Source organism: Adiantum capillus-veneris, chromosome 23 (genome assembly GCF_014529385.1).
Source record: "Adiantum capillus-veneris isolate H3 chromosome 23, ASM1452938v2, whole genome shotgun sequence".
In the NCBI taxonomy this organism is placed as follows: Eukaryota; Viridiplantae; Streptophyta; class Polypodiopsida; order Polypodiales; family Pteridaceae; genus Adiantum; species Adiantum capillus-veneris.
Window position 1 is genome coordinate 37135472 of NC_140953.1, and position 72089 is coordinate 37207560.

The window sequence follows — 72089 nt, forward strand, 5'->3', positions numbered from 1 at the left end:
TATGGACTTTAGAGCTTCTTATCATGATGAAGAAGTGATTACCAACACAAGAGAGGATTGATGAGAACTATGTAGAGGATTTTTCTGCAAAGTCGATGTATTATTCATGAACAAAATATAGCTTTGCTACCTGTATAAACAACCATCTATTAAAGTTGTGTAACAATACTTGTAGCCTTAACAAGTTTTACTAGGTACTCGATAATTTTTGGCCATAGAAATTGGGCATCTGACCAGTACCTAGGGACTTTGTCGCAACACATAATTGAAATAATAGGTACTAGTGTCAATCCCAGAGACTCATATTCTTCACATGTGGAATATGTCCCATATAAGGATGTCCAAAAAATAACATCCTTCAAGTACAAGATGTACTTTTGTGTGGAGGTAACTGTAAGCACTCAGACATGAGTGAGAGGGACCCTAAACCAAACTCCATGACTTCCTAGACCATGTTGTACCTCTTGTGACTACATGTGCCAAATGAAATCCTACCATGTAGGTCTATAACTGTAGGGTGCAAAAAATGTCTTTGGTACACTATTGTCCCAAAATTCTTTGCTCCTACATGACCTTGTCAGTGTGTTTGAAGAGCACAATGGATAAAAGCAGTATAGCTTATACATCCGACTTGGAAAACTCAATCAAAGCATAATAAAATAAAACCAAATCATATGCTTACTTGGAGGTTGAAAATAGGATCCACTTGCTCGGAGTCAAATGCACTATTCAAAACTAAAAGTACAACTTGGAAGGTACATTACCAAAAATCCAGTTTGAAAGACCCAGTATGTCTTTGATCTATGGAACATTAAATGAAGGATTAGTGAAAATAAACAAATATCTAATTGGTAACCTTGGATGTTGTCTTAAAAATTCCAAGCCTTTGGTGAGATACTGCAATGTCAAACCCCCTGGTTAGATTCTACAATGTTAAACCCCTTGTCTAGATTCTGCATGGAAACTGCTTAAATTAAAATTGAACGGTGACCAATATAGTGTACCATGTCTAATAATAATTTCAATCAACTTGTGAACTTATCCACTATCCCTTGACTGATTGAGGATTTCTATCGTTGAATATTGCCAAACGTAAACTGTGAACTTATATCTACTTATTGCCAATGCCCCAAACCTGTCTACAATTTCTCTTTATCCCAAGGCAATGAGTAGTACTTCAGCATTGGAGAAAAAGCATTGCTTCTCATGATGATCGTTTAAAGCACCTTGCTTTACAAAGCTAAAGATCTTGTCCAATTTAAAACTAAAAAACACAAAGAAAACCAAAAGAATTTGAAGTTTGCTAACATGGTCGCCCTTCTATGGGGTGGCCAGTTGTCTTAGTGTGAATCTGGCATATAGCCATGTATACTAATAGACTGAGAGCTATTGTATGTACCATGCATGCCCTCGTGGCTTGGTTTATACTGACCTATAGTGAAAAAACATTCATATATATTGCAAAGTTTTCCCCAAGTTCGTATAGCATATTCTCAACTTTGGAAATCTCTATGCAATGTGCCTAAAATTGAAGCCTTCCTTTGCATAAATGCATCAAAAAGATCAAACATGATGGAGTCTTTGTGCTCATAGCCAATGGATGCTCTTGTTAATATACAGATTTCATGGTAAAAATAAAATCCACCGTGTCGAATCATACGTTGTATGGAGAATCCTTAGATTGCCTAATAGTGAAAGAGATAGCTCAGGAAGCTTAGCTATCAAACTTCATCTAACTGTCAAACTATGCTTGACCGAAGCAACATTTGCTCGTCAAGTTGGCATTGTACAAAATTTTGCAAAAGTAAATAAGTTCAAAATTTGAAACTTAAATTTAACATTACCGACTTTTTGGAATAACCGCCCTTGGCATCAAAATTCATATCACAATATGGTGTGATTTACTCATGCAGGGTGGATCACATAAGTAGAATCCTTGCTTCCACATGCAAAATCATGTCTTAATTCTTGCTTCTTGAACAACAAAGAGCCGTGATGCCAAACATCTGGCACCTCTCATCAAGGCTAGAACCACGCCTTGCCTTTGCATCATCATAGCCTTGTCATGCTTCATCTCATCAAGGTTAGCAACAGACCTTGCCTTCCCATCATCAGAGCCTTGTCATGCTTCACCTTTGGATAGATCTGCTAAAATTATTAAAATACAAAAGTGAAATCTCTAATTTGAACATACTTATTGGTCCTCCTTGAAATGTACGAACTCTGCCCTCCTTGAGTGCTATATTGACACAAATCCGGGCTCGACAAGCCCTTGCTTCTCCTTGTACTTCTGATCTTGTGAAATTGTAAGGGCTTTAAATTCATAGAACAGCTTTGGCTTGCTTAGGTACACAAGCGGTGCCACTTTCTCTAATTTTTTTGACAAGAATCAAAAAACAGAAATCTGAATGAAGTGTACCTAATGGGATTCGGCTTGAATCCATTGCTGGGTCGAATCCGACAGATCAACAGACCTTGGCATGCGGGAATGAACTCCCTTCGAAGAATTATCCACCAACAAAATTGTCTTGTTACCCTACCGTATTCAAGGCTCAATATGCATGGCCGATCCATTAAGGCAATTATGTCGCCTTGACAACTTGCCAATCCCGTCTTTGCTTGCCCGAAGCTACAAAACTTGCCGAGTCTTGCCGATCATGGGATACCGCCCATATTTGGGAGGGTGCCCAACTTAGGGCACCCGCTTGGTGGGTTTTTTTTTCTAAAAATAAAAACTTCATCGCTTGCAGCGATGGCATTGGAGGTGGTGGTTTTGGGGGGGGGGAGGTGTTGGGGGTCCCATCGTTGCATGGCTCCAATGACCAACAAAATTATCAATCCGAAGGGATGAGCTACCCGGCTAGGACATGGAAACACTCACACGATTAGTGAGCTAATCATGGCAACACGAATGGTTGACTCTATGAGGTGAGGTTATCGGCTTATGGAGGAGCTAAGCCACAATGATGGGCAATCTCCACATCCACTTCTCTTCACCCTCCAATCAACTCAATCACACACATTAACGATTGCAAGACACACACAACACTAATCCTATCATACAACACACTAATACCAAGCACACACACATAGATCTAATGAGCACCACACTCCAATCAAACCTACATGCACACACAAGAAAGAGAGGGCAATCACACAAGATTAGAGAGGGATTAACCACTAATTAGGTACGATCTAGCTAATCAAAGTATCATAGGCAATCATAAGAAGCATGAGAGAGGCAAAGTGAGAGAATTAAGCATTGATTAGTGTTAACCAAGTCACATGAGCAAGGAGAATGTCAAGGACTCCATAGCCACACACCTCAAGAGCTCTCACCAAAGAGTGCTCTCAACAAATGAGCTTGAGAACCCTAATTTCTTTTACACACTGCCTTATGTACCTAGGGTAAAAATAAGCAATGTCCAGGCGCCCAAGGCCTTTAGGGCTCCACCACTTACTGAATCTGCCACCTAGACACACTACTGACCTGTTTTGTACAGGTTGGAACTCCCATTGAGCCCATAACACATTAAAATATTACAATTTCTTGAAATAAATCAAGAATCTACAATACGTGATCATTTTGGGAAAATGTGAAAGTGTGTAACTCCAATCTTCACTGCTTCTTTGTATTCATCCTCGATGTGCATCCGTAAGGCTCGGGCCTTTAGCAGCTTCTGTTAACTGACATTGACTGAGTTAACATCCCCCCCTTTAGATTTTAGTGTCCGTCCTCGGGCACTGTTGAAAAGTGTCTGTGGAGGCAACGGAAGGTTTTGATTGGTTGTTGATGGGCTGATCGTCTTCATTTGTCCTTGAATTTGTTGATGAAGTTCAATTTGTTGCAGCATCTTGATTGGTCCAAATATTTCTATTGTGAGAGATGATGTTGCATTCTTTCATTGTAATAACATAATGATGAGGCTACTCTTTATTTATGAAAAGTATGTACAAGGGAAGTAGAATGATGAGGTTCTAAATTAGGGTCTAGTACCTGGATGACCAAAGGGAAAAATTCCAAAGGGAAAAAAGTGTCTTTGGGATAAGTGCATTATTGGAGTACTTATTAGCATGGGAAATACTAATAAAGTACTCAAGGGATTATTTGCTGATAGATATGGAGTTGAAAAGGCAGCAAATATGAGAGGGTAGCATGATGGAACATTTGTTTTCCTGTTGTAGTCCACTCAAGGTGCATAGGTGGAAGCAAAAAAGAGTGTTTATTGCATATGTTCGATGATGGGACATCCTATTTATGCATACACAAAAATGCATGGAAAACAATATGCTGTGCAAGAAGGATTTTGAAGGGTTCTTCAGAAAGATGGTGTAACTATAAAAGCATATGACATGGCTTTGCAAGCTTGCACTCCTTTAAAAATGGTTTTTGTTGACGAGGATATGTGATCTCCTCTTACTGTGCACTGTGCGTGAGTGTTGAACTCTATGACACTCCACCAATTGTAAGTTAATAGACTTCGACTCTTATGCTCATCTCATCCAGCATGAGAAACCCGACCTAGATATGCTCAACTCTTCCAACTTGAGCGTAAGTTTAAGAACTATGACTCTTAGCACAGTGTTTAATATGACTTGAAGCTTTGGGACTAATGCTTTGCTCATTTTATGGCTCAGCAACCCGACTCTGACTATGCAAAAGAGTGTTTTTTGCACCTTGGCGACTTGACTTGTTACATTCTTGTGCTTACTACGAACATTTCTTCAGGTAAAAGTAAGCTTGAATCCTCAAAAGGAGGATTAGTGAAGGACCAAGTTGGCGTTGAAGGTTTCTTTTGCCATACCTATTTTATCTTCTTTGAGTCTGCATTCGTGTTGGTTGGGTTATCCTTCTTTGATTGTGAAGAGTCCATTATTTGTTTGATTCTCCAATTAGGCCTGTTGATAGGGATCTTTAATGTTGTTGTAGGCTTGTGTTCACTGTTGGCATTTGGATTTTGACTAGGAGCATTGGAAGACTTAGGAATCCAAATAATTTGATGACCTCTGTATCTTCATTATTGACTTTACCTTGCTCTAGGTCTTGTTGGGTTCTTGAAATCCTCATGCAGGTCTGGTGTAGTTGCAGTTGGCTTATGGTTGACTGGTAGCCAAATCTTTGTATACCCTGTTTTCTGTATCCTCTTGAGAAATGTGGTTGACTTTAGTATCTTTCGATGTTGTTTCATTGTATACCTGCTTCTTAGGTGTCCTAGGATATTGTCGAGGTTGATACCTTGTGGGCCTTCTTTCTTGGGAGGGACTTGACATTACTTCATTTGCCCTTACCTGAGGTTTTGGCACCCATATTTGTATGTTACCTTCATAATACTCCTGTTCTTTTAAGCTCCATTGTGATGCTATCCATCCCATGTGTTTGTCCTTTTGTGTTAATTTCTCTCGTCCTTAATCCAAACCGGATCATTGAATTTGACTAAATTTCTCGAAACAAACACTTGCTTGACTTTCCTTTGGTTTTTTGAGTACGTTGGCTGATATACCTTTGATTTTTTGGGTGGCTCCTTAGAGGTTTTAGTTGGGTCAGCAATCGACTTGAAGTTTTGAAAGCGTGACTTGCTAGAAGAAGCTGATCCATGAGGGTTCTTTGATGTAGAGGCATATGCTGTCACGTCTTCTTTGCTAATCGGTGGAGGGTCGACTTTAGCTTTACCTTTGTCTGCAAGATTTGTCTTCGATTCTTGTGACTTCTGTAACTCTGAATCTAGCATTAATGGTACCTGTAAATGTTGCTTGCTATCTCTTGGAGAAGAGAGTATTAGCATTTTATCTTCTTTGCAGGCCTTGTGTTGGTCTAACCACTGATGTCTAATGATGACATCTGCAAGAATTTCCTTTGAAGGCTTCACTTGAAACTTTACCTGCTCTTCATGATTTTGGATGCTAAGGGTAGCAATCATTTCTTTTTGACTTGTAGCCTTACCCATGATTTCCCTATTATCTGTCTTATCTTGAGTAATCTCTAGAATGCTCTGGATGTTGTCTGCAACCATATTGCAATTTTCTTCTTTATCCAGTAGAGCATGGCATCTAACACTTGCTCCTTTTGTATTGCTGAGGACTATAGCTATTCTCATTGTTGAATCTATTGAAGATTTATGTCCTGCTTTTTCCATGGCCTCATCTTGATCTAACTGTGTCTCTATGGAGGGTGACTTGAGACTCTGTTTTCCAATCTGACTTGCATCGGCTGATTCAACTGGCAATGTCTGGACCTTTGGACTTCATATTTCTTCCTGACTTTTTGCAACCTCATTCTTCTTTACTTCTAGCTTTGGTGGCATTCTCTGCTCAATAACTTTCATGGTTGCTCTTTGCTCTGTTTGATCTTTGCACTTGCTATTGCCTGATTTTCTTTAAGCTCTTATGAAGTTCTGATTGATGGAGATGAATCATCTTCAATGAGATCTGCTTTGATATAATCTCCATTTTAATTGTGCTTGAGGACATTGTGCTGTCGTCTGTGGGTGATCAGTCTTGGTCTTCATTCTTGGTTGTCTCTGAAGACTACATCTTGTTTGCATTCTGTATCTCTAACATCTTCTGGGCCATTGGCATTCCCATTATGATGTCGTCTGGCATATCTTTTGTTGTGATCACGTGGAATTGAGCTATGATGATCTGTGAACTTACTTCAATGGTGGTGGAGATGATTCCCCATCATTATGCTCGTTTGTTTCCTGATATGCTCACAAATTCAGGAGCATCTTCCAGTTGTGGTTGGCCACATCTTTTCCAAGTGCGAAAGGACATGAGGTTCTTGTCTAACTAAAAATCTAGCTTCACTTCTCTTGACAGTTTTCTACATTTTCACCAACAATGTTGCACTTGATCGTCTCAAAAGTGGTTGTGTCCTTTGGTTGAGCTTTATCTGCATTTTCTTTGCTTTGGCCACCTTCTTCCGTTGATGTCAACTCGTATGACTGTGATACTGCACTTTTTGTTTGCAACTAATGAGCATTGTCTACCTACATCTGGGTAACCTTTAATCTTAATAGATCCACTGTACTTACTGGAAGAATCTATCTCTTTGGAGGAGATTTCGGTGGTGACCTTTGTGTAGATTTTTGGACTTTAGATTCTATTGAATTTGACATTTCTATCACCTTTTTTGGTAGCTTGAGGTTTTGAATCATCTTTAGATAGTCTTTTGACTTCAATCGGGCCATCCATAGGGGTTTGTACAAGCTCATGATCTTGCTGATATTTGTTACTATGTGCATCTTGATATGGATATGTGAGCTTGATCACATGTAACTGTTTGAACACTATTGGATTTGTCGGCTTTTGACTATGACTTGTTGAGGTCAGCTAAAACTTGTCCCTGATGATCTTCATATAAGCATTTGTTTGCAGATTTTGAGGGAATCTGGGTCACTTGGAAACTTCCAACAACCATATAATCTTTCAATGGTTTGTGCCTTGAAGGGGTCTGTTGGTTAAAGCTCTAGGGCTTCTAATTGGTGTACCATTTCATGGTACATAAGCTGAGCTTGATGAATTTACAGCTCCCCCCTTCCTAGCATGATCACTATAGCCTCCTTCATTGTAAGAGTTCAAAATTGTTTGGCTATGGTTTAGTCTCACCTTTTGGGACTATGAAGGCACACTTTGGGTAGCATTGTTGATGTTTGGCATTTGTAAACCTTCTGCATAGTTTTCTATGTATCTCCTTGAAACATGATAAATTATTCCCCAACTCAAGATGTACATAACATTATTTTTGCTCAGATATTGTCTATCCCATGGGTCTCCTATGATATGAGCTTCTATAGTTTCAGAACCCAAGGCATCATAGATGCTAGACTCTCATCTATATCTACCGACTGCTTTGGTCAAAGTATATGCTTGTTTGGCTACAATGTCGAAGCTTAATTTTTTATGGAGGAGAGTTTGGCTCTGAATAGATTTCTGGGTTCACTCAGGTAATATCCTTCAGCTCTAGAGAGGATTGGCTATAATAGATTCTTTCCTCTAAAATGAATCATCCTTTATGATCTATCACTGGACGCACTTCTATGAGTTGGTATGTGGACCGTTCAAACATTGGTTGATCTTTTTTGTACATTTTTTCTTTTTGGTCTACATAGTGTGCATATGAATTATGTGTACCATACAATGCTAACAACATTCTGTTTGATGTGTCCCTTAAACTCGTGAACGATTGCACACTTGTGGCAATGGATGCAGAATCATTTGCAAACCTAACAGTCTTTTCAACATTCGATGATATCCGGACATCTTGACCAAATTAATGCAATAATTTGTTGTTCAAAGAATCAATTTTAAGCTTTTCAGGTTGTGTCTGTGCATCTTTATGCGGATTTTGAACTTGCAGTGTTTTTACTGGTGCTTCTAATGGTAATGCAGAATCATCTTATTTCATTAAAAGTGATGAGTTAGATGTACTTACATCGAGATTCTCATTTCCAATTTGCTTTGTATCTTGCTTGGCAATTGATGTATCCCTGTTGTCAAGATTTCTTGGACAATCTTCAGAAAAATATCCACCTTTTCGTCCACAATCTGAGCAATACACCATGACTGGTGGTATTTTAACTGGCTCTGTCATGTCAAACGCTACCTGACAAGTTTCTGCTTTTGTGCTTGCCAAGTTGTCGGCATCTTCTTTCAAAACACTAAGCATCAAGCTGTAGATTGCTCCATCTTGACCTTTATAGCGTCTTTGGCTCGGTTCTCCAACTAAATTTGCTTCTATTGGATGATCTGTTGGATCTTGCAATTCTGGTTCTCGACTATAGATCTGACCACTGTAATCCATGTACAATGACATTGATTGCATATGCACCAACTGTATGTTTTGTTGGCTTGTACAGATTTCTAGATAAACACTTGGGTTGACTTTTTGAACTTCTATCTGCACTTCATTCTTGAGCTTGCAATACCTGGCTCCAGTGAAGTCTGCGAACATCTAAAATTTTTTTGAATCTGGCTTTACCCTAATCAATAGGATCTTGGCTCCTGTGCTGCTTTTACTGCTCATCAAATATCTATGGCCTTTTGAATCTGTGTACAAAAGGCCATAGATATAAAATGTATCCCCATTGTAGCCATATATTTATAGAATCTGCTCTGTTGCAATTGTGCATGTGTTGCCACTGCTACTAGCTTGCTCTACTGTACTTGAATTCTCAGCTTGATTTGAGTCCATGTTGACTAGTTCTGTAAAAACTGTCTCCTAGCAGATCTTGGTATCAATTAGCAAAATTTTTGTTGCCCGTACTAGCCTAATCAGTTTTTCGGTTTGCACAATGACTTCTAGTCCCTGGCGTTCTTTGTCTGAATTGTGGGAATACTATCCAAAATTGGGCTAAAACAGTGATGTTCTTCAACCAAAAGATGGAGTCCAGTTCTCAAGGATTTCCCAAAATCTAGCTCAAATTTCTAAGCTTCGATGAGTTTTACAACTCTGACTTGTCGATTTTCGGCTTGATTTTGACAAATCTAGAAATTTTATGCTGCTCACGGTTTTGAGGTGGTCTTTTTGCTCGCTTTTTTTCGGCTTTTCCTCTGCAACTCAGACTTTTCTACGGTTTGCTCGGTTTGCGGTGTTTACTCGGTGTGTGACTCTTTTGGCTTTGTTGTTTTCTTTCTTTTCTGGCACTTTCTGGCTCTTTCGACAACTTTCTTTTTTTTTAATCAAATTTTTGTGAGATTTTGAATTTTCTAGATTTTTTTGGTATCTTTACAATTTTTTTAAAAGAGTTTTGACTTTTAAAGATTTTTTTGTAAATTTTTCTAAATTTTTTGTGAATTTTTGAAATTTTGAAGATTTAATGAATTTTTTGTGATCTATTGTGTTTTTTGCGGACAATTTTGGATTTTTTATGAATGTTTTGTGAATTTCTATGAGTTTTCTACAGTTTTTAGGGATTTATCTGTGTCAATTTTTTATTTTTTTATGATTTTCTACGAGTTTTTTATTTTTTTTTATTTTTTTGTGTTTTTCTATTTTTCAAAATGTTAATCTCTTTTTTGATATTTTATGAGTTTTTATTTTTTATAAATTTTTTGGTGTGTTTTTCTATTTTATTTTAAATTTTTATTGGATTTTGGATTTTTAAAATTGTTTTATGATTTTTAATTTTTTTTGGTGATTTTTTGTAAGTTTTAAAACCCCTTTTTTGGATTTTAAAATGAATTTTTAAATTGTTTTTATGATTTTGAAAATTTTTGGTGATTTGTTTGTAATTTTTAAAAGCCCTTTTTTGGATTTCTAAATGATTTTTTAAATTGTTTTTATGTTTTTTAATTTTTTTGTGATTTTTTTAATTTTTTAATTTTTTATGTGAGTTTTTAAAACCTTTCTTTGATTTTTTGAAAACCTCTTTTTTTTTTAAAAATGTGTAATTAAATAAATTAATGAAAATGAATTAAAACGAAGTTATTTACGTGCTTACCTGGGGGTTGACCAGCACGCGTGCCAGCATTGATGGCGCGCAGCCTGCAGAGAGAAAGGACGGATCGTGGTTGGCAGCGCGCATCAGAGATGTTGTGGGCCAGCGCACGGTACAGGCACGTGGCGGGGTGCACAGAGGAGAGGATGAAGGGGATCGGGGAGCACCACAGACGAAGAGTGAGAGAGAGAGAGAAGGAGACACACAACACGATGTGGGTGGGGAGACTCAAAGAGTGAGCAACCCCCTATACACTTATGCTATGTATAAGGTATACAAGTCAGTGGGCGCCCAGACTCTGGGCGGCCGGGCAAGGCACAGACACCTATACCCCAACAACCTCCCACTTAAAGGCGACTGTGCCTTTAAGCAAGGGAACCTAGTCTAAAGACTACAAAAGGTGAGATCAAATCCCGTCTCAGATATGGCACATAACGCACATGACGCAGGGTAAATCTCATACCACTGGGCAAGGACAAACATACGTCTCCTGCACCCTCAATGTCATACACAGCACCATCAGCCATGTGCACACAACCAAGTCTCCCACTAGAAAACGTGCTAAACCACTCACGATGCGACGTGACATGGAAAGTAGCATCTGAATCTAGTAACCAATGTGAAGACAATGTGCAATCCGATATGCAATCCGTAGACATAAGATCGTCTGAAGACAAGCTAGATGTAAATGTGACATCGCCATCACAAGCATACTCAGTAACCACCGTATTGATCTCACTAGCATCTGTCATGCCCAAATCTGCATCACACATCTGTCGCCTCCGTTGTCTCAAACGCCCGAAACATCGACGCCTAATGTGCCCTCTATGTCCACAATGCCAACATGTCAAGTCTCTATGCCGTCGAGACTTGCGTGTGGAAACAATCTCTCCCATGGACATAGAAGTGGGACTAGACTCCCCTGTAGACATGGATGTCGCGTACATAGCATGTAAACTCTGCCATAAAGCATGAGTTGTAGTCTCTCTCGAGACCTGCCAGTCAACAGACTCAACCAGATGCAAATGAATCGTAGACATGGCTAACTCATCAAGATCCTGCCAATCATCATCACTCATAGACTTGGGCTTTGCCGATAAACCACGCAAGGGTTTATCCTGCCCCAAATCTGTCAATGCAACAAGCATATGTTCCTTCCAAGCAACAAAATCTACACCATCAAACTGTGTCAGACCGTAACGCTGGAAGTCAAATGAAAAAACAGCCATAATGCTCGCAAAAGAGCAACCAACAATGAGTAGCAAATGTCAACCAAATCAGCCCTAAACTGGCTCGAATCGCATCAACAAAAGTCTGCAAATATGGCTGCAAATCAGCCCCAAAATTCAGCCCTTAAACAACTGCATAAACAAGTCACAAACGTGTCCCAGATCAGCCTACAACTGAGCCATACATGGACACCTGCAAAGAGGAAACAATGGCTGAAAATTCAGCACCCAAATAAGCCCTCAAACCTGCCTGAAAACTTGTAAACCTGTAGCTGAAACCTGCTGAAAAACCTCAAGCCATTAGTGCTCGAATCCGGCTACCTAGCTCGTAGCCACACAAGCATACATCACAATACTCACTCCTGTGAGTGTGCCAAGATAACTGTACGCCTGTCAAACCCGTGAGCTAATCACCAAGCCCACAATGTGCGGTATCGATGCATACACACGTACAAATCTCCCACCTGCAGAGAACACCGCACGCAAATGCTGAGTGCAACCCGCAATCTCTACCTAGATCGCATAAATGATGCGCATAAAACTCCTGGGAAAATTTCGCCAGAGTTTCGTCAGTAAAACGGCCACAAAACCAGTAACCAAACTGACTGCATGCTCAAAAACATGAGCAACCAAAGCGCATCAAACCGTACTCCAAATGCATGCACCAAATCTCCACACTTTGCATACATCATTGCAAACACCTGCAAATCTAGTACACAAATATCTGCTCTACCTGTGACTGCCAAAAAACATGCTCGAGGCATACATTGCAGAGCTCAAAATGCAATCACATTAGTCTCCCTGAGCATCAAACCACATAAGGCATACATCGTATCCTCCCACCTGTGAGGAAACTTGCAGCAAATATCACTCTCACATCTGAGAGCAAACCATGTGTGGAATCCTTGACACACAATAAACAACTGCTGCTGCAAAAAATTCAGCGTTCGAAATTTTAAAATTCTGATACAACGAGCGCGTCCGGAGCATGCCAAAACCCCAAGGTAGACTCCTGGATCACATGTATCCGAGTCCGGGTGTGAAAGCTATGCTAAAAACCTCCGTTTCGACCCAAAAACGCAGCATAAACTGCCAAAAGAGGGCTGAAAAATGCAGCTCCTCAACCGTAGCTCGAATGAAGTTTTTGATGGCTCGAATGGCTTTGAAAAGGGCGTTAAATGCCAGAACACCTGGTGGAAACGCTCTCGGAAAGCTGAATTTGCCGATGCCGAAGTCGAAACGCTGTTTGCACTCTTGAAAGTGCGTGCGAGCGGACGCGATTTTGGGAATGAAACTGGCTCTCCGCTGTCGTGGTGACTGTGCACATACGCGCTCCCTCCGCACCTACGCTCTGATACCAATTGAAGGGGATCGGGGAGCACCACAGACGAAGAGTGAGAGAGAGAGAGAGAAGGAGACACACAACACGATGTGGGTGGGGAGACTCAAAGAGTGAGCAGCCCCCTATACACTTATGCTATGTATAAGGTATACAAGTCAGTGGGCGCCCAGACTCTGGGCGGTCGGACAAGGCATAGACTCCTATACCCCAACAAAGGAGGCAGGCGGGGACAGTTGACCTGCTGACGTGGCTGGTTGAGCGGCGGGCAGGCTGCAACTCAGCAGAGAGAGAGTGTGTGTGTTTGCGTGCGCGTATGGGTAGACAAAGACAGTGAGAGAGAGAGCTCGAGAGTTGAGTAGCTGACATAGCAACTTGTCAACCGACGGAGGTGACGGGGATCTCTGGCGCAGTACGAGAGAGAGAAAAACGAAGCGGAGCACAGCTAACGTGGCAGCCTTGAAGGCGCCGAAAGGCAGAGGCTCGGGGTGGCGCTGACAGTGGGATCTGCTGTCTGGCGCGCTGCTCAAGGCGAACGTAACCCAAGGCAGGCAGTACGCGAGAGAGGGGAGGGAGACTATGTGTGTGTGTGTGATTGTGGGTGGGTAAAAGCCAAAAAGGGAGAGAGAGAGAGAGGGTCGGCGGGGACAGAGAGTGAGAGGGGGAGGTGAGATAGTCTAAATAAATTTTTGGGAGGAGAGGAGAGAGAGAGAGAGAGAGAGAGAGAGAGAGAGAGAGAGAGAGAGAGAGAGAGAGGGGGGGGGGAAGAGAGAAGATGTTGATAATCGCTTGGAGGGAGAGGGTGGGGAGGAGAGAGAGTAAGAGAAGAGAGAGAGGGAGTGTAGGCGGGAGGGTGTTCATGCACCGAGAAAAAGAAGAAGAAGAGTTATTTAATGTCGACGAAAACTATCCCAACGGACCGTAAAGATCTATCCACCGACGAAGAATTTCATGTGCTGCAAGGCAAGGTGTCGAAGCTTGAAATCCGGGTTTGTTTATTGTTCAATCGTCCAAAAGTGCCAAAAGTAGCCAAAAATCATCCGAAATTCCAAAAAATTCGCTAGAAAATCTCAAAAATCGCCAAAAAAGTCCAAAATTTTTCCAAAAGATTGTAGGAATCTTCGAAAATCATCGACAATCACAATTGAATACTTTCGACATGCAAAAGCACACCAAAAGTAGCAATTTTTATCGAAAACGCCAAATTCAATAAAATCGTCAACCCGGCCCTCGAAAATAGTAAAACGTTCAAAATTTTGCAAACGAAAGCTCAAATGCACTCGAAATCAAGCAGTAAACACACATTCAAAACAACTCGTAAAGATCGCAAGGTATCAAATTTTTATAGAATTAAGAAAAAATTAATGCAAAAATTAACCAAAAAAGCTCAAAAAATTATAAAATTATCCAAAAACATATCCTCACACATAGTGGATTAGTGCAGCCAAATAAAATCACAAAAAGCACATCAATTCAATTGCCTATTAATTTGATGATCAATTAAATCGGCAAAATTAGGTCAAAATTTGATTCATTTAGAGTTTGTAAATCTCTGTTTTGAGCTAAAAAATACAGCAATTAACCATTACACCCATCAAATATGCAATCAAAACATTGAATTAATCATGCACATTAAACACGTTTTAGGTACACACACACTAATAAAATTGGCAGTTTTTACCAATCTTTAGGTGCGCACACAAAAGGGTTAATCTTGTAGAGATTGCAATGTGATTTCACAAATCTCTAGTTGGGTATGACCACAACACAAATCAATCATCACAATTGAAAAATCATTAAGCACACGTTGACATTTAGGTGCACAATCAAGGGCAAGTTAGTGTACACACACCTAAAACTAGGCATACACAGACTCAATTAGGATGCACACACACTTGATTTTAGTGCACACACATTTGCAATTGACCATTCAAGCAAACAATTAGATCAATCAAGCACACAATTAACAACGTACATTCACCAATTAGCAATTGAACTTGTCAATTTCAAGCGCCACCAAATCTAAAAAATTTCGGCATTACGACGGCATGAGAACAAACAATCCAAAAATTTCATAGCATCAACATTGCATTGCAATAACATAGCATCAACATTACATGACATCATGGTGGAGTCTCTACACAATTCTACACATCCTTAGATTCTAAGGAGGTTGAGAATACCACCTTGATTACCTTACCAATGAAAATCGATTGACGGTTGAATGCTCCAATCCTTCGTAGCAAATTAATAAGTTAGCAAAAATTAGTGAAATTAGTAAGGGGTTAGTGGAAAATTAGAGTGTGTAAATACACAATTGGCAAGATACGATGACAAATTAGGGAATTATGAACATATTGCTTCATGCACACACATCCAAAATCCACAAAAACATAAACACACAAGTGAAATTAGTGAGGAAACACATCCGATTATGCCACAATTACACTAGCGTAAGCCATCGTCCTCGGCAACGGCGTTAAATATTGGGGGTCCCATCGTTGCATAGCTCCAATGACCAACAAAATTATCAATCCGAAGGGATGAGCTACCCGACTAGGGCATGGAAACACTCACACGATTAGTGAGCTAATCATGGTAACATGAATGGTTGACCCTAGGAGGTGAGCTTCTCGACCTATGGAGGAGCTAAGCCACAATGATGGGCAATCTCCACATCCACTTCTCTTCACCTCCAATCAACTCAATCACACACATTAACGATTGCAAGACGCACACAACACTAATCCTATCATGCAACACACTAATCGCAAGCACACACACATAGATCTATCGAGCACCACACTCCAATCAAACCTACATGCACACACAAACAAGAGAGAGCAATTACACAAGATTAGAGAGGGATTAACCACTAATTAGTTACGATCTAATTAATAAAAGCATCATAGACAATCATAAGAAGCATGAGAGAGGCATATTGAAAGAGAATTAAGCATTGATTAATGTTAACCAAGTCACATGAGCAGGGAGAAGCTCAAGGACTCCATAACTACACACCTCTCAAGAGCTCTCACCAAAGAGTGCTCTCAACAAATGAGCTTGAGAACCCTAATTTCTTTTACACACTGCCTTATGTACCTAGGGTAAAAATATGCAATGTTCGGGCGCCCAAGGCCTTTAGGGCTCCACCACTTATTGAATCTGCCACCTACGCACACTATTGACCTGTTCTTTACAGCTTGGAACTCCCATTGAGCCCGTAACACATTAAAATATTAGAATGGCTTGAAATAAATCAGGAATTTACAATATGTGACCATTTTGGAAAAATGTGAAAAATGTGTAACTCCAATCTTCACTACTTCTTTGTATTCATCCTCGATGTGCATCCGTAAGGCTCGGGCCTTTAGCAGCTTCTCTTAACTGACGTTGACTCAGTTAACAGAAGGGGAGGGTCGATGAGCTCCGGGCTTCGTCACAGTGATGAAAACTCTCCCCAACTCGGGCAATTCCATTGCCATTGGCCTCGTCTACTCCCATGCAAGTTGGTCAACCATGGCTCTCGCCTTAAGGGGTCGTCTCCATAGCCTCGCCCTCAGTCAACCTCGCTATGGAAGAGTTTTTCCCTACGACTACCTTCCCCACAAAGCCGCCGTAGAGAGAACTTTGACATGCAACTCAAAAATCCCCACGACCCTTATCTCATCACTTCGCAACGAGAGAGAGAGAGAGAGAGAGAGAGAGAGAGAGAGAGAGAGAGAGTGAGAGAGCTGGTTGCCATGGGATTTTGTTGCAATGCCTGTTGACTTCGGAGGATTGGGAATTTTACATTTGAAGCTTCCTATGCAGGCCAGGAGAGCCACTCTTCTCAAGCATATGTTGAATTCTGACAAATGTTGGATAGACTGCTCTGGTTTTTGATTGATAAAGCTGTTGTTTATTTTCATGGAACTTGGGATATGGAGTCTTGGGATAAGTAGTTTTGTGTTGCTCCTCTTAAGCTTTGTGGATTAACTGGTAATATGTTGGTCAAATCATGGAAAGATGTATGTCTAAGCTTGTGTGGGCTGGTAGAGCTAGAAACACAAGTAATTCGTTAGGAGTGGAATCTTGTTTTTGGAGCTTTGGTTTTAAAAAACCTCCTGCTTTGTTACTGGGAAGAAAGCCCTCACCCTGAACAAGTTGTGGACTCTAACAACCAGTTGGTTGCTAGGAGGCTCTTCAGGTTGGGCAATTGCCTCAGGGTGGCATGGGGTCTACTTTGTGCATGTGTGTTCAACATTTAGATTCCATGCAATCAGAATACAAATGAGAGATTTCAGGATTGGGTGTTAGCAAACTCTTTGGCCAATTGGTGGACATCTACTACTTAAATCTTTTATCATATGCTTTTGCTTGCTAGCTCAATTCATGTCAGATATCGGATTTTGGGCTTCTCAAACAATAAACACTAATGGATGCAGAGGATTCAACTCAATTGGGATGTACATTGTGCCTGCACAAAGTTGTTATGTGGAGAATTTTGACAAGCGTTTTACCAATCGGGGAACTATTGGCCAGAAAAAATGTAATGCAAGTAGATTGTGTCAGATGTAATAAGTTAGAAATTATGAAGCATTTGTTCCTTAAATGTAGACAAGTGAAGATGTGGTGGAAAGCACTTCAAGACTATTGTTATTGTGCTGGCATATTAAAATCGCCAAGTACAAAATTGTTTTTGGGTTAATGCAAACTGATGAGGTGGGTCTTGATCTATTTGTTGACAAGGGATTTTCATTAAGCTTAGTTTTGATGCATTTGGGATCCATTGGCAATTTCATTAATCCTTGCATTCATCATGCAATCATTTCATCCATCTAGCTGTGAGGTGCAAAGTGCTTTTCATAAGCATCATTAAAACCCTTGATTACTATACAAAAGTTTGAGTTGTTGCCACGCATTAGAGGACAAGGAAAGTCAAGGAGTAGTTGGATAGAGCTCGTGTCTTGGCAGCAACAGCACAATTCAAGCGTCAATATAAACCAACCATTGCAAAAGAAAAAATGTAGTTGTCTTTTATCATCTCACCCAAAATATGTTCAAATTAGTTTATTCAAGCTTATGACAAGGAGCCTATTTTGGTGGCACAAGATAAGGAGGAAGCTCCTTATCATCTCACTCACTCCCGGATAGTGTTCACAAATAAAAACCCTCCAATCTATGGACGAGTATAAAGTTCCACCCATCTTATGAACCTATACCACACGTGCTTATTTCCTAGCCTTTTTAATCAAATACAATGGATTGGCAATAGCTCTTAATTGTGTTCTATTCTCTCTAATTTTAGCAATTGGGTTTTCCATATCATCATTACTAGTTTTAGATTATGGAGGCTCCATGAGTGAATCATGTTATGAAAGTCAATCTTGGCGTGTGTAATACACCTCTTAAGTTAAGTATAAGCTAGTGTAGCTTGTGTTTGACAAGGCTTTAAACATAGATTATCAGAGCACATAGCTTTTTGAGACCAATCCTTGATCCTCATTATGTGTGCCCACAGCCACACAAAAAAATATCAAAGATCCCCAAGGAGATTGTCTCTCTGTTTGTCGATTGGAGGCGGTTGACACTCTCTCTCTCTCTCTCTCTCTCTCTCTCTCTCTCTCTCTATCTATATATATATATATATATATATATATATATATATATTGTGGGCAGGCAGGTGCCAAATTCTCTCTATCCCACTCAAGCCCGACAGCAAGTCTCTCTCTCTCTCTCTCTCTCTCTCTCTCTCTCTCTCTCTCTCTCTCTCTCTCTCTGTGTGCGAGCAGGCAAAGGGGGGGGGTTTGCGCATCTCGATATTGATGGGGATTTAATTTTGCTCGAGCCATTATGTAATCATTTTGTTGTGGGAAAGGTGATGTTCCCTAATCCATCCCTACCATCTCAGCTAGAAAGAATGGAATGAGGTCAGTGTCTCACAACAAAACCAAATGCAAGCCCAATCGTCATCTGAGCACGAATGTGGTCTCCCTCCTATCATAACAGCCTCATAGAACTAAGTGCAAGACACAAGAAAAAGGAAAAATATTTTTGCTAACTATTGCAACCGCACAAGGATGTCTTAGTACAAAGTAGGCATTTCATTGAAGGTAAATGAATTAAAAAAACCCATTTGTTCCGTGACCTCAAGAAGCATGCACAAATGAAACAGAGGCATTCTTGTTGTGAACCCCTTGAAAAGAAACATACTTGCTGCAAAAGTAAGCAGTCCTAACACCAATACAGAAAGCACATTAAACCTTAAAGATGCGAAAGATTACAATCACAATTCACAGAATCTTGTATACATGACGGTCTTAAAAATTATTAGCTGATTTGAAGAGGCGACTCTTGCACAAAAAGATAAGCCCACAAACGTTGAAATCCTACCCTCTATCAAAATTTCAAGAAAGAAGAATGAGTCAAAACACTCCTCGCATTTCTGGACAACTCTCTCCGACTGAGAAGGGGCATAAAAACTTCGCATTGCAATTTTAAGCCCAGCACTCTCAAGGATAGTATCCTGTAAAAGTGAACCCTCTACCAATAATCTCCCCCACGCTAAACCAACAGTAGCATTCAGCTGCAAATAATGCTGCAACTCCGACATCTTCCACTGTCAAATCCTGTCGATCCTTCAACTTGTTTTTCAAAAATTCGACTTCCTTCCAGAACTTCTCATATCGTCCTGGTATACTGCAAAAAGACACAAAATTGGCATCATTGCATTCGCTGCAATGGATGATTGAGAAACAAATCATGTCAATAACCGATAGAACGACCACAGAACACACAAGAGACAATATAGTAAAGCAAATTTGTGGTAAGCCAAAAAGTCTACAGAACCAAACTACTAGCATACTTTACCATAAGTATGCGAATTTTAGCTGCTATGCTTGCTGAATGCAGAGTACAAATATATAATTAATAGAGGCTGAAATTCTTTAGGCTAAGCAAATAGTTTGGCCAGCTGTCTATGTGTTAAGTCTCTACATGTTAATTAAAATGGACAGGCTATGTGATGTATTGGAACAAATTATTCGTAGCATTGGAAATAATCGCAAAATTCTGAACCTTTTCATTTGTCTCTTCTCTCTAACGTTTTTTTAACTCCCATTTACTTGCAAGTAAACTTGTTTTTAGCACCACATGCTTGGAAAGGACTGAATTTCTTTAATCCACTAGAGTTCGAAGTCCTACTTTCTCCAGAAATAACCTCATGTATTTGTACTTCTACCCCTTTTATAGTACGCTCCGAATTGTGCTCAAGGTTCCTTTTACTTACGGAAGGGAGAGCCTTCCGTTCCTTTAGTGAGAAAGTGCAATGGACACAAACAAAGCAGTGAACACTGTGAATGGTGCTGAGACTGAGAGACAGAGAGAGAAGAATACGACACCAGAATGTTGTCAAACCCTCCTCTGAAGGCCCCACTCTCTATGGCGAGAGCGGTCTACTATTGATTGCACAAATCTCTACAATGCTTTGGACTTGTCGACAACGTCGATGACAATGAGGACGACGACGAGACAGGCTGAAATCTGAAAATGCTAATGGCTGAAATCTGCAAATCTTTATCTGCTGAATTCTGACTCTATGTCGGTGACGATGTCGATGGTGACAATGCGACGACGACGCGCTGAAAACGCAGATGCTGAAATCTGTGTTTTCCGGGCTGAATCTGTAAACCTTGCGGAATCTGACCGTGCGGCAAGGAACTGCTGCGGGAAGGTGAGATCTGCAAGGTTCAACGGTTCTACTGTGGAGTCTGACTGCTGAAAACTGAAAACGCTGATGCTTGTGGGGGTTCCGTCGCGAAGATCTGCAAAAACGCTGAAGTGCCTTGCAGATGCAAAAACGCTAGGGCTGATCTTTGTCCTTGCGGTGGAAATCTGCTAATGCTGGAGAGTCTGCTGCTTCCTGCTGTCGCCAGGCTGTTGCAAATGCAAAAACGCTGGCTGATCTGGTCCAAAAACGCTAGCCTTCTGCTGTGATGCAAAAACGCTAGGCCTCTTGGGGGTTCTCCTGAGAAGTTGCCTGTTGAGCGAGTGCTTCTGCTGCCTCTTCTCCTTCTTCTACCAGAAAGTGCTAGCTCTGGTTTGCTTATATATTTCATTAGCAAAATTGCCCTACCTAGTTCCCAACAAAAGTCACTTAATAAATAAGTGAAAAATGTCAAAAATAGGAAAAATAGGTCTAATGCATTGGAAAATGCTCCTGATGGATTCTGATGGATTCTGATGGGAATGCTGATGATCATGCTGTGTGCAACCGGAGGATATGCATCTAATCTAAGTGTCTGGACATGCACGGTCTACGAACAGACTCACAAAAGTGCCAGATCACTTCCTATTCTAGACTAACTTGATTGAACTGAACACTGGTCATGATGTAGCTTGTCCACGGACCCATAGGGTTGGATGTGTCACATGACATCCCCTCCTTTTCAAAGTGAGGTACTGGTACCGAACTGTATGGCGTCGAGGGAGATCGCCAACAACATCCAGAATCCTTGAAAGGACTCTTCGCAGGCCCACTCTGAGGTGTGGGTCGTGCGATACTTGAACTTCATAAAGGTATGCAACGCTTGCTTCTTTGGGCCGCGCCGAAAGCAACACAAAGGCTTCTATAGCTCCTTCAATGCTTCAACTTTGTCTAGAGTCATGCTTCTTCCTTCTTCAAGAATCTCCATGGCTGAAAATTCCTGAAACCACTTCCAACACAAAAACATGAACATACCTATTCCATGTAAAGTTACTGGAAAAAATCTCGGCTTCCGAAAAGACTGTGCATGCAATGTAGATGAACAAAGAGATGGAGTGCCAAACCATTCACCACACACACGCAAACAATGAGATCGAATCAGGGTGGAATCCGTACGTACGTACGGTACAGCCGTACGGTACGGTACAGTACGGCATTAAAAAAAAATTGGGCGTTTTCTACTCGGACAAGTTTCGCTAGGAGTTTTAGATAGGCTTATTAGTGTGAAGGGGAGAAAGCCTTAGGCTTTTTTAATCGACCACTGTAGCAAAAGAGTCTCTGTTCTGTTTACAGAGAATCTGCAAAGCAATGCACAGAGACCTGCAGAGCCGAGCTATGCGCGTGAAAAGGTACTGCTTCTGCCACCATGCAGTCCGTACTCTTCTCGCACTCCGTACTCCTCATGTGTGTGAACTCTTTTGCATTTGCAATGTACAGGATTCATTATGCCGCGTAAAACCAACCCCAACTGGTCGCTCCACACCAATGTGTTGAGCATCATCATGACCACTTCTCAGCAAGGTTCCGGCACACGCTTATGGCAATGCAAGTATTGTGGGGACCAGTACACCAGCACTATTACGCAATTCAAAAAGCACTTGACGGGCATCGGGTGCACTGATCAGATTGGTGCATGTGAGAAAATACCACCACCTTTAAGGGAGCAGCTTATTCAAGAGTATTTTCCTGTTGGTTCTCCTGGTTTGAGAGGTGCTCCCAACACATAGGATGCTTTACATGATGCTTTTGTTGGAGAGCTGGAGTCTTTAGGTGCGGAGACAGAGGTTGGAGGAGGTTCGGCCTCCATGCAACCCCCTACTTCTAGGAAGAGAGCACGTGTTGGCGGTGAAGATGAGGATTCCTTGCCATGTGAAAAAGGTACATCTGAAACACCAACGCAGACCACTTTACCTAGTCGCATCTCTTCTCAGGCTTGGGTGAAAGAGCGTCAGAGGGTTGCAGAGATGGAGATATGTCGCACTCTTATTGAGCAGGGCTCATTCTCTGGCATGCTTCCTCGAGAAGGTGCAGGGTCTGGAGTACCGGCTTGTACTGTGTTGATGCAATATAAAGAAATACCGAAAGGGGTGCAAGGTTTGGGGCCAATACTCTCTGGGATGGAATTCTGCCACGTGTAGCGTGTCGTCTCTCTCTTTCAGTTCAGTTGTTATTGAAGTGCTAAAGTCTGTTCACTCTGTTCTTTTCTACTGGCACGTGGTGCCCGTCTTGTGACAGTGGTATCAGAGCATCAGGCGTGTGCTTTTCTGAAAGCATACCGGTCCTACAAAAGAGCAGACAGAGCTATTGGAATTTTCTTTGAGGTATCTTCGGGCTCCGACCCCGGACTTATTAGCCACTTCCACCCTTACTTCATCGTGCATTGAGCGCGCTCCCATCTTCATCGTTGTGTCTTACAAGCCATAAGCTATACAGAACCCAAGACTTGGAATTCATGGATTCAGCAGAATATTTCCAGTTTTTGCTCAACGAGCTCCACAACATTCTTCCGCAGCATCCTCAGCAGAATCTTCCGATGCTGCAAAGTTTTCAACAATTCTTGAACTACATGTTACCCCCTCTGATGCCCTAGGTGGTACCTCCTCCTCCAGCATCAAAAAGTACGAGAGCTTCCAGCTCGCAAATTTCTCAGCCGTCTTTTTCAATCGGGGGATTTTTCAGGAATATGGTGTAGCCATCTGACCCTGATCCAGTGCAACCGCCTTTGCCACTGCCATTGCCCCCACCTCCACCACCAAGCTACAATGGCTGGAGCCCATATGGATACCCTTATTGTCCATACCCGGGATATGCGCCTAACCAACCCAAAGATTTCAAAGATGGCGGCACGATAGTCAAATTTTTCACTTTTTCCGGAGTGAAAGATCGCAAGAAAGCATTGCAGTTCCTACAGCACTTCGACAACATCTATGCTTTAGGGAACTATACAGAAGAATCCAAGATTTCTCGAGCAACGGGATTTCTTAAAGATAATGCTATGCAATGGTGGAGTTCAATCGCGACACAACCGCATGCTCCAAGGACCTCGCAAGCTTTCAAGACAGTTTTTGCACGTAGTTACATGACTTCTATGTTTGAAGTCTGGATTGTGGCAGAGTGGGGCAACTTGAAAATGCTTGCCACCGAAACCATGGGCGAATATAACCAAAGGTTTCTCGACATGTACCTTCCGCTCTCCTTCTTTAGATCTGTTCCCTTGAAGGCCCAATGCAAGCGATACACCATTGGACTACCATCACCATTGAAGGAATATTGTCTATCCAAGCAGGTCTCCACCATGCAAGAACTTATGGACCATGCCGCGGTCGGGTACAAACTGATGAAGGGAAAGCTAGAGTTTACCCCAAAAGAATCTCCGGCCACTAACCACAACTCTCGGCAACAACAAACAAATTCTCGAGAGTCGTGAAAATCAACCGCAAAGGCCTCATTGGACGCCTCAACAACGAGACACCTTACTACAAGAAGGCCGATGCTTTGGATGCTTTCAAACAGGGCATAATCATTCTAATTGTCCCAAATGCATATGGACCAGAGGAGCCGACGCCCGCACCAACAGTCGACAGAACCCCAACGCCACCTCCTGCTAAGAGAGCTAGACCCGCTATTGAACTAGTTCCTGATATATATGGCATACGCCTTGAGAGTACAAATGAATTGTGTCGAGCATATGGCAAAGTCAATGGCTTCAAAGCCCTTATTTTCTTTGACCCCGAAGCTACAGAGAACTTCATCCATCCAGAATTCTTAAAGCAGATGCACTTTGATTATGATGCAGAGGGTGGAGAAATTGAAGCTGAGCTAGCTACACGGCAAACTCAAAAAGTAGTACCGCTCATTGGTGCTCTTGTGGTTATTTTACGGGGGGGAGTATTGTTGTTGTGACTCCCAGCCCGGACCTGGATGGTTATGCGGGAGGAGTATTAAGAAGTCTGAGCAATGGTTACTCTAAGCACCTCCAAACGACGCAGGCTGCGGTCTGGGGAGCGTATGGTTGTAAAAGGCCTCTATATCTCCCGACCCGGACCTTTTTAGGTTACGCGGGAGGAGTGATGAGGGAGTCGTTGAATATCTCCCGGCCCGGACTTTGTTAGGTTATGCGGGAGGAGTGTTCATCGACGGCTTTATGTTCCTATGTCTTGTAACATGCATATGTGAGCATTTGTGTTGCATTGTGATGTGCCAACCACTGAATATTCCTAATTGGATGAGATTGCCTGGGTATGTAATTTTAGTGCATCAAGACACCCGTGAAAGATCAGTACGGTCTGGGGTGTGATGGCTAATTTTACTACGCTAGAATATCGAGAGTTCTAATCTGGACGGAAGGAGAAGCTAACTCCTTGATCAAAAGAGCCGAGAGGAGAAGCTAACTCCTTAACAAAAAGAGCAAACTGATTGTCCCTCGGAATGACCCTCGAAAATATTTGAGCTAACTTGAGTTGTTTTGCAGATATGTTGTAGTCGCGGACGATTACTCTCTTTCAAGAAGGGGAGATGTCACAAGCTGCTGACGTGTCAAAGCCCTGAAGAAGGGAGTCAACTTGTAGATGTCGGCCGAGGGGCCTAAACCCTAAGAAGAACAAGTAACAAAAGAAGTCCTACCAACTTATGGGGACCCCGTCCGATGGGGCCCCAAGTGACATAAAAGGATTAAAATAAAGCAGGACTCTCGCACACACACAAAAAGAGACTTGTGGCAGATTTTTGAAAATTGCACTAGCATGATGACGTGGCAAGCTGTACGGATTTTCGTAAATTACGTTGGCAGCTTTTTGGCATTGCTTTTGGACCAGATGCTTTTGAGTTTGAAGGCTTTTCACTGTAAACTGCTTTTGGGGCCTAGGGCCTTTAAATATGAGGTTAGGGCTCATTCTCTGGCATGCTTCCTGAAGAAGGTGCAGAGTCTGGAGTACCGGCTTGTACTGTGTTGATGCCATATGAAGAAACACCGAAAGGGGCGCCAAGGTTTGGGGCCAATACTCTCTGGGGTGGAATTCCGCCACTCCGTGTCACGTGTTGTCTCTCTTTCAGTTCAGTTGTTATTAAAGTGCTAACAGTCTGTTCTTTTCTATTGGCACGTGGTGCCCGTCTTGTGACATTTGGACTTCTTTTCCTTTTTCTTGCCCTTTCCAAAGCGTTGCTTTTTGCTTCGCTTTTTCCCTTTTCTATCTTCTTCGCTCGAGTCGGAAGAGCTAGAAGAACTGTCAGAAGAAGAAGAAGAAGAAGTAGGTACTCCTTCAAATCGCACACACTTCTGTTGCTTTCTTGCCGGGGCAAAAGTAGATTGACGACCCAAATAACCCAGGAAGTCAGTTCCTTTCTTTTGCTTTTGTCGTGCTTTTTGGCTTTGTTCTGCGCGTCAAAAAGCTGGCTAATCCATGCATCAACCACCTCTTCTAATTCTTCCTCTGTAAACATCCTCGGCGTAGGAGGTTGTTTGAGCGCCGGTTTGAGGGGTGGCTCCATGGTTTGCCACCACTGTGAGTGCACCTCGTCAAAGGAGGTTTGGGTGAAAAATTTTGCAAGTTTAGGGTCCTTCGCAAAATTCATCATCAACTTTGTCGCTTCATCAACCAATCTCCAACGTTCCATCTCTTCAAGCTCCGCCTAAGTAGGCCGAGGCGAACCGTACTCTTCACGTGAATCTTCTTCGTGATCTCTTCCCGCATCTCCGGATGCAGAGGAAGTCGATTGTCCTTTGCTTGAATCCATAAGTGCCGCGTAAAAAGGATCGGATTTCCCGGTAGAAGCCGCGCTCTGATACCACTATAACAAACTTGGACACTCCAAGTCAAGAATCTACCGCAACACGACAGGAATTCACTTCAAAACAGTTCACAATTTGATTCGACACAGGCCCGGCAGAGTTCCATGCCAAGAGGCATTGGCCCCAACGACTAGCACCCCTTTCGGTATTTCTTTTTATATTAAATGTAACAGACTTGGACACTCCAAGTCAAGAATCAATCACGACAGCACCAAATAACCACTTCAAAACAGTTCACAGTTCACAGTTCACAGTTCACAATAGATTTGCACTGGCCCGGCGGAGTTCCGTGCCTAGAGATATTGGCCCCAAAGACTGGCGCCCCTTTCGGTATTTCTTTATGTATTAATCAGTTCAAAGTACAAGAGTGGTTCGGGTCTCGCTCTCAGACTCTGCGTCCAGATGCTCTGCAGAGTGGGAGCCCAAACCACTTATTTAATGTTTACAAGGGATGCCAAAAGCAGAGCCCCGAAAAGCTTCAAATCAAAATCCTAAATAAAAGCAAAGGCTCTCTTCTCTCTCAAACTCTCTTGAGTTTTTTTGGCTCTACGCAATTTGAGATAGAAAGAGAGAGAGAATATTTGCTTCTCAAGAGAGCTTGAGAGAGGAAAAGAGCCTTTGCTCTTATTTTTAGGCTTTTGATTTGAAGCTTTTGGGGCTCTGCTTTTGGCATCCCTTGTAACCTTAAATAAGTGGTTTGGGCACACACTCTGCAGAGCATCTGGACGAAGAGTCTGAGAGCGAAACCCTAACCGCTCTCTTGTACTTTGAACATTGATTAATACATAAAGAAATACCGAAAGGGGCGCCAGTCTTTGGGGCCAATATCTCTAGGCACGGAACTCCGCCGGGCCAGTGCAAATCTATTGGGAACTGTGAGCTGTTTTTGAAGTGGTTATTTGGTGCTGTTGTGATTGATTCTTGACTTGGAGTGTCCAAGTCTGTTACATTAAATCTGTTGCTCAAAGTACAAGGGAGTGGGGGGATCTCACTCTCAGACTCTGCGTCCAGATGCTCTGCAGAGTGGGAGCCCTGTCCACACTTATAAAGGTTACAAGGGTTGCTAAAAGCAGAGCCCCAAAAGCTTCAAAATCAAAAGCTTCATAAAGCAATGCCTCTTAAACTAGGCTTAAAAGTAAAGCAAGTTTTCCCCCAAAAGCTCCTCAAAAATTGCGTAGGCTTTTCTTGTTGCCTTTTTTTCCAACGTAAAACACGGAATTCCGTACAGCATGCCATGTCAGCAGCAGATTTCCGTGTTTTCCGCCGCAAATTGCGGGCCTGCCACGTCAACATTTCAGCGAAAATTTCGGGGCTGCCTTGCTGCACCATTTTCTGTTGTTTTCTACTGCCCATTCTAGGGTTCATGCCACGTCACCTGTTTGTGACAGTCTCCTTTAGATTGAAGCTGCCCGATACTTGGAGAATTCACAATGCTTTTAATGTGAGTCTCTTGAAGCCTTTTAAAGGCGATGTGCCCGAGGATGGGGAGCCAGATGAGCAACCGGAAGTGGAGGAAAGCGAGGAGATACTCGTTCCAGAACAGATACTGGCACATAAGATTAAAGGTAAAGTGATTAGGCGGTTCTTGGTTAAATTCAAGAACTATCCTGCATTGGATGCGAAGTGCATGGAGGAGGAGGACCTAGCAGATACTCCTCAGATTGTGGAACTTTACCTTGAAGCATTCGGTTTGGCATAGTCTTGTTAGGTGCAGCGGAATGAATGTTGTATTTTCTCAAGATTAGTGATCTTTATTGCTCAAGGTTCCTTTTAGTTCTTTAGGGAAAGAGAGAGCTTTCCGTCTTTTAGAGTGCTGTGGTCATGAACAAAGTGAGTGGATTGTGCGTGCAAGTGAATGAGATTGAGAGAAGGAGAGAGAAGAGATACGACACCCGAGAGGTTGTAAAACCCTCCTCCGAAGGCCCCACTCTCGTCGGCGAGAGTGGTCTATTCTTTGCTTGCACAAAGGTGTACAATGCGTATGCAATGGACTATGCAACTTGGTCTATGCCGATGACGACGACGGTGACGACGACTGTCACCAGGAGGTGTATTTTTCCTGTTGCCTTCCGTAAATAAGTACTAGGTATTTTTATTTATTTTTATTTTTACTTGTTTTCCCCGGAACCCTTGAAAAGGTGCAAGTGGACATTGCATGAGTGTGAAACGGCTACGGCCGAATAGGTTTCTCACAGCGGGAGTCTGGGTCGGTCATTCTGGGACTGGTCGAGCCAGTTAGCACTAAATTCTGATGAGTATGGAAGCCTATGCGCGCCAAATGAAGTCTGGGCCACTCGGAAAGTCACTTATAACTTTATAAGTCAGTGGGAACTAGAGAATTAACTCAAAAGGGGCAAACTGGACACATGGCGGCTCCTGGTGAAGTTTTCCACTTCCATCAGCAAGAGGGGGCGCCCAATTTGAGAGAGGAGGCTGATTTGACTCATAAGTGACCTACAATGTGTGTGTGAGTAGTGGGTGCAGGTCTACAGCTTTAATGGAAAGCTTGCCTTCTCCTTTGTCTCATGTAGCGCGATGATTTGCTCTCGTGCATCTCTCTCTCCCCTTTAGCACATATGGTAATGCCCCACTAGATGGGCTACTCAGATGAACATGTACAGTTCTGGGATTTATGCGCGTTTGCCAAGGCAAGAGCCTTCTGAACAGGAACCGCATTAGCTAATTGCTAATCCCCCACAGGTACGCACAGTTCCATCGCGAAAGATTGCGAGTTCGAAGAGTTTTCTCACGTGAAAACTCGTCCAATTCACAGGGGAACTGTCCCATTGCGTGCGGGAGCCCTCGGGACACGCGTAGACGTGTTCGCTCCGCTAAAAACGATCCGAAACAGCGAATTACAGCCTGCTGTGTTTTTCTGCAGGTTTAGGGTTTCGCACCTAAACTGCAAGGGAACACCGGGGGAGCCTCGTGAGAGCCTTGGGATGCGTGTACAGGCTTTTGGGCACCCGACAGTGAAAAACAGGGAATTACAGCCCGCTGAATTTCTGTGACAGCTCACCAGAAAGCTTCCAGATAGCGAGGGCATCCATCCTAGACAGGTGTTTTTGACCTACAGGGGTTTTTGCACCGTTATGCTGCCAAAATCAGGTCGAAAACCTGCGTTTTCAGCCCTCGCCAGGTTTGGACAGCTTTGTGAAAGCTTGTGCTAAGTGGTCGGATCGTCTACCTTAATTTGAATAAAGAAATACCGAAAGGGGCGCCAGTCTTTGGGGCCTACAGGGTGTCGGTCTCGTGTGCGCAGTGACATTCTAGTCGCTCGACGCAACTGTGTTCTCTTCCCTTCTCAGTGCTCTGTGTAAAGTTAACAAGTAATTGAAATAGTACCGCCCTCTACGTTGTACAGGCCGGTTAAAACGACGACAATGACGAAGACGCCGAAGACGATGACGACGACGACGACGATGGCTGAAATCTGAGATCTTCTAATCGCTGAATTTCGGGACTGTTTCAGTGGCTGAAAATGACTGTTTTGGCTGCGTTTTCTTGGCTAAAAAATGAGGTTTCTTAGGGCTGAAAACTGATGGTCTTTACGGGCTGAATCCGCTACACTTTAGGTGAATACTGCCGGTCTTAATTTGCTGCTGAAATCCAAAAACGCCAAGGGCTGAAATTGGTCCTTCTGTCGCCAGGGTTCTGCAAATGCAAAAACGCTAGGCTGATCTGCTGTGTCGTGATGACGCCGGGGCTGATCTGCTGTGCACAAATCGCCAAGGCTGATCTGATGCAAAAACGCTAGGTCTTCTGTGGAGAAAACGCCAAAGTAGTCGCGGGGGGTGGTCTTGCTGAGAAGTTGCCTGTTGAGCAAGGTGCTCCTGCTGCCTCTTCTGCCCGAAAGTGCTAACTTCGGTTTGCTTATATATTAACTTAGCAAAATTGCCCTACCTACTTTTGTAGGAAAGTCACTTAAAAATAATAAGTGAAAATCCCAATAAATAGGAAAATAGGCAAAATGCACTGGAAAATTCCTCTAACTGATGCGAATGGATTCTAATGGGAATTCCGATGATCATGCTGTGTGCAACCGGAGGATATGCATCTATGCTAAGTGACAGGGCATGCACGGTCTACGAATAGACTCACAAAAGTGCCAGATCACTGCTATTCTAAATTGATCGGACTGACTGAACCCTGCTGTGGTGTAGCTTGTCCACGGACACATAGGGTTGGGATGTGTCACATGACATCCCCTCCTTTTCAAAGTGAGGTACTGGTACCGAACTGTATGGCGTCGAGGGAGATCGCCAACAACATCCAGAATCCTAGAAGGGACTCTTCGCCGGCCCACTCTGATGTGTGGGTCGTGCGGTACTTGAACTTCATAAAGGTTTGCAACGCTTGCTTCTTTGGGCCGCGCCGAAAGCAACACAAAGTCTTCTGAATCTCCTTTCTTGCTTCAACTTCGTCTAGAGTCCTGCTTCTTCCGTCTTCAAGAATCTCCATGGCTGAAAATTCCTGAAACCATCTCCAACACAAAACCATGAACATACCCATTCCATGTAAAGTGAAGGAAAAAAATCTTGTCTTCTCTAAAGACTGTGTATGCAATGTCAATGAACATAGAGATGGAGTGCGAAACCGTTCACCATATACACGCAAACAATGAGATCTAATCTTTCTCTTATGATGTAGAGCAATCAACTGTGGCAAAACACAATGGAAATGCCCATGCTTGGTGCTCATACTATCATGTGATCTTTCTTCAACTGTGTCATGCCAAGGAAGAGACATGGAATGTGACTTCCTGACATATACTTTTCAGCTTTTCATGAAAAATCCGCATACATTCGTGTTCATCCATGAGAGAAACATGCTCAACATACAATATGTCATGCCTAGAAAAAGGGATCACATAACGATGCTGACTAAAATACAGGAAACCTTCACGAATGAAACACTTGAACAATGTGTGCGTATCAATCATGCGAACACACCATACTTCCTATAAGGGTTCTTTGGACCAAGGCTCGAGAGCCAAGATCGGTTCTTCCTTAATGATCGAATCGTCCTGTGGGGGTTCTTTGGACCTCGACTCGAAAGCCAAGATCAGATCTTCGTGATTGATCGAATCTACAACGAGGTTAGCTTCGCTAGAAAAAGCATCCACTAACACATCATCCTTGTGAACAATCACATCATCTTCATGCAACTCATCATGCTCGTGAGAAATCACATCTTGATCATGCTTGTCATTGGCATCCAAATCATCATGCTTATCAATCATTCAAATCATCATGCTTATCTTTGTCATCCAAATCATCATGCTTGTCATGCAAATTGTAACAAACTTGGACACTCCAAGTCAAGAATCAACCGCGACAGCACCAAATAACCACTTCAAAACAATTCACAGATCACAATAGATTTGCACTGGCCCGACGGAGTTCCGTGCCTAGAGATATTGGCCCCAAAGACTGGCGCCCCTTTCGGTATTTCTTTTTGTATTAATCAATCATCAAAGTACAAGAGAGCGGTTAGGGTTTCACTCTCAGACTCTGCGTCCAGATGCTCTGAGAAGTGAGGCCCTCACCACTAATTTAAAGGTTACAAGGGATGCCCAAAAGCAGAGCCCCAAAAGCTTTTAAAATCAAAAGCATCAGTTCTCTCTCTCTCTTAGAGAGTCTTTTCTCTTTTTTTTTATAAAAAAAAAAGCAAAAGCAAAATTCGCGTCGCTCATCATTTTCCAACAAAAAACAAAAAAAAAAAAAAAAAATCCGCCTCCGCGATTTCCAGAAATTAGGGTTTTTGGCAAAAATTAGGGTTTGCAGGAATTTTAGGGTTTCTGGCAGAAATTAGGGTTTCTGCTGTCCGCCACGTCATCACTTTGTGACATACCCCCCTCTTGAAAGCATTGTAATCGACCGCGATTACGCCTGCAAAACCGACAAAAGCCATAAACCGTCTTAGCAGACACTGACTGTTAGTACCTACGTACTAGGAACACACATCTAGCACATGTACAAAATCGACAGTCACATCACACAAGATCACAGGACATCACACGACATCACAGGACATCACATGACATTCAACATTCATTCGGATCTTAGACCATGATTTATCGGCAATGTAGCTAGCAATCACATCTAGGTCCAATCGGGACCTCAACGATGTCCGATTGACTAACCCCTATTGCAACCATGTCTATTCGAGATCAATCATACCAAAATGCTGCAGTCATTTCGGCTATCAGTTCCTGCACTCACAAGAAGTCAAGAACAAATCAGTATCATAATCAGGAATTCCATTTCATAAAGTCATCCAGCAGAATACTGTCAGCTCTCAGTATCCCTGAAGCTCAAAGAGACATCAATGACTTTAGTATCAAAATCGAGGCATCTGTTGACAAAGGAGCGGAGTAACTCCCCTCTTGTGCATCCCACTGCACCAGATCTTCGGCCAAGCTGAGTTTCTGGGTTCCGTTTGGAGTAGACTATGCTAAACCAAAACATCGAGGTAAAGTTTCACAATCCGAGGAGTATCTGCTAGGTCCTCCTCCTCCATCCACTTCGCATCAAATGCAGGAAAGTTCTTGAACTTAACCAAGAACCGCCTTCAGACTTTACCTTTCTTCGTATCATTATGTGCCAAAATCTATTCAGGAACAAGGATCTCCTCGTTTTCTTCCACTTTGGGTTGCTCATCAGGCTCCCCATCATCAGGCACATCACCCTTAACAGGGTTCAAGAGACTCACATGCAATGCATTGTGAATCCTCCAAGTATCTGGCAGTTCCAATCGGAAGGAGACATCATTTATCTTGTCAGTAATCTGGAAAGGTCCGTAGTATCACATACTAAGCTTTGGAAAAAGCCTCTCCTTTCCCTGTTTCTTTCTTAGGCGTGCCTTCTCAAAAGTAAGAGCACCCAATCATCCTCCTTCAGTTTCCAGTCGCGACGATGGCGATCCGCTGCCTTTTTCTGTCGTTCTTGAGACTCCTGCAAAGTCTCGCGAACCTTGGCAAAAGCCGTATCCAAATCTTGCGAATATACATCCGCTTCAAATTTCTAATCTTTCGTGCTCAGGAAGGATGAAACCTTCGCAGCAGTTTCAACAATCTCACATGGCATCTTCCCCGTCGAAGAGTGTATCGTGTTATTGTAGGCAAATTCCACCAAAGGTAACTTCTTTTCCCATTGAGTCTTCTGATGCGAGATACAAGACTTCAATAAATCTAAAATCAGTGAATTGGCAATCTCAAATTGCCCGTCAGTCTACAAGTGGAACGATGACGAGAACTGCAACTACGTGCCAATGTTCTCCCAAATTGCCTTCCAAAACCAACTCATAAATCTGGGGTCTATGTCGGAGAGAATCGTCTCAGACGTGCCATGTAATCGGAAAATCATCGTGATCATTCTGTATTCTCGGGAGATCAAAAATGAAATCCATTTCAATATTTTCCCAGGGGCGGGTGGGTATGGGTAAAGGCTGTAACAATCCCTGTGCCTTATGCCTGTCAAACTTGACCTTCTGGCATACCAAGCAACTGCGCACAAACTCTTCCACATCCTTCTTCAGTCTCCGCCAAAAGAAATCTCTCTCTACCCCTTTCATGGTGGTAGCAATGCCGCGGTGACCCGTAAAAGGTGGACAGTGGCAATCAGTCATAACCTTTTCCCTCAACGGCTGTGTAACGCACAACATAGTCTTTTTCATCAAGTAGCCTTCCCGAAGGGAGTATCCAGCTACTGTCTCCCCATCCCGTATCCGTGTGAAAATATCTGCAAAATCTGTATCTGTGAGACACACTGATCGACCACATCCTCGAAGCTCCTATGATGTATCGCGGAAATAGCCAGAACCAACGGTTTCCGAGACAAAGCATCTGCCACCACATTCTTCTGACCCTGCACATGGACAATCTGGAAGTGGAACTGTGACAAGATGTTCACCCACCGCATCTGCTTTTCCGAAAGCTGCTTCTGTGACAAGAAGTAGCGCAAACTCTGATGGTTTGTAAAGACAGTAAAATCCGCTCCGAGTAGGTAATGCCGCCACTGAGTAAGAGCGTGGATAACCGCCAAAAGCTCTTTCCCATAGATCTGTGCTGTCATCTCCGGCCTAGAGAACAAACGGCTCTCGTAAGCTATGACATGGCCTTCTTACATCAAGACCGTACCCAGTCTACGACCACAAGCATCACAATATACTTCAAATGACTTCTGCAAGTCCGGCAAAGTCAAAATAGGTCCCGTAGTCAATTTCTCTTTCAATGTCCGAAAGGCAGTCACCTCTGTGGGTCCCCACAAAAAAGGTACTCCTTTCTGTGTCAAGGTATGCAAAGGGGAAGCAACCTCTGCAAACTTTCGTATGAACCGCCTGTAGTACGAACACAGTCCCAAGAAGCTTCTAGCTTCATGGACATTCCTCAACTCGGGCCAATCACGGATAGTCTCTATCTTGGCCGGGTCCATTTGCACTCCTGCTGCTGACACAATGTGTCCCAAAAAGTGTATCTCTGGTAGGAAAAATTCACTTTTCTTTGCATTAATCACTAACGTGTGATCTCGTAATGCCTGAAAGACTTGAAGCAGATGATCTCTGTGTTCTGCCTCATTCTTGGAGAAAACAATGATGTCGTCAAAGAAAGTGCCAACAAATAGCCTGTACTCTCGAAAAATCCTATCCATCATTCGGTTAAATGTCGCAGGAGCATTGGTTAAGCCAAAAGGCATCACCAAAAACTCAAATAACCCAAAAGTCGTCCGAAAAGCTGTCTTGTAGACATCTCCTGGCGCTATCCTGATCTGATGATATCCACTCTTCAAGTCAATCCTGCTAAAGCACGAGGATCCCTGTAACCTGTCGAGTATATCATCGATCCTAGGAATCGGAAATCTGCTCTTGATGGTGATTTCGTTGAGAGTGCTATAATCGATGCACATTCTCCAAGATCCGTCTTTCTTCAAAACCAACAACACTGGAGAGCAATACGGTGAAGTACTAGGCTGGACAAGACTCTTTTCCAAGAGGTCTTTCACTGAGTTCATAATCTTTTCATTCTGTACTCGGCTCACACGATAAGGTGGCCGATTCGGTGGCGTGCTTCCAGATATCAGATCAATGGTATGATCTTCAGGCCCTCTCAAAAGTAATCGGCATGAGCGTGGAGAAAAAAAAATATTGGCGTTCTTTTCTTCAGGTCAAAACATATTCAATCTTTATCCATCGTTCAGTTCTCCCAAAAGAATGAGTAAGAAAACTGAAGTTCATCAAGTACAATCTCTAAGCCCTTCATTTATCAAAGTCGCTTTCTCGGCCCGGTAGTCAACCACGGCGTAGTTCTTGTGGTACCAAGGGATCCCGAGTAGAACGTCACTCGCGTGCCCTGAACACCCCTGTCATTGCAAACGAAGTTTGCCAATGCTTGGTGTAATGGCAACATCCCATCCGGGTGCCAGTTGAACTACCTCCGCCTGTGGCGTCAGTCTGTCGGGCGTAGTTCCAAATCGAGCCGCCAATTCCAAGAGAAAAGAACTTGGCCTTGGCTCCTTCAAAAGAGCTTCCTGATCCTTCACTTTGCCCCGAAAGCGGCAAAGTTTGTACTTTCATTCATTAGATTCGGTGCAGGTCCCACGCCATGTGGTACCAGTTCTGCTTTTCTATCTGCCTTTTCTGCCACATTCCTCAGCTGTTCTCGAACTCTCAGACCTGTCGTCGTCTTTATCATTCTGTTCTTTCTGTGCCTTATCAGGGCACTTTGCGGAAATATGTCCATGTTCCCCGCATCCAAAGCACTTCCCCTCTCTGATGAAGCGAGCTCTCTCCTCAGGAGTAAGCTTGGGTTGTGCATCCTTTTTCTTTGGCTTGCTCTTTTTCTTTCTATTTTCATTCCCAGAAGTCTGTTCGGCTCGTTGTGTCATGGCCTTATCTGTGGGGTAGGTCAAACTGCCAGAGTGAATGGCAAAGCCCCGCTTCGCATGACTCATCAACTCCTGAATAGAAGCTGACTTCTGTTCCAAGCAGTGATCTCGGATCTCTGTAGGTAAACCGCTCAATCTGTTCTCTGAACGAGATCTTCTTGAATGAAGAGGCGGGTAGAAAAGAGCTCCAGAATCTTTCACAATAAGAATTCACTGTATCGCTCTTGGTCATCCGGAGATGGTTCCAAGCAGCTCGTATATCTCGCTCAAACTCTTGAGTCAACCAAGAAGAAATAAAAAGCCTCTTGAATCTCAGCCATGTAACTGGCACAGTCTTGCTTAATAGAAGCGTGGACCACCAAGTACGAGCATTCCCCTTAAAGTAAGAGGCAGCTCTCCGAATCTTGGAGTGCTCTGAATAGCGTCCTCCCGCGAAAGCGATGTCAAACTGCTGAATAAAAGACAAAGCCTTCGAAGCATCTGAGTCTCCTGAAAAGTATCAAACTTGATCGAGTGGCCACCTTCTTTAAACTCTCGGACTTTCTTGCTTTTATCTTCGAGAAAGTCATACTGGTTGGCCTTGTAAAAAAAATTCTTCTTGTTCACATAAAACTTTCCGTCATCGGAATCTGAGCTGTCTGTAGACGAGTCCTCAGTAGAACTGTCAGTCTCTGGGCGAGATGTAGCCTTCTTTGCCTTTTTCTTGCCCTTTCCGAAGCTTTGTGTCTTGCTTCGCTTTTTGCTTTTTCTATCTTCTTCGCTCTAATCCGAGGAGCTAGAAGAACTGTCAGAAGAAGAAGAAGAAGAACTGGGTACTCCTTCAAATCGAACACGCTTCTTCCGTTTCTTTGCCTTGTCAAATGTCAACCGACGACCCAAATATCCCGGGAAGTCAGTGCCTTTCTTCTGCTTTTTGCTGTGCTTTTTGTCTTTCTTTTGCACGTCGAAAAGCTGAGCAATCCGTGCATCAACCACGTTCTCCAGTTCCTGCTCCGTATATTTTCTTGGAGGCAGAAGGTTTCTTGAGAGCGGGTTTCGAGAGTGGTGTTGTGGTTCTCTGCCACTTCATCTGTACCTCTTCCAAAGAGGTCTGGTTCATATATTTTGCCATCTTCGGGTCCTTGGCAAAATTGAGCATCATCTTTGTTGCATCGCCGATCAACTGGCGACGCTCTATCTCTCGCCGCTCCGCCTAAGTAGGCCAAGGCGAGCCATACTCTTTGTCTGAATCTTCGTTGTGATCCCAGCCCGCATCTCCAGATGCAGAGGGAGTCGACTGATCATTGCCTGAAGCCATAGGTGCCGCGGAAAAAAATTTCGGGGATCGGATTTCCCGTAGAAGAGAAATCGGCCGTGCTCTGATACCACTGTAACAGACTTGGACACTCCAAGTCAAGAATCAACCGCGACAGCACCAAATAACCACTTCAAAACAATTCACAGATCACAATAGATTTGCACTGGCCCGGCGGAGTTCCGTGCCTAGAGATATTGGCCCCAAAGACTGGCGCCCCTTTCGGTATTTCTTTTTGTATTAATCAATCATCAAAGTACAAGAGAGCGGTTAGGGTTTCACTCTCAGACTCTGCGTCCAGATGCTCTGAGAAGTGAGGCCCTCACCACTAATTTAAAGGTTACAAGGGATGCCCAAAAGCAGAGCCCCAAAAGCTTTTAAAATCAAAAGCATCAGTTCTCTCTCTCTCTTAGAGAGTCTTTTCTCTTTTTTTTTATTAAAAAAAAAAAGCAAAAGCAAAATTCGCGTCGCTCATCATTTTCCAAAAAAAAAAAAAATTATTTTTTTTTTTTAATAATCCGCCTCCGCGATTTCCGGAAATTAGGGTTTTTGGCAAAAATTAGGGTTTGCAGGAATTTAGGGTTTCTGGCAGAAATTAGGGTTTCTGTTGTCCGCCACGTCATCACTTTGTGACACAAATCATCATGCTTATCATGGTCAATCAAATCATCATCATGCTTCACACAATCATGCAAATCCTCTGTGTCATGCTTGGGAGAAGAAGAGACTGAGACAGTCTCCTTTCCCCAAATCTCTTGCATCTGTGCCTGAACTTGAGAATAGAGTCGCCAAAACTCTTTGTTTTGTCGGTCACTTTGTTCTTGTATTGCTTTTCTTTCTGCTTTGTCTTTTGCGTGTCTGCGATCCATTTCTGCTTCTCTTGCTTTGGCTTCCAAGCATGCTTGCTCGCTCTTACGCGCTATGGTTGCCATTCTTTCTTGGTACTGACGCTCTATGGCTGCCATCTTTTCTTCATGGTCACGCTCTATTTCTGCTTTTCGTTTGGCCTCTCTTGCTTTGTCTTCTAACTTCTTGTCAATCATCCTCTTGTCGAAAGCCTCCACAGGAGTTAGTGCAATCGGTGTCGTAGATGGGGAAGGGTCAGAAAAACCTCCTGGTGGGGAAAATTCTTCTTCGCCTCTCTCATGCTCGTCACTTCCAAGCGAAGTATCCATTCAGCTTCGAGTGATGATCATTCTGAAGTCGTAGGTTCTTGTGGGTTCTTGGGGGTTCTTGAGTTCACGAGGAACTTGGGTTCTTGGGGGGTCTTGGGTTCTTAAGTTCACGAGGAACTTGGGTTCTTGAGGTTCTTGAGGTATTTGATTCGTGAGAATCTAGGGTTCTTGAGGTGTTCTTTCGCTTGCAAATCGCGTTGGAGAAGGATCTTCTCTTCACCCGAGTTCTACCCTTTTTTGTGGGCGCACCCCTTGGCGGCCTTGCGCTCACACCAAGGTTGCTTTTTCCCACCTCACGTCGATTGGCCGGCCGCTAAGTGCACGGTCCGCTCTCAATGAGTGAAAAGAGACACAAGGGGAGGCTGGACAAGCCCTTCTTTCTTGGGATTCCTGTCACTCTTCAACAAAACACGATTAGGAATCGCCACGCCCAAGTAAACTTGGGTTCGTGCGATCGCAACAAGCAAAAAAAATTCTTGTGGTTCTTTCCTTGGGTAATGCAGAACACTTCCAAAGAAAGCTCTGATACCAATGTTAGGTGCAGCGGAATGAATGTTGTATTTTCTCAAGATTAGTGATCTTTATTGCTCAAGGTTCCTTTTAGTTCTTTAGGGAAAGAGAGAGCTTTCCGTCTTGTAGAGTGATGTGGTCACGAACAAAGTGAGTGGATTGTGCGTGCAAGTGAATGAGACTGAGAGAAGGAGAGAGAAAAGATACGACACCCGAGAGGTTGTGAAACCCTCCTCCGAAGGCCCACTCTCGTCGGCGAGAGTGGTCTATTCTTTGATTGCACAAAGGTGTACAATGCGTATGCAATGGACTATGCAACTTGGTCTATGCCGATGACGACGACGGTGACGACGACGACGATGACGAAGACGACGACGACGACGATGGCTGAAATCTGAGATCTTCTAATCGCTGAATTTCGGGACTGTTTCGGTGGCTGAAAATGACTGTTTTGGCTGCGTTTTCTTGGCTGAAAAATGAGGTTTCTGACGGCTGAAAACTGATGGTCTTTACGGGCTGAATCTGCTACACTTTAGGTGAATATTTCCGGTCTTAATTTGCTGCTGAAATCCAAAAACGCCAGGGGCTGAAATTGGTCCTTCTGTCGCCGGGGTTTTGCAAATGCAAAAACGCTAGGCTGATCTGTTGTGTCGTGATGACGCCGGGGCTGATCTGCTGTGCACAAATCGCCAAGGCTGATCTGATGCAAAAACGCTAGGTCTTCTGTGGAGAAAACGCCAGAGTAGTCATGGGGGTTGGTCTTGTTGAGAAGTTGCCTGTTGAGCAAGGTGCTCCTGCTGCCTCTTCTGCCTGAAAGTGCTAACTTCGGTTTGCTTATATATTAACTTAGCAAAATTGCCCTACCTACTTTTGTAGGAAAGTCACTTAAAAATAATAAGTGAAAATCCCAATAAATAGGAAAATAGGCAAAATGCATTGGAAAATTCCCCTAACTGATGCGAATGGATTCTGATGGGAATTCCGATGATCATGTTGTGTGTAGCCGGAGGATATGCATCTATGCTAAGTGACTGGGCATGCACGGTCTACGAATAGACTCACAAAAGTGCCAGATCACTGCTATTCTAAATTGATCGGATTGACTGATCCCTGCTGTGGCGTAGCTTGTCCACGGACACATAGGGTTGGGATGTGTCACGTGACAAGTCTACTCCGATAGAACCCCGATTTCAACATGGGTGAATCTGATATTGATTGATTTGTACTTGACTTGTTGAGTGCAGGAACTGAAAGACGAAATGACTGCAGCATTTCGGTCTCATAAATCTCTATAGACATGATTACAATATGGATTAGTTAATCGAGCATCTGTGAGGTCCCGATTGGATCTAGATGCGATTACTAAATACGTTACCGATTAATCATGGTCTGAGATTTGGAATGAATTTGAATGTGATTTGTCATGTGATGTCAAGTGATGTCTGGTGATGTGACTGTCGATTGATACATGTCTAGATATGTTGTGCCTAGTGCGTCAGTACTATCAGTCAATGTCTGCTAAGACACTTTATGGCCTCTGTCTGTTTTGCAGGCGTAATCGAAGGCGATTACAATTCTTTCAAGAGGGGGGTATGTCACAAACTGGTGACATGGTAAGCTTCCAGACACACACACATACACTGCGACAGAAAATGCCATGTGGCAGCAGTACGGACCCCCGCAAAATGTGCTCGCAGGCTGACGTGGAAAATCGTACGGAATCCTTCTTTTTACGGTGCTGGTGACATGGCAGCCAGTACGGATTTTCATAAATTGCATTGGCTGAATTTTTATGGCAGCTTTTGGGCCTATTGCTTTTGAATTAAAAAGATTTTAAGTTTAGAGATTTCTGGGGCTCTGCTTTTGGGCATCCCTTGTACTTATAAATAAGTGGGCAGGGCTTCAATTCTCAGAGTCTGAGAGTGAGCACCTACCAACTCTCTTGTACTTGGAACACAGATTAATACAAAAAGAAATACCGAAAGGGGGGTCAGTCTTTGGGGCCAATACCTCTGGGCACAGAACTACACCGGGCCGTGTCAATTTTGTGAACTGTTTTGAAGTGAATCTCGGTTGTGTCGCCGTAGAATCTTGACTTGGGGTGTCCAAGTTTGTTACACGTACAGTTCTGCCACGTCAATAGTCAACGTAAAACGCAGAATTCTGTACAGGCTTCCACGTGGCACTATAAGCGTAAATCGCGGGTGTCCGTACAGCTGTCGTGTCATCATCTGAATTCGCAACGGGAGACTTTTTGTACGGAAATTCTTCTGCTGCTTTTGCTTCTTTTGTTGCTTCCTCTAGGGTTTAGGCTCCTTGCCGGATCTGCAGATTAGCTCCGTTCTTCAGTGGCCTGACACGTCAGCAATTTGTGACACGATCACTCGTCGAGAGTGATTACAAAGGGCACATAAATAAAGTGTCAGGGCCTCACTTTCAGGCAGATATGCTTGGGAGAACTATTGAGACGAGGACCCTCAGACATTGTACTTTTGTGAAGCATTAGTAATAAAAAAATACCGGAAGGGACGCCAGTCTTTGGGGCCAATCTCTCTAGGCGCAGAATTATGCCTTGCCGTGTCGTCTCTCAGTTTTGTTCAGTTCTTTCAGTTTGCTCTCATGTGTTGTGGTAGATTCCCGAATTGGAGTGTCCAAGTCTGTCACAGCAAGGGTAGCAAAAAACGCCAGAAATTGGGTCTATGCTGGGAGCTCTCAATACTTGGGTGAAATGAAGAGTATAGTTGCATATGCCATACATCATAAACATACCTGCAATCATCTATCATGCATAATCATCAAAGCCAATTATCAAAAAGACAACGAGAGTCAATCATAATAGCTGAAAGGTCTGAACTATCCAAAGTCAAAATGACTCTCTAACTAGTCACCCACTCACTAGATCCATATGCCTAGGACCTAGGTCCTACAGATCATCTACAAAGTCTACTCATCATCCCCAGCTGCCCAAAACAGCAGTTCCGTTTCCCAGAAACATTTCGACATTTCTGACTGGGCAGAAATGCCATTTCATGCAACTAGTCAATCACCCATGCTGGTGTCTCACCTCATGGGCAATGGCCACGACAAGATACAACAGTCACTTACAAACAACGAACTTTGTAGTAACGACCACCTAAACCAAAAACCATTTAATGTACAAGTATTCGCATGATCACTTTACAAAAGATAAAGTTGTTGTGATTAAACAAGAATTTATAATCTCTCCATGCAATAAATTGTGTGCACATATGAAGTATGGAAAAAGAATATTTTCTGTAACTGGAAAATCCATTCAGTTCTTGTAGCTGTATAAAATGCACTTTATCAATGGAACATTGATTACTAAAGACAACAAGTACAAGCAGAGACACGCATAGTTAATGAAATAATGAGATTCTTCAAACAAAAACCTATGATGAAAGAGTTTCTCCATAAGAACCTTGCAAGCCGCGTGTAGAAAAGCTGTTTAGATAGCTCCTGGCATTTGTCAATAGTAGGCTCTTTAGCTATGTATTGTTTGTTGGACTCCAGCAAATTATTGTAATAAGAAGATCCATGAGTGCTAATCAACTGCCGTGTCTTTCCCTGAATGTTCTTCGCCTTTCCCTGAAGGCTCTTCAAGAAACTTGCCATCGCTGTCCACAGAAACCAAATTGATATTGAGACATCGAAACATTATATCACCTCGTGTCAGCAGAGAAAGACACAGGAACGGCAACTTGGAAGATAAAATCGCCATAGCTCGGACAATATGATATTATCTGGTTATTACCTCCTCCGGCTCCCAGTCCGTGCGGGTAGGGCTTTTTCCAGGCCGATTTCCGAATAAGCTTTCGAAGCAAATAGACAGCTCTTTACATGGTCAGCCGGCCTCACGAAGGACACCACACTTTTTGAAAACTTGAAAATAAGCGCCATCGGCCGACCACAGCGCTTGAAGAATCTCGTCCGTTCATCAGAACATCGAGGGCCGGCAAGAAACTCATCGGTCGAAAAGAATCTCATCCAGTGATCAGAATGTGAACTCAGTGTGTATTGTTGTTCTGCAAATAGATTTAACCATTACCCCATGTCTTCCACAACCATGAGTTGATGCATGAATAGACTTCGTAATATGACGTCATAGTTTGGATGTCGTCCAATGTCCAGTATCATAAGAGAACTCAATTCCACAAGTTGTATTTGTGATGTTTTCAAGCACACCGAACGGTTTTTCTAGGTTTACATTGGCAAGCTGTAAGCAGTTGCATGTCTTTTGTATTACATTTTACCCAATTTCTTCCACGGCTTTGGCAGCAATGCATGCACCTACCTTTGTATCTAAAATGGCCACGGCCTCGTTTTGATTGCACTTTATGGCCAAGGTGTTCTTTCCCATTTCAAATTTTGTCTCTTGGCAGCAATTGACCTTGTTTAGGGAGATCCTTTGTACAATGGTTTAGTTTTCTCTAACCCAATTCTAGTTGATCGTTGTGCTTGTATGTTAAGAAATTGTCCGTACTCCCTCCATATATTTCCAAGATGATCACCGTGTATGGTCCATGGGTAATGGTCAACACATGAGATCGATTAGGGAAAAGATGGACTTGTACAATGGTACTTGATTCTTGTCCTACCTTAGTGGTCAACTAACTACATATCCAAATTGGAGATTGAAGCATGAAGATTGGATTAGGCTTACAATGTGCGATAATATATTTGTAGATGACCAATTATGCTTTTTACAAGGACTCTCTTGACCAGAGAAGTAGGTTGTTACAAGTGCATCCACCTATCAGAATGGTGCGACCCTGGATTCAAATGAAAGCTATTTTCAAGCTCTACGCATCTAAGGTATCACTTTTATATTTTAATAATTTCTAATATTATTTGCAACAGCACGAGGGGAGATTGCACCCAGTGCTCTGTGTCTTTCTTCTCCTCTCTCACCTCTCCTCTTTCGTCTCTGTGTAGCACTCCGCTCTTGGAGGTGCACTTCCACGTGCTCTCTCTCTCTCTCTCTCTCTCTCTCTCTCTCTCTCTCTCTCTCTCTCTCTCTCTCTCTCTCTCTATCTATCTATCTATCTATCTATCTATCTATCTCTCAGATTGTGTACAGCTTGATTATGATGCACATGCAATTCATCAGGTATGTAGATCTATTGATTTATCCCTTGTAGCATGTAATTTTATGTATTTTTGCAGGCATGCCGCATTTTTGTTTGTAGCAATGGTATCAGAGCCGTGGCTACTATCTCTAGTTTGCAACAATCCTGGCTATGGAGATCACCACAATGATAGATAAGTCTTGTTTCTTTTGAACATAATTTCTCTTATCTGGAATGGTACATAGGTGATTCTTAACTTCATAAGTTCTTAAGTGTATTTGGATTGTGGGGGACTTCTGGATTCTCCTTATTGAATGAAACTTTGTTTAGCGATTGAAATTAATCATATGAAGCTACATATGTATGAGGGTATCAAAAATTTAGTGTTTTGACACATGTATGTATAGAAATGAGTCGTTAGATATATATAAGAGAGATGATCATAGCTATAGGGAAGATTGAATGCTAGTATTTTTCTAGGTGTAGTAATTATGGGTGTAAGCAATGAGAAGAGCTTGAACAATTAGAGATATAGAATAAGGATTAGATGATACGAAGAGACCTTCAAGGTCTATCAAAATTCAATTGAGAAGGGAGATTATTTTATGGTACATCAAGAAGGTATTTGGTGATTCTTGACATTCGATAGGAGCATTTGAGGAAGAAGCAAAGAAGCTTTTACTTTTATGTCATGGGAAATATCCCAAGAGAATTCAAAGATCTATCAAACAAGGCTATTGTAGGAAGCGCAGAAACCATGGTAGAGAACGGCTAGGAAGCCTTAGCTTAACCACCTATGGTTCTCTTCCAAATTCATTGCTATGGTTCACAAATGGGACTTAGTAGGTTCACTAGTAGTCCTAGTGTTGGAATTAGGGTTGCAGAGAAACGCACACAGCTTGGAGAAGACGAAGGAAGCTCAAGGCACACAATAGAGAGTGTGCAATGGAAAGATAGATAGCCCTAGAGTGATGGGCGTATATACAATGCACGGGGTTAAAAACCTCCTAAAGAGGGGAAAAATGCCCCGGTGGTCCTAGTGTGTTCACACACATCACTACCACATGTATATGGTAACAAAACCCCCCTGGAGTGATGCGGTGAACAAGAGGTGGCACATGAGTAAAGGGAAGTGTCATGCCCTAAGGACGTGATCAGTCCACAAAGGGGAGTAAGCCCAAAGCTTTGCGGAAAGCTTCAAGCTTCTCACGAGAAAATGCCTTTGTGAAAAGATCTGCAAGGTTGTCCTTTGTTGGCACATAAACCAAGTTGATCTCTCCTGCTGAGAGCCTCTCCTTGACGTAGTGGTAATGCACCTCAATGTGCTTTGTGCGAACATGAAAAACTGGGTTCCTCACAACTGCCAATGCGCTCTGACTGTCAGTGTAGATAGTGTTGGCAGTGTCTTGTCCAACACCCAAATCAACCATAAGGCGTCTGAGCCATACACACTCAACCGTAGCTGTGAAGACTACCCTGTACTCAGCCTCACAACTCGAAGTGGCCACAGTAGGTTGCTTCTTGCTCAACCATGATATACATGAACTACCAAGCATGAAACAAAAACCACTTGTGGACACTCGTGTGTCAAAACAACCAGCCCAATCTGAGTCTGAAAAAGCATGTAAGTCTGGCGGCAATGATCCCCCCTTGGGATAAAACAAGCCAAGATGTAAAGTGCCACTAAGGTAGCAGAAAATCCTCTTGACAGCCTGCCAATGCTTAGACCCTGGGCTATGCATAAATCTGCTGACCTGTGAGACTGCAAACTGAATATCTGGCCTCGTGTTGCATACATAAATGAGGCAGCCAACAGCAGTTTGGTAAAGAGTGACATCAGCAGGATCGCCAGCATCATGTAGACTCAACTTCAAACCCGTTTCCATGGGAGTGGCATTAGGTTTGCAATCCTCAAGTCCAAACTTACATAGCAATGTCTCTATGTAACTTTTCTGACACAAGGCAATACCACCATCACACTGCTTAAACTGTATACCCAAGTAATGATGCAACAGTCCCAAATCTTTCATCTTGAAAGTAGCATTCAAATCAGCCTTAAATTTAGCAATATGTCTCTCATTTGGTTCAGTGATCAACAAATCATCAACATAAAGAACCACAATGACAAGTACATCACCCTCACGCTTTACATACAATGTGCTTTCTGTTGGACTGTTACGAAAGCCTCCTTTAACCAAACGAGTGGCAGCTTTCTCATACCAAGCACGAGGAGATTGCTTCAACCCATACAAAGCCTTCTTACATCTGCACACTTTGTCCTCTTGTCCTTTTATGACAAAACCGCGAGGCTGCGTTACATAAACTTCATCAAATATGTCATCATTCAAGAAAGCAGTAACAATGTCTGATTGATGTACATCCCAACCAAAATGAGCTGCCAATGCACATAGAAAACACACAATAGTCATACGACAAGTGGGAGCAAAAGTCTCTTCATAATCTATGCCTTTTTGTTGTGCATAACCCTTTGCAACAAGTCGAGCCTTATGGCGATCGATCTCACCATCTGGCTTGCGTTTCAACTTGTAAACCCACTTCATACCAATGGCCTTTTTGCCAGGAGGCAAATCACATATGTGTCATTTTCTATAAGTGCATCATATTCTGATTGCATGGCAGCCATCCAATTTTCTAAATTATGTGCTTCATCAAAAGACAGAGGCTCCTCAACATCATGTAAGCTAGACACATCCAAAGCATAACAATCTGATGCATAAGATGCATGGCGAGAGCCTGAACGAGTACGACTAGACAAAGGTGCATCCAGTTTATTGTCACGCAAAGTGTGCACCAACCATTTTGGCATACCTCTAGCCTACTCATTTTCAGCCCTTTCCTCATCAAGTACATCATGTACATCTGCATCAGTAATTGGCTGATCTGTAACATTTTCAGAAACCCCCATAGGCTGTACATTTGCCTCATTGGAAATTACATTCGTATTTCCACCACTGAAAAGAGGCAACAAAGTGTCATAAATGTCCTGTGAGCTTACATTATTGTCTCTAGTACATGACAGCAAGGGTTGAACAGAGTCTTCCACAAACACTACATCCCGTGAAACCAGAATACGCTTTGTTTGTGGATGATATAACCTGTAACCTTTGCTTTCAACACTATAACCAACAAAAATACATTTGACAGCCTTATCATCCAATTGCTGCGCTGTGTTTGTGGCACCAAAGCATATGCCAAACAGCCAAAAACACGCATGTGCTCAGTAGAAGGCTTTCTATCATGCCATGCTTCACATGGAGTAATAGACTGCAAAGATTTCGTAGCACATCTGTTAAGTACATAAGTGGCACACATGATGGCCTCAAGCCAAAAAGAATGTGGAAAATCTTGACTTTTGACCATACATCGTGCCATTTTCGTCAGTGACCTGTTTTCCTCTCAACAACACCATTTTGCTTAGGTGTATAAGGCATTGTACATTGGTGTTTTATCCCATGACTAGCCAGAAATGCATTGAATTCATGAGACATATACTCCTCCCCTCGATCGGAACGGAGGGTGCCCATAGTACATTTCGAGACATTTTCAGCCATAGCCAGAAACTGTTTGAAGCACATAAAAACTCCGGACTTCACTTTAAGCGAAAATACCCATGCATGCCTGGAGTAATCTTCAATGAAAGTCATGAAGTACAGGTAATTGCCCAAGGATGGAGTTTGCATGGGCCCACAAACATCACTATGCACAAGTTGCAACCTGCATGTGGCCCGAATTGAACCATCCTTTGGAAACTTAGAACGCTGCATCTTACCCAAAATACAGCCTTCACAAACATGTTTGACAGGTGCTTCAAGAGGCGGCAAAGAAGTAATCATATCAGATTTCTGCAAATGTAGCAAACTGACAAAATTCGGATAATCAAAACGTGCATGCCAAAGTTTTGCATCTAAAATAGCCCTTGAATCTGCAACAGCATTTGCAAAATTTTGTCCACACTTGTCATTCAAAGTGAGCTTATACATCCCACGGCACAAGAGGCCAGATGCAACAATTTCATCACCAAAACTGAGATCATGAACTGTACATCTGTCATTCACAAATTTGACTACAAGTCCAAGTCTAGCAAGTGCGGATACAGACAAGAGATTCTTCTTGATCCCAGGTACATAGAGTGCATCAACAAGTGTGAAAGAACTGCCATTTGCAGCAGTAAGCACAATCTTTCCAACTCCCTGAACCGGATAAGAGGCATTGTTGGCACAAGTGACTGAATTCCCATGAGGGACAGACTCGAGAGAGGTAAACAATTCACGATGTGAGGTAATGTGCTTTGTAGCACCACTATCGAAATACCACACATGTGAATCTGCAGCAACTATCAAGCATGCATCATGGACAACAGGATTGTAAGTGCACTATGCGATAAAGGCCAATCTGCATCAACATCAGCAACACAGTCTCCTTTTACAGAAGACTCAACAATGGCTGCATTTGTAGTGGAACCAGCATTTGCAGTGGAACCACCCTCTTTCTTCTTAGCCTCTTTGGCCTTCAACTTAGGACACGACTTGATCAAGTGATCATTAGCTTTACAATAATGGCAATGCATCTTCTTTTTGCCCTTATCACCAGAATTTCCAGACGAATTGCTGCCAGCAGAAGCATTAGGAACATAATTTTTGCCACTCGTAGCAGAACCATAAGAAGTGGCTGCATTGTTGTTACCACCCTTTCTTTGAGAAGCAATAAAAGCCTATTCAGCTGCATGAGGTCTGGTCCTGTTTTTTATGGAAAGTGACTCTTGCAACAGCAATGTGCATAATGCATCAAACTTGACAACTTTTGGATTTCCTTGCGTCATAAGTCTTCAAGTACTAGCAAAAGTCTGGTAAGAATCACTAGCAAGGAAAGTGTCCATATCATCTTCCTCATGCATAATCTTTGACTCCAGCTCTTTACGCAGCAAAGCAATTTAGCCTCATTGCGACTTGCATAAAGACTAGCCAAAATATCCCAAGCCTGTTTTGCAGATTTTGCTGAACGGATATGAGGAACAATGGTGCGCTTCACAGACAACGCAATCAATGCATGAGCCTGCACATCCTTTAGATCCCAACGAGCTTGTTCTGCCATAGGCAAAACAACTCTAATAGCTGCAATCCTTGGAGCAAGACCTACAACATCCTCAACATCGCCTACATCCTCAAAACCAAGACGTACATCAATGCCCTACACAATATTCCAGACGCCCTTTGACACAAGAACGTGTTGCATCATATAAGCCCACATATGGTAATTGTCCCCATCCAACCTGTCCTCAGCAGCAAACATCTTGAACACATCTGTGTTGTTGTTGTCAGCCATGGTAAATGTTGCACATGATGTGAAAAGTGCCCGAAAATAGGGAAAACGGAGCGGGAACAACAAGTGCTATATAGCACAAACCGTAGAAGACTATAAGGCACTTGTTATGCAGAAAACGGCACTGACAAAAATTCTGCACAAAATGACGAAATTGTCTGTGCAGACCTGCCTGTAGTGAAAACGGAGGCCGAAGTGAGCCCGAATCAAAAATCTGAGCAGACTTAGCTCTATGAGTTCTCCCGAAATATTTGTCAACCTGCGAACGCTCGCCAAAGCTCACTGAAATTGGAGAAAGTGAGCAGGCGTGTACTGGAGCAGCTGACGACTAAGCCCGGGAGGACGCAACCTGCTCTGATACCAATTGTTGGAATTAGGGTTGAAGAGAAACGCACACAACTTGGAGAAGACAAAGGAAGCTCAAGGCACACAATAGAGAGTGTGCAATGGAAAGATAAATAGCCCTAGAGTGATGGGCGTATATACAATGCACGGGGAAAAAAACCTCCTAAAGAAGGAAAAAATGCCCCGGTGGTCCTAGTGTGTTCACACACATCTCGACCACATGTATATGGTAACACCTAGGTAGTACAAAATTATTTATTCATTCATTCATTCATTTTTGTGCGAAGTGGTCTCATGTGTGTCCTCTTCAAAATTGTCTTTATTTGGTTGTTTGTTGTTGTTGTCGTCGTCTTCCTCATCTTCATGTCGTTGTTGTCTTCTTTTTTATCTTCATTGGTGTCATTGGTTCGATTTATAGAGGGTGCGATCTTCTTGGCTAATGGTGTAAAACACATATACATTTCATTTTGTGCACTTGTGTGTGTGCTCATGCTCACGTGTGTGATATTTGTTGGGAAGGTCTTACCATATACGGAGTGTCTAGTCCCGTGCTCATTGCATACATTTCAACAATGGTGCACATTGTGTGTGCTCATAATAAGGGGCGATCTTACCATACGTGCATCGTGTAGGCAGTGTATGTAAACCCTTGTGTGAATAGTGCATTTGTGCACGGCTTCATGTGATTCATACATATTGTAGTGTGCTTTGTGCTTGAACTTTGATTCGGTCATTGGAATGCTTGATGTGGTGATTTATAGCCTTGAAATTTGTTGAATGTTGAATGTTCTATACAAAAGTATACTTGTTTAAAATTTCTATGAAGCTTTGTGTGAGGCTCTCCTTGAATGCTTGAAAAAACAAGTGAAAGGGTCACGACGGCTGTCAAAAACAATAAGAAAGTGATAAAATTGTTAGGTTGAATTAAATTGGTATCAGTATTTGGGAAAGGATTGCCTCAGCTTAGTCTTGAGCCGATTGAAAATCGAGACTAGCTAACTACAAACCATGGTAAACGAAAGAAAAACCAATGAAATATGTGACAAAGTCGTCCAAAAATTTTGCAAATCTCAAAATTTTTGCTAGTATTTCTGATTTTCTTCTTTGTGAGGAAGAAATTCGATCAGCAGCCGCTTAATAAAAGAGACTTTCTCGAACGTTAACACTGACTGGAATCAAGCTATAAAATGCAAAAAATGTAAAGCCATGTGAAGTTTTGAAATGAAAGGTGAAATAAAAAGAACTAATTAATATATATGTGTGTGTATAAAATTTTGAGCATTGTTCTTCCCTCTAAGTTCATTTTGGTCTCTAGTTTCCATGGCCTTAAAATTCCTTTTGGCCCCTTGTTGGAAATTGATTCGTGAAGCGACCATAGTATGGTGAATCACTTCAGTGATAGTCCTAGGCCTTTGAGAGTTGACATACAAGGCCATATCTTCAAGTAGTCTCGCACATTTATTGTTGCTTTTTTTCGGCAAAGTCTATCTTTTGGTAGACTGTAGCTTTGAGATGTAAATCCCAAAACTTGTCCACATACTTGTGGATAGACTCATTGGGAATTAACTTCAAACTTTGCCATTTGGTAAGCTCTTTATCTTTGGAATCGCTTACAAGAAATTGCTTCATTATGGAAAGTGGTAGAGTTTTCCATGTCTTGGGAGCTTCACCATTGTCAGACAAACTTTTGAAAATGCATAGCGACCTAATGTAGCTTTGAGGACTCCATGAAGCCCTCATCTCCAAAGGTCGCATCAAATTATTGGATGAAGGCCAAAATCTTGTCCGTGGCACCAATGCCATCATAGGTGAGAAAATAGATCCTCTTTCCTCCCTCTTTGAACTTCTTAAGCTTGTAGGACCTTTTCCAAGCAGCATAGGATTTGAGATGTCCTCTCCTCGTGTACTCTTTAGGAGAAAAACCATTGCTTTCATTGGAAGAGGAGGAAGATGATGAAGAGGGTGACCTCTTTAGCATGACACTGAATTGGAAAAATAGTTTGAAAACTTTGCATATGTTGATGGACTCGGTTGTTGTAGCAGACTTTTGGTTTGAGCGATCTTCATCTCCCTCGGGAATTGGATAATCATGTTGATAATTGTTTACCATTTCTGTGGAAGATCTAGCTTGTCAATTTTGCAAGGTAGATCGCATAGCTTCTTCTCTTGCATTTGCAACATATACGGAGAGTTCTCAATACGATCACCTCTCAAGACCTCACTCATATTCTTAACACTATTAGCAACCTTGGGAGGCTTGCAATATTCACGAGATTACCACTCGTATGAGAGCTAATGGATGAAAGCTTGTTTACCTTCACTTGTAGCTTGTCCCCCTCTATAGTAGGCGTTTGAGATGTTGTGTGTGTTGAGACTATCATACCTGTTTTGTCTTTGTCATATGGCTTTAAGTGGCTTTGAGTCCACCTTTTGAAATGTTGTCAAAATTGCTTATCATTGCGATTGTCGAGGCTATTTTTTAGGAAACTTTTTGATATCCTTTGCTATTGTCTGTATGCAAGCACCATTGTTTAGCAAGCTTGTGATAGGTGTGCTTGTTGACTATCCTTGCTGCAATAGTGTTTTGAGAGGTTGTAAGCCAAGGAAGACAACCCATAGTGGAGCGTTTTGAAAAGCATTGTTGAGCTCTTTAGGTATGCAGGGATTGCCGTCATCAAGCCTTGACCTTTTCAATATGCTAGCAATTGCTTCACTATCCATTGGCCTTATTTCGTGCCTTTATGCAAAAATTACTAACAAACTCACTCTATAAGAAGTGCTTTCCTCGTCATTGTCAAGACTGGCTACAGTAGGTAGCAAGGGTGTTTTGAGAAGCAGTAGTTTTTTGAACCTCCAATGCCTATAACTGTTGTGGCGTCTTGATATGTTGGCAAAAAAGTGCAATGTTGCCACCTTCTGTAATAGCGTTTTGATTTGCTGCTTGTTGAACTCATTGTCTCTGTGTACAACGTTTTGAAACGCTATTGGGATCACCCATATCATGCAGTGACCACGCCGGCCAAGGCCTTGAGAAGATTGGCAACGTTCTGATACGCCAACTTGCAGCGCCTCCTCACCTGTGCCTTCTATTGCAACTACCCAAAACCCTAGTGCCTTGAGATGCCAATGCCTACTTGCCTTCTTGTCTACAGCACCATCTTGTAATCAATAGCGCTTGGTGATGCTACAACCACAGACGACGCTCACCTAACTGCTTGCATTTTGATATGCACACCACCTAACCTCTGATACCATTTGTTGATATAGGGGCTTTGGTGGATGCCATCGAGGAGAAGAAGCCATAGCGTGCAGGTGCAAAGCAAGAAGGAGATGGACGAGAGAGAGAGAGAGAGAGAGAGAGAGAGAGAGAGAGAGAGAGAGAGAGAGAGAGAGAGAGAGAGAGAGAGAGAGAGAGAGAGAGAGAGAGAGAGAGAGAGAGAGAGAGAGAGAGAACAATACGACACGATAAAGAAAATGCTATGATATTATATTGTATTCACCAAAAAGCCTTACAATATATAAAAGGAGACTTGCCATGCAAACTAAAAATTTAACTGGACTTTCCTCTGCATGTCTTAAGGATTGTTCCCACGGGCAGACTAGGGCTTGAAACCTAACACCTATCAAGTGTACTAAAATGGTATGCCCAAGTATGTGAAAGGGGGTCCCAAATATCAAAGAAAGAGCTCCTTAAGCTGATGAACAAAAAAACCCACCTTTTTTGTTTTTTTATAAGAAGACGTCCCTATAAAAGGGCTTTTTTAAAGAGTTGTAAAGGGCTTCAAGTTTTTTGGGCAGGTGAAGAAGAGGATTTCTCTGTGTAAGCCATGGTGGCTTTGTAAGCTTTTGCGATAAGAATTTGCAGTCCCCCCCCCCCCCCCCCCCCCTCCTTTCTTTTTGTCGTGTGCTTTGCTTGTGTTGCCAGTGTTAGTGTGGTTGGATGAAACCCCGAACAGAGGTCTATGTATGCACACACACACACACACACACAGGATTGTGTGCATTTGTGGTGTGGAACAGAGGTTTTGGGTGTGTGATATGTGCTTGAGCTTATCGAGAAGTGTGTTTGTGCACGCCAGCATGTCGAAATGGGTGTTGTGCAAGTGAGTTTTTGTCGTTTTTAAACGTGAAAGCTAGTGGTTAGGGGGGCTATGTTTGGCTTGGGCTATAGAGAGGCACACATTGTGTGTTCCGGGTGTGTATCCCCTTCCCCCTTTCCATCTTCTGGTGCCCCCACGGAGGAGCACACTGATTGCTTCCCGATGTTGAGTCCGTGATCAAAGATGTGGCAGAGTTCGGGTCCGATTTTCAATGGTGATGAAGATGCAGACGAATGGCTAGCAGATTTTGACCTATTTATGCTATCTTTGTGAATGTGGAGTGATGAAGAGAAGGTGCAGAGGTATCGTTGGTGCTGCGAGGTAAATCGAAGGCATGGTTCGATGGTCTAGAAGCTACAAATAAGCAGGATTGGCCAAGAGCAATTTTTGTGCCAGTTTTGCAAAGTGGTGTCAACTGGTGAAGTGGATGCGGAGATCAAAGGGCTGCAACAAGATGTAAGTGGAGAATTCAATGCTTTTGTTGAAAATATTGAAGCTTGTTGGAGCAATTTGGTTGCTATCACCCAAGTGGTCAATAAGGACTATTTCAAGTTGGAAAAGTTTCTAGCTTGCATGCATCCTTGTGTTCGAGAGAAGGTTGATTATGAAGAGCCGAGAAGCTATGCTGGGGCTGTTAGAGTTGCCAGGGTGAAGAGCAGGAAAGTGAAAAGAAAGCTGGAGTTAGGCTTGTTAACTTTCTACAGTTTATGTGCAGGTGGCGACGGCAGGGTGTTCTATGGTTAAACCGATGATGGTGCCCAATGTGCGAAGTGTGGAGCCTACTAGGGTAAGGCCTATGATAGACTATGTTCCTTTGAAGTTGCTTTTTTGTGAAATGCATATGCCGATTGTGGAGGAGCTCATCAACAAAGATGAGCCTTTTGTTAAAGAGAGCATGTACACAGAGGGATTAACATATGCCAAGTGCCTAGCGCAGCTTGAAGAGGTGGAGCATTTTCTTGTGGAGTGTTTGCATGAAAGGGTAACATATTATGGCTAGGTTATAGGTGCCAAAGGCTTGAAGTTGGTGACAAAAGTGAGCAAAGCGGGGAAGATGGTCAAATTTTTGTGGAGCAGCTAGAGGATAAGGATGCAGTAACGAGTCCACATATGGCGGAGATGATGAAAGTACAAGCTTGAGTCTTTGGGAAGCCAGTAAAGAGGATAAAGCGGAGGAGTCCACATACTAATGAGCCAGTGTTGGTAAAGGTAAGGCTACCTTGCTTTATGCCTGACAATGTGGTAGTAGCCAATATGAAGGAAGAATGGGTCAAAGTGTCCGAGCTTGTGGAGGAAGATATGCTATCAAAGAGGGCATGTAGTGCTATGTTGGTAACCATGGTGATGGGACCTGCAATGACAAGTGCTTTTGTTGTGCAGTTGGTTCGAAGCTATGGCGAAAAGGATGAAGCCGAGTCTATGGATAGCCAAGCTAGTCTAAAGGGTCAACAAGAGGACAGTGATGCATTGAAGACCAAGGGAATTGAGTAGCCTCCTTGTGCTCATGACATGCATTTGCAACTGCCTATGGGTTGTGATGGTGATGCCTCGGATACAGGTTCTTTTGATTAGGTATGCATTGAAGATGAAGTCGATTGGGGGTTTGATGACCCAGTGGGTGAGAGGGATGAAGAGACATAGGTGTTTGCTGGGAAATCTTTGGCCAGGATAAAGTGATGTGAGGTTCTATCCCTCCATACGTGGAGGTTCCTTTGGGAGAGCATTGGTCTGTTGTTATGGCTGCGTTGACAGGGGTTGCTGCGTAGGAGTATGTGTATCAACCGCAGTGCCCTTCACACGTCGCTTTACATGGTTGGGAGGAAGGATCAAGTATGTTCAGTGTGAATGATGATGTGCACTCAAAGAGTGATACCGTGTTTGGTAATGCTTGGTTGGAGGTGGGCAGTTTCACAATGGGTGCTTGGAATAGTGAAAGTATACCAAGGGTAGGTTACAAGGATGATTGGGTATGTGTAGAGGTGTAGCACTACAGGATGCAATTGCAGGTGGATGGGCATGCTTGATGCTAGGTGTTTGATCCAGGCGGATGATGGCACGTAATGCAGGGTGTGGGCAACCCACTTGAGCAAGAGTGGCGGGTGATAGGAAATAGGTTTTGTACATATGGTAGTGGTTTTGTGGTGTACATAGTTCTTGCTTTGATGTTGTAGTTTTAATTGATTAGTAGGTCAAGATACCCAAGGTTACAAATTTATGTTGGAAATGTAGTGTTTAAGGTGCTCTAGAAACTGGTCCAGATGGCTCCTCAAACAGAGCTCCCATGCCAAAGTTATGATAGTCTCAATCTGGAAGGTTTTGCAGATTCTCGATGGACAAGGCAAGTGGGGACAGGTGACCAAGGCTGGTTTAAGTAGGTAAATGGGAGGTAGTTGAGTTGTGGAGCATGCGGGTCCTTCCAGATTGAGAACCGGATCCAAAACGAGCAAGTTATGGTGGGCAGTCGAATGTTTGTCGGGGCCAGTTATGGGCCAACTTACCTGCATTGGAAAGTGTGTCAGTAGGGAGATTTGGGCCTCGACCAATTTTTTTGAGATGTAGTGTGCATTGTATGGGGCTAGCAAGGATTAACGGCTTGTCAAATGGAGTCACGAGGGCCAAGATATTGCACATGGAAGTTTATGCCGGTTGACTGTAGGGCAGTGCCAGATGGATTTTCCGTTTTTATATCACATTGTTTGGCGGGCCCGGGAAGATCAAAATGCCTTGCGATTTTTTTAGGCTGTAGTGGGGGATTGAGGCTATAAGTGCTACTTTGCAGCTTGGCAAGTGATTCACTGAGCAAGGAGTTATGGTTGCTTGAAGTGGGGGCGGTGCGGAAGGTTTTTAAAAGAGTCTTTTATGAGGCTTTTAGAACATCTTGGGGGTTTATGAGCCCGGAGCAACAGGGGGATGCCACATAGCATTGACAATAAGCCCACATGCAAAGCGAGGGTGCAGAATGCTATGGTATAAGAGCTATGGCATGCCCTCCATGAGGTGTATCACTTGGTCAAGAGAGAGAGAGCTCCCTTGCTCCCATGGACATGGCAGTTGTGCCTCGGCGTTGCATGCACGTGCGCCAAGCTGTGTTGGCATTCGATGGTGTTATTGGCATTGTGGTGGTGACCAGTGGCCCATGAGGTAGATGATGATATCACAATGTCCACAGTGGGGTTCCCACGGGGCCCCAAAACGACCTGCCCTTTTTATTGAAGAGAAGGAGGAGCCTAGGGGTTGTCACATCGCATGACAACCAAAATGGGCCCAAAGAGGTAGTTCACAAGAGCAGTGGGAGAATGAGTGGAGGGAAGAGTGCTGAGGTGTTGGCACCCTATCAAGCATACTAAAATGGTATGCCCAAGTGTGTGAAAGGGGGTCCCAAATATCAAAGAAAGAGCTCCATGAGCTGACAAAAAAACCCACCTTTTTTGGCTTTTTTGTAAGAAGAACTCCCTATAAAAGGGCTTTTTTAAAGAGTTGTAAAGGGCTTCTTGCCAAGGAGTTTTTTTGGGGTAGGTGAAAAAGAGGATTTCTCTGTGTAAGCCATGGTGTCTTTGTAAGATTTTGCAAGGAGAAGTTCGCCATTCCCCCCCTCTTATAGACGATTCCCCGCTCCCCTTTCTTTCTTTTGGTCGTGTGCTTTGCTTGTGTTGCCGATGTTGGTGTGGTTGGGTGCACCCCAAACCGAGGTTTGTGTATGCACACAGAGAGAGAGAGAGAGAGAGAGAGAGAGAGAGAGAGGATTGTGTGTGTTTGTGGTGTGAAACAAAGGTTTTGATGTGTGATATGTGTTGGAGCTTCCCGAGAAGCGTGTGTGCACGTTGACATGTCAAAATGGGTGTTGTGCAAGTGAGTTGTTGTCGTTTTGGAAGGTGAAAACTAGTGGTTCGGGATGTTGTGTTTGCCTTGGGCTATAAAGAGGTGCACATTGTGTGTTCCAGGTGTGTATCCCCTTCCCCCTTTCCAGCGTGCACTTTCAAGGTGGATTTTGGTTCTAATTGCTATGACATCATGCTCGTCATCCCACAAACATCCCAGCAGGCCCCCTCGGGTTTTATCCCCCCTTCAAAGTTGTTTTTGTCATTTGAATCTCCATTTGAGTAGCACATCAAAAGATAGCGTTTTGATAGCTATTTTGGAGCTCAAACAAGCCTATACATCACCCAAGTAGGTGGAGGAGATAAGTTCTCAACACCAGTAGACACACTCAGAGAGAGCTGTGTGTGTGTGTGTGTGTGTGTGTGTGTGTGTGAGAGAGAGAGAGAGAGAGAGAGAGAGAGAGAGAGAGAGAGCATGGATCTCAAACACACAAAAAGAACAAGTCTTGGCTGGAGAATTTGAACTTCACCAAGGAGGAGTCATTGATACATAAGTGGAGCCAGTTTTGTATGACATGCAGGTACAAGTGGTTTGTTCTTCCCTGATAATTGACATACTTGGATTTGACAACAAGTTTACATGTTAAGAGCATCATCTTTCCTCTGTTCAAAGATTTTTGTAGTGTCACATGCATCTAATGGATTCTTTGCCTTCAAAAAATTCCGTACTGTCACAGGCATCTAATGGATTCTTTATGTTTTTAAGAGATTCTTTGATTGCCCATATGGGTGGAAGCATGGGTTAGTGGTACAAAAAGTAGCGTTGACATTTCTTGTGAGGCACACGTGGTTGGTGTTTTGTGGACAATTTTCCAAAGCCAAAAGATAAATTCAAGTTTTTAAAAAGATGTAGAGAAAGCTATCAACTAACATAACGATTCTTGGTTTAGTATCAAGGCAAGACTGTCTGCCTACCCTTTGCCTCTCTCTCTCTCTCTCTCTCTCTCTCTCTCTCTCTCTCTCTCTCTCTCTCTCTCTCTCTCTCTCTCTCTCTCTCTCTCTCTCTCCCCCCCCCCCGAGAGTTTCCTCTTCGTGCTCTGCCTATAATTGACTTGAAGGTCGAGATTTGTGTGTGTGTGTGTGTGTGTGCGCGTGTGTGCATGCATGCGTGTGCGTGTGTGTGTGCGTGTGTGTAGTTCCCTATTCTGCACTCTTGCACAATTATTGCAGCTTGAAGTTGCAGAGAAACATGTTCGAGTTGCCCATCGAGGTGTAGAGATTATGAAGCAGGAGATCATCTTGGAGATGCTGTAGAGCAGGAGATATTGGTGGAGATTGAAGCAGCGGAGTTGGGCAAGATTGGGCCAAGTTTCCATATTAGGTGGCTGGCCATTGATGGTGATGTCAGCTATTTGGAAGAGGGGATTGTGCATGATCGACCACCTCCAAGTACAGTGCAGGGGTCTAGGTTGTCTCAGTAGCATGCACAATACAATCCATTCCATGGTGACATGCCTCACAGTTACCATAGGGAAGACTCGATCTCAATTTTCCATGAAGGCACCCAAACTTGTGTGCGATCTCTCTGTTGGTCGGCACAGCTTGGTAGACTTTGTGAAATAGTAACCTGCACTCTTCTACATACTCGGCTCGCATCATATGAAGAAAGAGTTTAGAACCCTTCTCCCATTTCTTCTTGAAGATTGACAACCAATCCTCATCTGTGACATCGGCCTCACTGAGGTGCTGATAGAGCTTGATTTCCAAGCTTAAGCCATGCTCCTCATGCAACTCCTCTCGTGTATAGCATAATTGTTTTTGCTTGGGGTATCGAACCTTTCATGAAGTTAATGCTACAAAAAAAAATTGACAACGTAAATAGTCATTGAAATGCACATTTCTACTTGTAGTTGAAGAGCGAGAGTTGATATCTACCATTGCTTTTGACACCGGGAGTTTCAAACTTTCCATCCAATGTTGTGTCCCTAGGCTTGCTGCTCGATAAATGCACACTAGTTGAACCCACATCATTCATTGGCTTCTTTGTCATGGTGCACATTTGCAGAGGAGTCCTCATTACCTTGTACAAACAAACACAATGCTCAACAAAATAAGCAAAAGTGACGTGTAGAGAGAGAGAGAGAGAGAGAGAGAGAGAGCATGGTTTACTGTACATACCAGGTGAAGATTGTTGTCGCAGAGAGGTGACAGGCGTGCGCACTTCTTTCTTGCTCTGCCCACGTCGGGTGCAGGGAATTGAAGTAGCACGTGTAACACTTCTTGCTTCGTAGCTTCGCATGCAGTGATGTGAGGAGCCAGTTCGTGAGTTTATATCTATTGCATCATGGATGGGAGAGGTTCAAAACATGCTTCCTTCTTGACATACCCTTTTGCATTTCTTTGAGATTTTCCACGTCTCCAATAAATATAGACAAGGGAACAAATTAAGCCTTAGAAGCACCTCAAAACCACCTAGATATGTCATAAAAATTGACCACCTTTTCATGCTATCACCCATATGCATTCTTTGGTCTTATGTATGCCATGTGTGGTTATCTCTGAGATACAGAGTCTCTAGTTTAGGCTTTAGGTTATTGGCTTACATGTATTGTTGGATGCAGGCGCAGATCTACACATCCACTTTGGTAGGGTTTTGCATCAGTTTATGTTTTCTAGTGGGTGTATGCATATTGGTTTATGCATATAGCAAGCACTTTTGAGTGTTGTGAGTTCTCTTGAGAGCAAAATTCATGTAAGGACTATACATTGCTCTTGCATTATTTGGTGTCTATTTGTGCGTATTTTCTTGCTATCATTAGCAATGATATAACTTTGATCCACGTTGTGTTGCAATTACTACCATAGTATGCTTTTTTGGAGCTATTCTTTCGTATTTACATCAATCCTCACCCATTTTTTAGACTTGGTCCTACAGGAGATAGTCATTGTAGAGATTGACCATAGTCCAGACTAATGAGCCTTTCAAGGGTGGTGGTGAGGCTTTAGTCAGCTGGGGTATTCTCGAATGTTGATATCCCTTCAAAGATACAAGTTTGTTGGAGCACCCCTTTTTCAAGGCCTCCCCATAGGTTATGTATAGAGAGGATGGGGTGCCTTTGGTGCCATGTCAGCAGTCTGTTTGGGTCTGTTGAGTGATCAGTTTATGCACACGGCTAGTCGATCATACTCTTTCTTTGATTTTGAGATCATTTTCTTTCATTTTTAGTTGAGATTTCGCTCCAACTACATGGGAAACTCTGACAAAATTTCCCCAAGATTCTCACAATAAATTTTGTCTTCTTGACATAGTGTTTACTATTTCCATGTATATAGTAGTGATGTGTGTGAACACACATCACTGTCGAGGCACTTTTTTCCCTCTCTAGGAGGTTTTTTTCTTGTGCTTTGTACATGCGCCCATCACTCTAGGGGTATCTTATTTTGTATGTGCACACTTATGTTGTGTGCCTTGAGCTTCTTCTCCATCTACAAGTTGTGTGTGCATTCCTACAACCATAACTCCAACAATTGTTATCAGAGCAAGTTGCATCCCCCCAAGCATACTCCTCAACATCGCCAACACCCCTTGCTCACTATCTCCGATTTTGGTGAGCTAGGTGAGTGTCAGTAGGTCAATAAATACTTTGGGCTCATTTTGGCATCCGTTTCCACTATTGTAGTGTGCATAATTTTTTCCACTGTAAATTTTTGCATAAGAGGTCTTCAAAAAACTATTGTGGTTTGTGCCATATAACATGAACAATTTCACTCAATATGGGTATTTTCTAGATCATGTTCAATCTTTCACTATGGTTGAGAGCAATGACATTTTCAAGATGTTTTCTACTGATGAAAAATTGAATGAAGACAACTATCCATTGTGGGCTTACATGATGCAACATTATTAAAGGTTTTGATGTACACGTACCCAGGTTTTGTGGATCTAGGTTTTGTAAAGTATGTTTTAGGCTCTAGCACTTTTGCTCCTAGTGATCGTGTTGTTTTACCTACAACTCAGTACACTTGTTAAGATAGTAGAGATGCATAGGTACATGCATTGATTGTTTTGTTTGTCAAGCACACCATTACTCCTCACATTTGTTTAGTAAAATAGAATATCTACACAAATGGCTAGAATCAAAGATCATGCATGAGGAAGATGGAGGAATCTCAAATCTCGAGCGAGATTTTCTGAGCAATCCCTAAAACGAGCAAGATTGGCCAAGGCACACTATGCAAAACAAAAACCAAACATGATTTTTTAGGTGACTGATGGCTTCACCATGGACAAACTGCCTCCTTTTCAGTACTCTCTATAGGCACCCTTGATATCTCTGACACGGGTGGAGATTACTAGTCTCATTTGTCAGGATCTGATCCAGCTGGACACGAGGAGGACATGGATAGAGCCGGTACAAGAGCTAGGCACGAAGATGGCTTTCTATAGAGAGCATCTTCTCCACCTCATGGGGGATGGGTTTGTGATTTGACCTAGCTATATGGATACACATCTTTCTCATGGTTTGTGTTGTGCCATTGGCCAGATACGCACATCCTCACATCAGCTCAAGAGATGAAGACTGGCAGATTAAGGGGGATACCAGCAGATAACAGGATATGCCGCTTATGTCATCTAAAGCCAGAGACAGAGTTACATTACATATGTCATCGCACAATGTACTATGAGATACGAGGCCATTTTCATTGTCTATTTAGAGAGGGTTTTGGGCCTTTATCTAGGGTCACAAGTTATGAGGATCAGAGATGTCTTGGACTGTATCTACTTGAGTTACACACGCATAGAGACACTACTAAGGAGAGCTGGAGAGAGACGGTCCCAGAGATAGATTACAGATTTCTTTACACTAGATATTGGACACCCAGAGGAGCAACCACCATTGTAGAGCTCTACCCCCACTCATACTACCACTACTGGCATTCTCATAGACCAAGCATTGGAGCTAGGGAGATCTAGACGACGGCGATTGAGGAGTGGAGCTACACAGTATCGACAAAGACTATAGTAGAGGATTTGAGCCATACTTTCTCGATGTCCAAAGTGCAGATGAGGATGGATCCATCTACCATATCCCCCCCCCCCCCCCCCCCCCTATAGTTGTATTTTTTGTTTCACTTCTTTTTTATTCCAGACATGGTATCAAATTCACTATGTTGTAACAGCTTGGTCTCAATGTCATTTTGGCCTTTTGAAGACGTTAATATATCATTTCATTTCATTTCATCTCTCTCTCTCTCTCTCTCTCTCTCTCTCTCTCTCTCTCTCTCTCTCTCTCTCTCTCTCTCTGTCTGCCCAACTTGCAGATGCCAAAAAAAAAGTCAAACTTGCTGTCTGCAGAGGCCATAATGTTATTTTTTGCTGTCATTTCCAAAGTTGTATAAGCCATTTAAGTGAGGCATGAACGTAAGTGGCCAATCCCACATAGTGGCTGTTGCCATTGAAACACACCCGCTCACCAATGTTTTTACTAGATTTTACACTAAAATCCTCCAAATGTAGCTGGATTCCATCAAGGTGACCCTCCAAACTGGCCGTGAATTTTCAATTTTTTTTCTTTAAAACTACACTAAAGTTTGGTTTTTTGATGCTCACTGTAGAGGTTAGACACTGCTTGTGCGAGTCGCCAAGTAAGACCACCTCATGCAGCAAAAAATTGCCATCATCACCACCTTTAAAGGGGATTATTTTGTCACCTGGCAAAGAAAAACATTGTATTTATTGATGCAAAAAGGGCTTTGGCACTTAATAGAGTTGCATGAGGATGCATTTGCAGCAACCAGCATGGCTGCAAATCAAAAATCACTAGGACTTATAGTGATAGCCGTTTTTCGGCTCTCCGTAATTACCATAGTAAGCTACCTCACCCTACCAAATTCACCCAAACACTATGGCTATCCCTACCATTTCACTGTACATAGGCGTGTGTGAGTTACGGGACTTTTTCCATATCTCCTTAAAAACCCTCAGCTAGCTAGTCACTGGGCTAGTTGAGCCAAAAAAATAAAAAAATAAAAGTATATTATGGCCTCTTTGTGTGTAAATATTGCATTATATATATGGCCTAAATATAGGGATTTTTATAATTATTCTGGTATTTTATTTAAATATTTATACTTAGGTGTGTGTTTTATTAAACCTATGTACACCTTCTTTCATCCTCTTACACCATAAGTATATTTTTTGCCAATATGTACATACTCTAAGCTTATATTTTTCCTTTATACAAATCACTCCCACATTTTCACCCTCACCCTCGTGAAAACAAAAAATTGATTTCTACTCATTGGTCACGTTTATTATATTATTTACTTGCATACCTTTTCCTCTTTCACCCAAAATAATTCAAAGAGGGACCATATCATATGATTCCAATATCTTTCCATATCCATAACTCCTCCATATTTTTATTATTATTTTTACTCATTATTCTAACACCATGTGCTCATTGAGCTAAAGTCCATGAATAGTCCATACACTAGTCCCACCATGTATATATTTCTTTATTCACCAATAATCCTCCTCCATGCATGGGTCAAGGGCAACTTGGATGCTTTGTATTATGATATGACAAAGGAGGGGCTCACTCTTGGATGCATTGTACAAATTCAACAAAGGAGGGGGCCACTGAAGACTTTTTGTGAAGAAAAAACTGGTCTTTTGGTGGGATTTTTAATATCCATCTTCACTCTGAATTTGGAGCGGTGGTCAAAAGAGAAAATGTAGCCCACGCTTTGAATAATCACTTCAAATTTTTTCATGATTTTTGGAGCTACCAGCGGTGAGATATGATTTTTTGAGTGGACCCCACTCTGCCCACTTTTCTCACAAGTAGCCCATAGTCTTCTCTCACCTCTTTCCACACTTCTACACACACACACACATTCCTCTCAATCCCTCACTCAAACCTGCACCTTCAATGGTTTCTCTCACCTTCTTCGCCATTAACCTCCCCTCTTACTTCCATAGCTCTCATATGAGCTCTCCATGTACATACACCATCTCTATGCCTCTCTCTATTATCTCCAAAGTACAATTCCATCTTACTCCTTATATATATATATACATAAATTCACCATGTGTACCATGCTTAACCTCTGCAAATCAAGAGATTTCATCAATGGAATTACCATTTTCATCGTGATAATCAACCTTGGCGGCGGTGGCGTAAAGAAGGGAAGACGAAGAAGAAGATCGATAGTCATTTTGAGAACCTACACAAGTAAGTCCAAAACTTCTTCAAGCTTCACCATCACAAGGATTTGCTCACTTCATTCAACCATCTTACTTCAACCATCCACCTCATTCTACCCATTGTAAATGTAGCATTAACTTTCTAGTGATTACTAACACTAACCACTAACATACTAACACAAAATAGCATTGACCTAACCATAAAAGACACCTCACCTCAAGACATGTACAAAGTAACTCTCTCTCTCTCTCTCTCTCTCTCTCTCTCTCTCTCTCTCTCTCTCTCTCTCTCTCTCTCTCTCTGTGTCTCTCTCTCTCCTTACTTAAAACTTTACTTTCACCTTATCGACCATCAATAATGCTCTCTTTTGAGCCCACATCCATCACTCAAGCAGACAAAGAAGGCCCGCAATGTTTTGATATTCAAAAAAATCATAATCCTAATTTGTTAGCTTGTAAATTAGGATTTCCAATAATCTTAATGAGGGGTCTCCAACCTATAAATAGGCCCCTCTCCTTCTTGTAAAACAACCTCCAACATCTCACATAGCACCCCAACACTCTATGCGTGAGGAGAGACTTAGGTGTAGCAACCACTTGTGAGCTTCACTCTTGGTGTGAGAGAAGCCTTCAAGCTACACATTGCAAGTGAGAGAGCGTGAGTTCCACAAATCTTAAAACCACTATTGTATATGCTCCTTCATCATCAATAAATTGAGGTTTGGTGCATCAAAGGCGTGATTCGACGTTCAAATCTTCGTCCTTCCATTTGTGCAATACGGTTTGGTGAATTCAAGGTGACTTGTGTATTTTGGGTTTTTATCGGTTGATCTTGATTTCAGAAAGTGTTTTAGTGTGTTTTTCATTGCCAGTTTTTTGTCCATTGTAAGAGGGTATTGTGGTGAGAGGTCTCCCACACCCTAAGACAGTGTGTGTGTGTTTTGGCAATGTCTAGCAATCACTAAGCATTGAGTGAGTTTTGTACAAGTTCTACGATAGCATCATAACGAACCATCTCCATTTGCAAGTCACAAATAAGGTATTACACAAGATCCTTTCCTCTCTCTCTTCCCTTTGCTCTAGCTCTCTCTGGTACATTTCATGTGTGTCTTGGTGTGAGGTTGCTTGTGTGTGTTGTGTGGTGCATCTTCTTGGTTGTGCCAAAATCTCTCTTGCGTCCTAGTTTGCATACCATAACTAGGTGGTGCCCCTATCTTGTTTGGGTTTGGCTGTGGGTTTGTTGTTGTGTTGTGCTTGTGGTTGCCCCAGCCCCAATTGAGCATCACGGGAGCCTTGAGGGGTGTTTAAAGGTCGCCTCTCTTGTTGCCCGCCCCGGACCGCCTCAATAGCACAATCACTTGGAAACGACGTTATTTCATATATTGCTGGCATCAAGGATGCTAAAGAAGTTTGGGATGTTCTACACAAAGAATTTGGTATGACATTTAAAAGCTCAAAGACCAATTCAAGAATTTCTATAAATTGCAGAAAAGATATAATGAATCTCTTGTAGCTCACCTCAACAACTCCAAAGCACTCAAGCAACAGCTACGAGGAGTCTAGAAGAATACACCCAATTTAGAAGCAATTGCAATATTTCTTAATAGCATGGACAAGCCACCATTCAACGCTTTAATATCTACTTTACAAAATCTACATAAGAAACTGAAAGAAATGGAAGCAGTGCTCCTAGAGTTTGATTCAAAGCACAAACCATAGCTAGAAGAAGCACCAGCCAGAGAGAGAGTACTATTGTTAAAAAGAGGAGGCTGAAACAACACAGTTTGTGGATGAGGGAAGTAGGTGTTACCATATACATGTGGTAGTGATGTGTGTGAACACACTAGGACCGCCGGGGCATTTTTTCCCTCTTTAGGAGGTTTTTTCCCCCAAGCATTGTATATACGCCATCACTCTAGGGCTATCTATCTTTCCATTGCACACTAAGTAATACACTCTCTATTGTGTGCCTTGAGCTTCCTTCGTCTTCTCCAAGCTGTGTGTGTTTCTTTGCAACCCTAATTCGAACAATTGGTATTAGAGCAGGTCACGTCTTCCTGGCCTTAGTCGCCAGCTGCTCCAGCACACTCCTGCTCACTTTCTCCGATTTCAGTGAGCTTTGGCGAGCGTTCGCAGGTCGACAAAAAATTTGGGTAAACTCGAAGAGCCGGGTCTGCTCAAAATTTTGATTTGGGCTCATTTCGGCCTCCGTTTCCACTACAGGCAGTAGTGCACAGGCTATTTTGTCATTTTGTGCAGAATTTTGTCAATGCTGTTTTCTGCATAACAGGTGCCTTATAGTCTTCTACGGTTTGTGCTATATAGCACAGGTTGTTCCCGCTCCATTTCTCCTATTTTCGGCAATTTTCACATCAGGTGCAGCATTTACCATGGCTGACAACAACAACACAGATGTGTTCAAGATGTTTGCTGCTGAGGACAGGTTGGATGGGGACAACTACCCTATGTGGGCTTATATGATGCAACATGTTCTTGTGTCAAAGGGTGTCTGGAACATTGTGCAGGGCATTGATGTACGTCTTGGTTTTGAGGATGTAGGCGATGTTGAGGATGTTGCAGGTCTTGCTGCAAGGATTGCAGCTGTTAGAGTTGTTTTGCCTACGGCAGAACAAGCTCGTTGGGATGTTGAGGATGCGCAGGCTCATGCATTGATTGCCTTGTCTATGAAGCGCACCATTGTTCCTCACATCCGTTCAGCAAAATCTGCAAAACAGGCTTGGGATATTTTAGCAGGTCTTTGTGCAAGCCGCAATGAGGCTAAAATTGCTTTGCTGCGTAAAGAGCTGGAGTCGAAGATTATGCATGAGGAAGATGATATGGACACTTTCCTTGCTAGTGTCAAGGATATCAATGAGCAGCTTATTTCTGCAGGTGAAGTCATTTCAGACAGTTCCCTTGTGCAGACTGTTCTTGATGCCTTACCAGATTTCTACCAGACTTTTGCTAGTACTTGGAGACTTATGACCCAAGGAAATCCTAAAGTTGTCAAGTTTGATGCATTATGCACATTGCTGTTGCAAGAGTCACTTTCCAGAAAAAACAGGACTAGGCAGCGTGCAGTTGAACAGGCTTTTATTGCTTCTCAAAGAAAGGGTGGTAACTATAAGCTCACTTTGTATGACAAGTGTGGACAAAATTTTGCAAATGCTGTTGCAGATTCAAGGGCTATTTCAGATGCAAAACTTTGGCATGCACGTTTTGGTCATCTGAATTTTGCCAGTTTGCTGCGTTTGCAGAAATCTGATATGGTTGCTTCTTTGCCGCCTCTTGAAGCACCTGTCAAACATGTTTGTGAAGGCTGTATTTTGGGTAAGATGCAGCATTCTAAATTTCCAAAGGATGGTTCAGTTCGGGCCACATGCAGGTTGCAGCTTCTGCATAGTGATGTTTGTGGGCCCATACAAACTCCGTCCTTGGGCAATTACCTGTACTTCATGAATTTCATTGATGATTACTCCAGGCATGCATGGGTATTTCCGCTTAAAGCGAAGTCCGAAGTTTTTATGTGCTTCAAACAATTTCTGGCTATGGCTGAGAATGTCTCGAAATGTACTATGGGCACCCTCCGTTCCGATCGAGGGGGGAGTATATGTCTCATGAATTTAATGCATTTCTGGCTAGTCGTGGGATAAAACACCAATGTACAGTGCCTTATACACCTCAGCAAAATGGTGTTGCTGAGAGGAAAAACAGGTCACTGACGGAAATGGCACAATGTATGGTCAAAAGTCAAGCTTTGCCGCATTCTTTTTGGCTTGAGGCCATGATGTGTGCCACTTATGTACTTAACAGGTGTCCTACGAAAGCTTTGCAGTCTAGCTTACATGATGTTGAGGAGCCTCTGTCTTTTGATGAAGCACAGAATTCAGAAAATTGGATGGCTGCCATGCAATCAGAATATGATGCACTCATAGAAAATGACACATGGACTTTATGTGATTTGCCAAAAGGCCATTGGTACGAAGTGGGTTTACAAGTTGAAACGCAAGCCGGATGTTGAGATTGATCGCCATAAGGCTCGACTTGTTGCAAAGGGTTATGCACAACAAAAAGGCATAGATTATGAAGAGACTTTTGCTCCCACTTGTCGTATGACTACTGTGCGTTTTCTATGTGCATTGGCAGCTCATTTTGGTTGGGATGTACATCAATCAGACATTGTTACTGCTTTCTTGAATGGTGACATATTTGAGGAAGTTTATGTAACGCAGCCTCGCGGTTTTGTCATAAAAGGACAAGAGGACAAAGTGTGCAAATGTAACAAGGCTTTGTATGGGTTGAAGCAATCTCCTCGTGCTTGGTATGAGAAAGCTGACACTCATTTGGTCAAACAAGGCTTTCGTAATAGTCCAACAGAAAGCACATTGTATGTAAAGCGTGAGGGTGATGTACTTCTCATTGTGGTTCTTTATGTGGATGATTTGCTGATCACTGGACCAAATGAGAGACATATTGCTGAATTTAAGGCTGATTTGAATGCTACTTTCAAGATGAAAGATTTGGGGCTGTTGCATCATTATTTGGGTATACAGTTTAAGCAGTGTGATGGTGGTATTGCCTTGTGTCAGAAAAGTTACATAGAGACATTGCTATGTAAGTTTGGACTTGAGGATTGCAAACCTATTGCCACTCCCATGGAAACAGGTTTTAAGTTGAGTCTACATGATGCTGTCGATCCTGCTAATGTCACTCTTTACCAAACTGTTGTTGGCTGCCTCATTTATGTATGCAACACGAGGCCGGATATTCAGTTTGCAGTCTCACAGGTCAGCAGATTTATACATAGCCCAGGGTCTAAGCATTGGCACGCTGTCAAGAGGATTTTCCGCTACCTTAGTGGCACTTTACATCTTGGCTTGTTTTATCCCAAGGGGGGATCATTGCCGCCAGACTTACATGCTTATTCGGACTCAGATTGGGCTGGTTGTTTTGACACGCGAGTGTCCACAAGTGGGTTTTGTTTTATGCTTGGCAGTTCATGTATATCATGGTTGAGCAAGAAGCAACCTACTGTGGCCACTTCGAGTTGTGAGGCTGAGTATAGGGCAGTCTTCACAGCTACAGTTGAGTGTGTATGTCTCAGACGCCTTATGGCTGATTTGGGTGTTGGATAGGACACTGCCAACACTATCTACACTGACAGTCAGAGCGCATTGGCAGTTGTGAGGAACCCAGTTTTTCATGCTCGCACAAAGCACATTGAGGTGCATTACCACTATGTCATGGAGAGGCTCTCAGCAGGAGAGATCAGCTTGGCTTATGTGCCAACACAAGACAACCTTGCAGATCTTTTGACAAAGGGATTGTCTCGTGAGAAGCTTGAAGCTTTCCGCAAAGCTTTGGGCTTACTCCCCTTTGTGGACTGATCCTGTCCTCAGGGCAAGGCACTTCCCTTTACTCATGTGCCAGCTCTCGTTCACCGCATCACTCCAGGGGGGATTTGTTACCATATACATGTGGTAGTGATGTGTGTGAACACTAGGACCGCCGGGGCATTTTTTCCCTCTTTAGGAGGTTTTTTCCCCCGAGCATTGTATATACGCCCATCACTCTAGGGCTATCTATCTTTCCATTGCACACTAAGTAATACACTCTCTATTGTGTGCCTTGAGCTTCCTTCGTGTTCTCCAAGCTGTGTGTGTTTCTCTGCAACCCTAATTCCAACAGTAGGCATAAAGGACATGGAAGTTCAAAAATGTTATCTTTGAGGGAGGATGTTAAAGATTTTGGTGAATGATCGAGACTGTAGAAATAAGTTGCTCATTGATATCTTTTGATTCCAGCAAGAAAAATGTCTATTTCATCTTCCTGAGTCTTACCACGCACCGAGCGAGTTTCTTCGAGCAAAGACAAACCCGAGCAAGTGTTTGTATGCAATATAGTAAATTTTGTCATCAACAAAATATTTATTGTTTGTTATATATTGATGCACTACAACAAAAAGTGTTTTCAATGGATTTTAGTGTAAAACTCTCTAAAAATCCATTTGTAAATTTGGAGGCTTTTAGTGTAAAACTCGGTAAAAATCCAAAAAAAAATTGTTAAGATATTCAATGTTCTTTTTTCCATTGGTTCTTGCAAAAGGTTTTGGTGAACACTTCCTTGCAAAATCCTCTCTCTCTCTCTCTCTCTCTCTCTCTCTCTCTCTCTCTCTCTCTCTCTCTCTCTCAGTCAAGAGGATAGAGGATCCTTGGAACACCATTACTTTTCAAGTCATAACCAAAACTCCTATTTCAGTATTCAAACCTTTGCTTACAATTTTAATTGGTCTCGATCTTCCAATCATTCAAATTCCCTTGCTAGAAGTGGATATTTACATCATGACTCCATCAATGTTGATGACTAGCATGTCGTACGGATATGGCACATAAAAAATAAGCTAAACTATAAACTATCAAACAATGGCTCGACCTAAAACACCAGTTAGCAGGCAGCATGGGCATGTTTTTTCCCCCAACGCAACAATTTAAGTCTGCTGGTGAAAATTGGCTTATACAAAGCAGACAACCCCATCAAACCAGACTTTTAGCATGGTTAATAATTGAGCCACTTGCAAGACCATGAGACAAGCCCTAAAATTCTCCTTTGCATGTACATCATTCCTCACAATTGCATTGGTATGATCAACACACTATTGGAGGCACATTTGCTTCATAAAGCCATGTACATTTATGGCAGAGAGTTTTTCCTACTTCTTAACATTCAAGGCATCATATGAGATAGCATAGAGCAAAGGAGAAAGTGGGCACCCTTGTCTTATGGATTT

At 42.7% G+C, this 72089-nt stretch overlaps 1 protein-coding gene across 1 annotated transcript; it reads right to left on the minus strand.

The window, feature by feature from the left end:
- Positions 1-19255: 19255 nt before the first annotated feature.
- Positions 19256-43314, minus strand: LOC147427647 (uncharacterized). Its single transcript, XM_086497357.1, has 3 exons — positions 43175-43314; positions 42842-43037; positions 19256-19685 (listed from the first exon to the last, which is right to left on the minus strand). The coding sequence occupies exons 2-3, from the start codon at positions 43033-43035 to the stop codon at positions 19499-19501; spliced, it is 381 nt and encodes a 126-aa protein (XP_086353483.1). The 5' UTR covers positions 43036-43037; positions 43175-43314; the 3' UTR covers positions 19256-19498.
- Between the last annotated feature and the right edge of the window lie 28775 nt (positions 43315-72089).

What these genes read in the sequence shown, in the direction of transcription:
- LOC147427647 (XM_086497357.1), bottom strand. Translation starts at nt 43,035, where the DNA reads ATGGCAAGTTTCTTGAAGAGCCTTCAGGGAAAGGCGAAGAACATTCAG. An exon ending in TTCTACACGCGGCTTGCAAG is followed by an intron (nt 19,686 to 42,841) that starts GTTCTTATGGAG and finishes GTCTTTTTGCAG; the next exon opens with TATACCAGGACGATATGAGA.